Source organism: Physella acuta, unplaced genomic scaffold (genome assembly GCF_028476545.2).
Source record: "Physella acuta isolate Inbredline_101_S28 unplaced genomic scaffold, ASM2847654v3 ptg001026l, whole genome shotgun sequence".
Lineage (NCBI taxonomy): Eukaryota > Metazoa > Mollusca > Gastropoda > Physidae > Physella > Physella acuta.
Window position 1 is genome coordinate 285078 of NW_026732543.1, and position 72089 is coordinate 357166.

Sequence of the window (72089 nt, forward strand, 5' to 3'; positions counted from 1 at the left end):
AAGTATTATAATATCCAGCACTATTAGGCACATTTTATTTGGCGTTCACTTGGTGTGCAGTTCTTTTTTTCTACGAGATTCTATACTATTATAAAAAGTATAAGTAATTAAAAATGAATTAAAAATATTGTCTATGTCCCGAGTTGCCATCCCCCAAAGTGTTAGTAGTATATCAGGTCCCCTTCGGGTATTATTTCTGGGGAACAGGAGCAGGAGCAAAGGATATAATATAGTAAAATACTCCCCCCACCTGAGGGTGGGGGTGGTGGAGTGGGCGAGCAGGTGGGTGAGGGTGTAGATGTGTTATATAGTAAAATACTCCCCCACCTGGGTGAGCAGTAGGAGCCAGAGGTACAATGACATATAGTAAAGTACTCCCCCATCTGGGGGTGGAAGATGGGGAGTTGGGGAGCGGGTGGGTGTGCAGGAGCAATGTCATATAGTAAAATACTCCCCCACCTGAGGGTGGGGGTGGTGGAGTGGGGGAGCAGGTGGGTGAGGGTGTAGATGTGTTATATAGTAAAATACTCCCTCACCTGGAGGAGCAGGTGGGTGAGCCGGAGGTACATTGAAATATAGTAAAATACTCCCCAACCTGCGGGTGGAGGTAATTAATTTGATTTTAATTAGTCTGAATTTAATTATTTTGTTTTTCATTTTTTAATTTTTATTTTTTATAATTTATAATTTTAATTTTTAGTTTTTAATTTTTTTTTCTTTTTCTTTTTAAATATTTAAATTTTTTATTTTTAACTTTTTAATTCAATTTGTTTGTTTTTAATTAGTTAGTTTAATTTTTTTAAAAGACTGACCTTATAATTTTAATTTTTAATTTTAATTAGATTGAATTTAATTACTTTTTTAATTTTAATTTTAATTTATTTTTAATTTTTTAATTTTAATTTTAATTTTTTAATTTTTAATTTAAATTTTTCAATTTTAATTTTTAATTTTAATTAAAACATTCTGTGGTTTAAAGAGGCATATTTATTAGGGCTAAGCCAGTTAATTGTATCAATATATTCACAAAATATTTAAAAAATTCTCATCAGTTATGTTAGTGTCAACTCTTGTCAGTTTCGAGTGTAATATATTAAAATGTAAAAGAATAACGATACTGTGTAAAGTAAAAAAAATAAAGAAGAAACGCTGAGAAATTTTATCCTAATTAAATTGCTATACCATTTTAAAATTATTTTTATTTCATTTTAGGTAAATCTGGTTATGAAGGATATACACTTGAAAACTGTAAATCTAGCACATATGATGTAGTTATCTATGTCAATAGGTTTACATCTCATGAAAAAGCAGCAGCTAAGATAATTGCTGCTAACTTTTTATCTGAATCCGATCAGGGCAAAACACCTTCTAGAGTAGCTGTCGTGATTAATCATCGATTGAATAAAAATTTGGAGGTATTGATTAGTCCTCAAGAATCTTTGAATATATCTGAGTTTTCTTCAAAAATAGACGGGATTGAGGACAACTCAAATCGTTTAGATTTGTCAATTTATTTGCTGGAGAAATATTTAAACGAAATACAGGCGTCGAATACGTCAGATAAAGTTGTTGTATTTTTAAGTAAAGAATCATACATTCGAAATAGGCTTGTTATAGGCAACGTTAAATACTTTCAAATTGGTTTGATAGTGGAATTAGAACTTACTTTTCTTATGTTTCGGGAACCTATTGTCCTTATAGGTATCGCTTGGAAGCCCGGAATCAGAGACAGTATTCATTTATCAATTGGTATGTGTGGCCAGTGTATTGCAGGCTGGTTTTATTTTAAAAACAAAGAAAACAATTTACCGAGCTCATGTTATAAATTGGAAGAGGCTACGTCATTATTGGATCACGATGAAGCGGCTAGTCGGTGTGAACAGATGGACGCGAAGCTCGTGTCAATAGACAGTAAAGATGAGCATGAATATTTAGCGTCAAAAATAACAGCTCTCTTTTTGGATCATCAACACCACGGAAGTATGAATTCTGTTTTCATACACCTTGCATTGTGTGAAAAAGATCCGGAAAGTGAAGAAAAAGGCGATAACTATAAATTTGAGCTTCACAAGTCAGATTTGTCTGATTGTCCAATAAAATCTCCTCAACACACTTGTCTAGCGTGGAAAATAGGATTCAATAATAATTTATTAAATGGATCGTGGGTCCGAATTCCGAAAGTTAATAAAATACAGGCGGTTCTGTTGTGTGAGATAGAGATAGCACGCGTATATGATTGGAGATTTGGAGATGAATTATATATTGGTGAGTTTTTTTAGATGTTCATGTGGTCAACAATTCTTTATGGTTAGTGATTTATGTAATGGAGTATCTGACTGTAAAGATGGACAAGATGAAAATATGTGTTTCTTACCCATCGACACTGGATGCAGGGATGGATTCCCTTGCGACCACAGCATGTGCATCCCCAAACACAAAGTCTGTGACGGTGTTCATGATTGTCCCAACAACAGTGATGAGAATAACTGTTCCGACTGTATGGAGACATCTTGCACCGACGGAACTTGTCTGCCTAGTTTCTGGTTACACAATACAGCTCATCAACAATCCAATTTTTTTATTTGCAATATTACACACATTTTGGAAAAAGAATTTACAAACTGTATCAATGATGATTGCTTCTCTACATTTGACCAAACTAGAGCGTTGCATTTTTGTACAGAAAATAGAAACGTATCGTTGGATGGTTTAGCTCTGGATAGTTTAACTGAAATGGCTTCTGTAAAATGGGCACCGCGCTGTGTTCTACTTAAAAGACGTCACAGTGGAGAGCCGTTGGGGTGTAACGATCTCTCTCATTTAGAAAACTGTAAGAATTTTAGTTGCAGCGAGGGTTTATTTAAATGCCCTATGTCTTACTGCATTCCTTCTTCTATGGTAAATGACAAGATAGTAGACTGCCCGAATGGTGAAGATGAGACGACTTTGATTTACCCTTGGGTTTCAGGGGCAAAAAATGTCATAGACACAGGAGGATCAAGATACATCAAATATTTATGTCCTAGAGGTTTTAGATGCGTGAATGGATTAAGTGAAGTTCAAAACCACAGTATAGTAGATAATAGAAATCTGTTTCAATCACTTGATAAAAGAACTAAGGTGTTACATCTCTCAGGTATAAACTTATCAAACGTCTATCTACCTGATCACGCGATGTTTAACCAGCTCTTGGAATTACATATTTCTAACTGCAATCTTAACGAAAAGTTATTTACTAATCTTCTGCTATCCATGGGCAGTAATTTTTACCAAGTCTATCATCTTGACCTCAGCTTCAACCAGATAAGACTAGAAAGGTCCTTTTATTTTTTGACATTGTTTACAAATTTACGAATTTTGAATTTGTCACACACTAACATTCAAATGCTACATATTCCAAAAATTAGCTGTCCTAATTTAATCTCAATAGATCTGTCATCCACAAAGCTTACATCTTTCAAAATCTTAGGTAACCGTTATGAAACGTTTACTACTATAAACTTAAGTGATACTAGTATTCAAGCTATGCCATTATTTGACAGTGAGGTAAAAATTAACTCTCTAGACTTAAGAAACACTAAACTTTCATTTGATTATAAAACATCACTATCTTTAAAAAAAATTAAAATTACATCTTCCATTTTCGCTGATGACTTTAAAGCGTGTTGAAACAAATATAGCGGGCCAGGAATCCCATCTCGGATTTGCTACGCACCAATCGACGTCATAGCATCTTGTAGCAGCCTCCTTGGTGACTTGCTTAAGCGTGTGCTAGTGTGGCTTGTTGCCTTCACAGGATTCTTAGGGAACTCTACAGTCTTAGCATTCAGATTTATTTACGAACGTGAACAGCTAAAACAAGCGAACCGATTTTTTATTGCTAATCTGAGCGTATCGGATTTTATAATGAGCGTGTATTTGTTCCTTATAGCAGGAACTGACGCGTATTTTCGTGATGACTACGTGATGTATGACTTCCAGTGGCGACACAGTTCACTGTGTATGTTCTCGGGGTTTCTGGCTACACTGTCGTATCAAACTTCGATCGCGTTTGTTTTGCTGATAACAATAGATCGATATTTGATTTTCAGAAATCCTCTTAAACAAAACTCACTTTCATTTATAGCCTCAGCTACAGTAGTTGTTGTGGTTTGGGTAGTAGGATTTATTTTAGCTTTGATCCCAGCTGTTGGTCCTGACTGGAAGATTTATTCATTAAACGGAATGTGTTTGGGGTTGCCAGTAAACACTGAACGCGATAAGAGTTGGGTTTTTTCTTTTACTGTTTTTATTTGTATCAATTTTCTCCTGGTGTTTCTAATAAGTTTAGGGCAGATATTGATATTCAGATCAATTTTCATGGAATCAAATCCAGTCATTAACTCCAATTTTCAACGTAGACGTGAGATAATAGTAGCCAAAAATTTATCGCTGGTTGTAGTGTCCAGCGTCATATGTTGGTTCCCTGTTTGTGTCATTGGTCTCATGTCTGCTGCTGGCCACACGTTTAGTCCTGACACGTTCGGATGGCTGGCCATTTTTGTCCTGCCACTTAACTCAGGGCTGAATCCAATTTTGTACACACTGCCAGCCATATTCAAGAAATGGGATGAATTTAAAAAGAAAAGCCACTGACTGTGTCTTTTTAAATAGACATGTTAAAAAGCATTGAATTTTCAAAATGTGGGAACTCTAAAGTTTAGGATTTTAATAGTTCGGTTGCGCTTTTTAAATAGTTGATGTCATGTAGTGGGAACACTAGTTTCATTCTATCTCGCCATTAAAGAAAACTGAGTTACATCAACTTTTACAATTTAGAAACATAACATATTATGCCACTAATGCTTGGATTTGTCAAAATCTTTGCATACGTTAAAAATACTATCTGAAATATTGGCCTACATATATAATTTTTAATTTTGTTGTGAGAAATTCAGAGGACCGAGGAATCGCACTGAGAAAAATCCTCTATTTTGAGACAATGTGAGATGGTTTTCTACATCTGGGTTATTTTAATGTAAACAAAGCATTTCTTGGATCATAGTTAATGAGGTGAGGGTTTGTCCCCACTCCCCTCTAGAAAATATAGAAAATACATTAATGACCTTCAGTGATAGTGAGGTAGAACACACTTTATAAACCGCACAAATATCAAGGGAGCCACCAGTAACACTACCACTGGGGCGCTGGGTACGACTTCTAACTCGGTTTAATCACCGAATGCCACTATTGTAGGACGATGTTTAAATCGGATGTAGGTTCCATAGTGCTCGCGGAGAAGCCCGGGGCGCCAAATCATCCCCTGACAACACGCCGGACATTGATCAAGTTGCTTTTTAAAATATTTTTCTTCCCAACAGTGTGCTAGTTACTGTAGAACAATCACTGCTATAGTAGACCTACTTGTTTTTTACAAAACCACTATCAAGATGTAAGAAAAAAAATCATTTTTTTCGGGTCGGATTTTGGACCCCCTGAAACGGCCTGCACCCCCCCCCCCCCACCCCCCATCCTCCGCATTGCTGGGTCAGGCGACTTGGTAGTTCCACCCCTCTTCTGAGGTATTTGCTTAGTTAACATCAGCTACCGATAAAAAAAATAATGAGAATAGTATAATATTCTTTAATAAGTAAATGAACATTATATATATATGGTGCGCGGATCTTTCACCACAGGTGCTTTGACCATAGGGGCTTTGACCATAGGGGCTTTGACCATAGGATCTTTGACCACAGGTTTTTTCTTAGAAGAGGGTCTTTGATCACAGGTGGTTTGTCAAATGCGGGCGTTTGATAACAAGCGCTTTGTCCATATATGGTATGGATTAATTTTAAAAATTGGAATGAAATACACACATTATGCGACGGTGTCGCACGAACAATTACCATTTGTGAAGGATGCAATTACAAAGTGCTGTTCAGACATATGGTAAAACAGATGCACTGACATATGGTCAAACAGATGTACTGACATATTAGCGTGCTATGGCACATCTGTAATTTTGTTAACCATACAAGTATTACTTCTTTGAGTATACTGTTGGCGTGTGTCTTTACAGGGAAAATCTGAAATATTTATTTGTGAAACTATTTATGTCTTATTATTTTTGTTAATTTTATACTTACAATAAATTTATGAGGCCTACCACCAGCCTTTATGTGAAGACTAAAATTCCGTTATTGACTTTTTTTTACTACATGTCAATTTCAATTATTGGACTTTTAGGAAACATGTGTAAAATCGAATGAATTGTATCATAAATTTAAATTAAATGACAGTTTATAATTTCTATTTTAATAATCTATATATTATGGTTAACTCCCCTATGGTCAAAGCCCCGCTGTGGACAAAGCCCTATGGTCAAACCCCCTATGGTCGAACCCCATATGGTCAAGGCACCTATGTACGAAGCTCCTAAGTTTACATATATATATATATATATATATATATATATATATATATATATATATATATATATATATATATATATATATATATATATATATATATATATATATATATATATATATATATATTTATATATATATTTATATATATATATATATTTATATATATATATATATATATATATATATATATATATATATATATATATATATATATACATTATATGATGTATACTTGGTAATGAATGTATGTAAATAAAATTTGTATACATTTACAGACAGCCACACGTTTGATAATTTTCCACTAGAGAACTGTAGCTCTGGCTACACGGAAGTCTTGCTACATGTCCCTTACATGAATCAAAGACAAAAAAACATAGTGAAAGTCATTGCTGATACGTTCACTCCCCACGATACAGAGTTAAGTAATAGAATGGCCTTATTCCTGCCTGGTCAAGTCAATGATTTTAAAACCTTGATAGATTTTAAAGATTACAGCAGTACCACAGAACTCTTTTACATTTTGGAGAGTTTAAAATTCGATGATGAGAGAAAATTCCAATCAATTGATCAAATCCAAAACTATTCAATAAACTATTTTAAAACGAATCAAGTTATTTCCAATGGCAGTAAAGTAATAATTAGTGTGTGTGAATATTGCATTTTTGGAGAAGATTTCTATTCAGATTTCCAGAAAATACACTTAGAAGCTAAATTGCTGCATATTTACACATTTATTATACAACTGTATTTTTTCACAAATATAGATCGCGACGTTTCCAAATATGGCTACATGTCTGTATTTATTAGTGAGAATGAGCTCGTAAATAGCCCGTATTTGTCAATGATATTGTGCGGGAAATGCAAGAGGGGTTGGTACATATATAAAAGTAAGAAAAACCCTGCGTTACAATCATGCTATACATTTTATCATAATGAAAACCTTTTAAATTATGATGGTGCATTTTCGAAGTGTAATGAGTTGAACTCCCGCATAATTGCCATGGAAACGTTGGAGGAATACAAATACATTAAAGAGGAGTTGGAAATATTTGCTGCTCAAGAAATCAATCTCTTAGATGATGGTCCTTATTTTATGCACATTCGTCAATGCGAACTTAAAGACAAATTGAAATATTTTTATTTACATTGGGAAAATTTTCAACCAGCAATTTTTGGAACATCATTAATAGATAAAGCTGTTGACTCTTCATGTGCGGCTATGAAATTCTTTTACGATGTTTCAATGTCAGAAGGACTTAGGGTCGCTAATGTGTCACAAGTCCTAACCCCTTGTAAAGCTAACAACTCACGGTTTTTAGTGTGTGAATTCGACTTTGGTAAGCATATAGAACATTTTAGAATGTTACAATATTTTGAAAAGAATTCGAAAACGAAAAGAAATGTATTTAAAGAAAAAATAAATAATCTAGACAGAGTATCGAAGACAAAAGTTAAAATGTTTCAGTGTGACAATACCATGGAGGCTATTCCATACAGTTTTGTGTGTGATGGTCATCGAGATTGCTGGGGAGGCGGAGATGAAATAATGTGCTATTGGGGCGTTTCTGATGAAACAAACTGTAACGAATGCATGGAAACTTCTTGCATTGATGGATCTTGTTTACCCAGTCTGTGGTTTAACAAGGGTATAAAGGATATAAACCAAACAATGCAGTTGTTGATTTGTGGAACAATCTTGACAAATGCGATTTTTAACTGTACAGATAATATGTGTACTATTCCTAACATGACTATTCCTGGTCTTGTTATTTGCGAAAAGAAAAAAAATGAATTAAATGTAACATTTCCTATCGAAAACTCGCTTGAACAAAACGCGTTCAACAGACTTGCCCCAAAGTGTATCCTTCTAAAAGGCCGCTGCAGTAAAAAACCATTGGGCTGCACAGACATGTCACATTTGTTGAATTGTGAAGATTTCCAGTGCAGCGAAGGCTTTTTTAAATGCATGCGGTCTTTCTGCATCCCATTGTATATGGTCAACGATGGTACGATGGACTGTCCGAGCGGTGATGACGAGAATGAGAATATTTTACTTGAGACCACCGAGTTCACGCTGTTTGAATGCCGTGATTTTCTCGTCTCTATACACCCAGTTCATGTATGTGACGGCCAGAAACATTGCCCAACAGGCGATGACGAGCTGAACTGTCCAATGAGATGTCCTTCAGGATTTACTTGTAAATGGGGTGTCAGTGCTGTGACAGATCCTACTCAAGTAAACTACAGCACTACATTACAGGCACTTGATCCTGCAACCCGAGTCCTAGACCTGAGCGGTTTGAATTTAACTCTGCTGTATTTACCAAGTCCACCTCACATTTTACTGCAAGATGTGTTAGAACTTTATCTAAGAAACTGTAGTTTAGCAAGAATCAATTTGATAGCACTATTTTCCACTCTGTCCACACGTGTGCGTGGGACTTATCTTTTAGATTTAAGCTATAGTCAATTCTCTTCACCGGAAGACAAAGGCCTATTGGAAACAAGTTACCACGTTAATAATATACGATTTATATATTTAACACATACAAATACATACATTTGGAACGGTTTGAGTTATCACAATAAGCATGAGGTCATTGATTTATCGTTTACTTTTATGAATGCCTTTACATTTAGAGACATTGATAAGCACTTAAAACATATAAACCTTAGCTTCACAAATCTAAGCCGATTAATCATAACATGTCAAGTAACATGTCCTTTTTCACCGATACCAGTTCAAACTTTAGATTTGAGACAGACGCAACTCCATTTGGATAAGTCAAACGCACATGCATTGCGTTGGTTAAAAATACTATCGGCAATATATATGGATAATTTTAAATTTTGTTGTGAGACGTTCAGGGGACCAGGGATTCACCCTGAGACCTGCATTGCACCGAAAGACCCAATCTCCACATGTGAGAACCTTCTAGGTGATAATGTGAAACATGGTGTCGTGTGGCTGATTGCCGTCGTTGCAATTTTGGGTAATATTCTGGTTGTGGTCTTTAATATTTTAAAAGATAAATCGCATTTGAAACAGAATAAGTACTTACTTGTATTGAATTTTTGCGTATCGGAGCTTTTAATGGGCTTTTATTTAATCATCATTGCTGGGGCTGACGTTTATTACAGTGGAACCTATCTTTGGTTTGATATAGAATGGCGGGACAGTTCACTTTGTAAAGCTGCAGGTTTCCTGGCTTCTCTCTCGTATCAAACATCGGCTTTGTTTCTTTTTCTTGTGCAGCTGGACGTGCTTCTTGTCTTAACAAATATTCATGAAAAAATCCCAATTTATTTTTCTATTACTTCAATTATAATAGTCTGGATAGTTGGCCTTACTTTGGCACTAATTCCATTGCTGTTTCCCGACTGGCAAATTTATTCACTGAACGCTATGTGTTTGGACCTATCTGTTTATGTAAACAGCATCTATGGCTGGAAGTTTTCTTTCTTTACATACATCGTTTTTAGATGTTTAGTAATGTCCCTCATCTTGGCTGGACAAATGTCGATATTGAAGCTCATTTTATTCCCATCTCATAAAGATGTCGTCAAAGCATTGCCTGATATTGAATTAATCCAAGTCATCACGCTAATTGCAGTCTCCAACACTCTGTGTTGGTTGCCTGTCATTAGCATAGGCCTGATGTCAGCATTTGGACACATTATGGACCCTGACGCCTACGGTACTGTGATTAAGCTACTACTACCTATGCCGTCAGCTATTAATCCTTTGTTTTCTATCATACTGTTTGTTTACAAAGCATGGAACGACTATAAAAATGGCGTTAACAGAGGTTAAATTAATTCTTTTTACATTTGTTTTAGTACACCAGTGATTGAAACCTAACTTTCCATTTGCTTTTGTTATATTTGCAAAGAAAGTTCATTTTATCCCCACAAGTTGCAACAACTGAGTATTCTATCTAAAAAATTGCGTTTAACTAGAAACTTTTTCAACCATTAGATCTGAGTGATATCATAAATATTTACTAAATATTTACTAAATATGCCTTTTTATAATTTATTTATTATTTGTTGTCTCAAAAAAATTAATTATTAAGTCTGAAGACTATAAATGTTGTCAAAAAGTACCACTGAAAGTATTTATTGTACATTATAACAATAATAAAAACATTAGATCTGAGTGATATCATAAATATTTACTAAACATGTCTTTTTATAATTTATTTATTATTTGTTGTCATAAAAATTAATTATTAAGTCTGAAGACTATAAATGTTGTCAAAAACCACTGAAAGTATTATTGTACATTAATAAAATAATAAAAAGGTGTCCGGTAAAAAAAAAAACCTGGAGATAAACCCCATGGATATAAACTCCTCCTCCCACGCATAAACCTCCTGGACATAAATTCCCCGAGATAAACAAACTGGATATAAACCCCAAGCGACGTAAACCCATACCTTTTTACTTGACAAAAATCTAGCCTTTAAAAAATCACCTTTATATTGCATATATTCGATTGCACAAACATCACTTACAATAAAATGTGTAGAGAAATATATTTGCTGATATAGTTATACCTTGCTTTTGTGTGCCAAGATGGATATCGATGGTCTCGGTCGCAAACCGTCTAACTCCGAAAATGTAAATTTTACAGGAGAGACAAAAAACTTATTATTTCCTTCTCGATCGCTCTAATACAATTTTTTTTTTAATGATATCTCCGAAGAAACTCTCTACCGACTATACTGTAGCGTTTTAAAATGAGTTTTGTTAATATTTACAAAATTATAGCAGGTTTAAAAAGATAGACGGTTTGCTCGGTCTAAAATTCTCGGTGCAAACCGTCTATCTGTGCGCGCGCAGACTTAGCTGTTTTGAACCGAGAAATTCGGTCTCAGTCGCGTTCGTTCGTTTTGTCCAATGAACGTGTTTTACTTATGTTTATGTTTTTAAGTTATAATTAACACTTCATAATATTTAGATTATAGTTTTGGGCTCATATTTTAATTATTTGAGTTGATTTTATATAATGGGGTCAGTTTAATTTTTAGTAGAGATGTTTTAGTATGGCTTTATCGCTTTCGACTGTATTCATTATGTCTGTATTTAGCACTAGACTTGTTAACTGTTAAAGGTTATGCTTTATTTATTACATCTTTCTATTCTCACAGTTTATTTTACTTAATCTGAAGGGTGCTGGGTTTGTAGAATGATAATAGTAAAAACAGAAACCGTATTGTCAGATATATTATGAATGAGACATAACACACTAATCACATTAATACTGACTTAATTTTTACTTATTTTACAAAAATGTATCACAAAAAATGTGTTTATTCTTAAAATGTATTCTTTGAATAAACGTCACATAAAGAAATATCAAAATGGCAACATATTTTTAAAATCAGGGAAATCGTCATAAAAAGGTGTGTTTATGACTTGCTTTTAGGTGCTCAAATATGACAGCTTTTATCTTTTTTTTCTGCTCTTGTACAACTTGACAGGGGCTACAGATGAGATCATCATCCTACGACCCTAGCTTAGCAATTGCCAGCTATCTGCTAATTCACTTTGAAGTAGACAGTAGCATCAGGCTTGTACTGCAGTGCACGAATATCTGTCGCTTTGAATTCTTGATAGGTCTGACTGGTCTTTCGAGAGCGGCTGGTCTCTTGTATAGTAAAGCTGGTCTTTGTGAGAGAGGTTGGTGTCTAATGTCTGTTATGTGAAGCTGGTCTATTGTATGTTACGACTGGTCTGTTGAGAAAGGCTGGTGTCTTGTATGATATGACTGGTGTGTTGAGAGAGGCTTGTCTATTGTAGGATAAGACTAATCTTTTGAGAGAGGCTGGTTTCTTGTTTGGTAAGAATGGTCTGTTGAGAAAGGCTGGTCTGTTGAGAGTTACTGGTGTCGTAAAGGGTTAGACAAGTTTGTTGATATATTCTGAAATAGCAATATTAACAGAGAGTGATATTTCAACGCCAAGGGTAGACAAAGGTACAGAAAATAGTCCAAGTAAAGACAAGCAGTCAGACACCAACGGGTTTCGAACCTGCCATTCCACACGGCACCTATCGCCATCGCCTTCCATGCATCAAGTCAGACGTGTTACCGCTTCTGCCACTAGGCCCTACAAAAATAAGGCTTTTGTGGCAGACCACTCTCTTGGCTTGTGCAGGTAGACGCGGGACGGCTTTGACCCTTGACCCGAAAGGTCAGACCGCTAGCTTTCATAAACACAACAAGGACCATTATTCGACCATACAAACGACACACACACAAATACAGAGACGATGGCACAGACAAATAGTAGCTTCCTTTTAAATGGATGTAAACGTGTAGGGGGGTGGAAGCAGGCGTTGTAACTGAAATAGCAATATTAACAGAGAGTGATATTTCAACGCCAAGGGTAGACAAAGGTACAGAAAATAGTCCAAGTAAAGACAAGCAGTCAGACACCAACGGGTTTCGAACCTGCCATTCCACACGGCACCTATCGCCATCGCCTTCCATGCATCAAGTCAGACGTGTTACCGCTTCTGCCACTAGGCCCTACAAAAATAAGGCTTTTGTGGCAGACCACTCTCTTGGCTTGTGCAGGTAGACGCGGGACGGCTTTGACCCTTGACCCGAAAGGTCAGACCGCTAGCTTTCATAAACACAACAAGGACCATTATTCGACCATACAAACGACACACACACAAATACCGAGACGATGGCACAGACAAATAGTAGCTTCCTTTTAAATGGATGTAAACGTGTAGGGGGGTGGAAGCAGGCGTTGTAACTGAAATAGCAATATTAACAGAGAGTGATATTTCAACGCCAAGCCAAGAGAGTGGTCTGCCACAAAAGCCTTATTTTTGTAGGGCCTAGTGGCAGAAGCGGTAACACGTCTGACTTGATGCATGGAAGGCGATAGGTGCCGTGTGGAATGGCAGGTTCGAAACCCGTTGGTGTCTGACTGCTTGTCTTTACTTGGACTATTTTCTGTACCTTTGTCTACCCTTGGCGTTGAAATATCACTCTCTGTTAATATTGCTATTTCAGTTACAACGCCTGCTTCCACCCCCCTACACGTTTACATCCATTTAAAAGGAAGCTACTATTTGTCTGTGCCATCGTCTCGGTATTTGTGTGTGTGTCGTTTGTATGGTCGAATAATGGTCCTTGTTGTGTTTATGAAAGCTAGCGGTCTGACCTTTCGGGTCAAGGGTCAAAGCCGTCCCGCGTCTACCTGCACAAGCCAAGAGACTGGTCTGCCACAAAAGCCTTATTTTTGTAGGGCCTAGTGGCAGAAGCGGTAACACGTCTGACTTGATGCATGGAAGGCGATGGCGATAGGTGCCGTGTGGAATGGCAGGTTCGAAACCCGTTGGTGTCTGACTGCTTGTCTTTACTTGGACTATTTTCTGTACCTTTGTCTACCCTTGGCGTTGAAATATCACTCTCTGTTAATATTGCTATTTCAGTTACAACGCCTGCTTCCACCCCCCTACACGTTTACATCCATTTAAAAGGAAGCTACTATTTGTCTGTGCCATCGTCTCGGTATTTGTGTGTGTGTCGTTTGTATGGTCGAATAATGGTCCTTGTTGTGTTTATGAAAGCTAGCGGTCTGACCTTTCGGGTCAAGGGTCAAAGCCGTCCCGCGTCTACCTGCACAAGCCAAGAGAGTGGTCTGCCACAAAAGCCTTATTTTTGTAGGGCCTAGTGGCAGAAGCGGTAACACGTCTGACTTGATGCATGGAAGGCGATGGCGATAGGTGCCGTGTGGAATGGCAGGTTCGAAACCCGTTGGTGTCTGACTGCTTGTCTTTACTTGGACTATTTTCTGTACCTTTGTCTACCCTTGGCGTTGAAATATCACTCTCTGTTAATATTGCTATTTCAGTTACAACGCCTGCTTCCACCCCCCTACACATTGATATATTCTGGTGTCCTGTATGGTAAGATTGATCATTTCAGAGAGAGTTTGGTCTTTTGTATATTACGACTGGTCTGTTGTGAAAGGCTGATCTGTTGAGAGATGATGGTGCCTTTACGATTTGTCAGTTGACAGATGCTGGTGTCTTGTATGGTAAGACTGGTCTGTTGAGAGAGACTGGTCTGTTGAGAGAAGCTGGTAGAGAGAAGCTGATCTGTTATGTGGTACGACTGGTGTGTTGAGAGAGTCTGGTCTGTTAAGAGAGCTGATCTGTTAAGAGAGGCTGATCTGTTGAGAGAGGCTCATCTGTTGAGAGAGGCTGATATGTTGAGAGGCTGGTCTGTTGAGAGAGGCTGGTCTGTTATGTGGTAAGACTGGTATGTTGAGAGAGGCTAGTCTTTTGAGAGAGGCTAATCTGTTGAGAGAGGCTGGTATGTCGAGAGAGGCTGGTCTGTTGAGAGAGGCTGATCTCTTAAGATAGGCTGGTCTGTTGAGAGAAGCTGGTATGTTGAGAGAGGCTGGTCTGTCGAGTGAGGCTGGTATGTTGAGAGAGGCTGGTCTGTTAAGAGAGGCTGATCTGTTAAGAGAGGCTGGTCTATTGAGAGAGGCTGGTCTGTCGAGAGAGGCTGGTCTGCTATGTGGTAAGACTGGTGTGTTGAGACAAGCTGGTATGCTGAGAGAGGCTGGTCTGTTGAGAGAGGCTGGTATGTTGAGAGAGGCTGGTGTGTTGAGATAGGCTTGTCTTTTCTAAAATTAATCATAAAAGCATTTACCAAAGACAACTAACCATGTCGTTGAACATGTACGCCAAACATTTTGTAACCTACCATATAAACATTTCTTAACACGTATCTAAACCCTCAATCTATATGTAGTAGTGAATTACCAATAATTAAATTTATTGCACATTCTTGTGGAAATATAATTCGAATAATGTTGTTTTGATTTATATTTAGATTCTAGAACGAAGATCTAGTTTCAAAGTATTGTGTTAGCCTAAAAAATTGTAAACAAATCAGTTTGGTTATTGACAATCTGGAAATAGGCTATATTAAACAAATACTATTTGTTTATTATTCTTTAAAATGATAAAATTTAATAGAATAGTTGAACATAAATAATCAAATATCTTTAGCTATAAGTACTGTGACTGCTGTGCTGTAAAATTGTGTGATAATACGGCGTGCGACTGCGTTCCCGATCAAAAGTGTACTGACAAATATAGCGATGTTCGTTTTGCGCCGAGATTTTTAGCGCTAGAAATAATAGGCGGTTTGTTCAAATGATTATATCTCAATAATCATTCTACAGATTTCTCTAATATTTTCAGGCATTATGGGGAATCATATTGGCTTTTGATTTATGTAAAAAAAAGAAAATCGAATTTTTTTGAGTTAGACGGTTTGCGACCGAGACCATCGATATGTACCAAGCTTTCACCGTTAAATCTTTAACAATTTTTGTATTGATAAAAGTGTGTAGCTGTGGATGCAGGATAACTAAGGTGTTGTCGATGCTTGCTACTTGATCAGATACAACCAAGGTAACTGCGTGACTTTCGAATAGCAAACTTTGAGGTATATAAAAAATATGTCGTTTAAATAATTAAAACTATTAATTCACAACAAAACACTTTTTACTAGCGTTTATTTAGTTCGCAACGTCTATTTGTTTGTAGGTTTGTGGCATATCTTGTAACTCAATTTTTATCCACTTCTAAACCAGCGATTTTGTTCAAACTTTCCAGATATGTTTCTGTTTGATGACAATACACGTTTACCTTTTTTTTAAAGTTAATTAGATGTCTAATTTTCAGTGCATTAAAAGCTTGTTACTATAAAGGTGTTTAATATATAATTTATTTGATTTTTTTTAGTTCTAATCATTTTTATTATTTGTTTAAAATAAACCTCATTCGGGAGGTTAAAATGCAGGGGGATTATGTCGGAGGCTTATGTCCAGGTTTTTTTTATTTACCCTGAGCTTGATAAAACACATAAACAACACACAAACACATATGTATATATATTTTTTTTCTTTATTTGTCTATTAAATATAATCGAGAAATATTTTTTGGACCAATTTCGTATTTTGTGTTATATGTAATTTTTGAATGTATTTCTTTGCTGCCTTTTCACTTTGATACGCCTTTTATGCACAAACTTATTTTATAGCTTGCATTGTAGATCATTAAGTAAATCAATGGCAATACTGCAAGCCATGGTTTTAAATTATGTAGTTGACTTGCGCTTGTAAATTCCTTTGAAAACTTTAAATAACTTGTAAAAAAACAACAGTTTGACAATTTTAAAAGACTTTAGCTGTGATGAGAAGGTAATAGTACTAACTTCAGCAAAAGCAAATATAACTGTTCAATATGTTTGCCGTATTTAGGGTGTAAAAGTACAATAGTACTTTAAAATATATTATCTCTTTTGAAAGTGTATAAGTACAGTTTTATTTTTCAAAGTGCTAATAAGTAAGTTTATAATTTTATATTGTTTTTTGATAATTTTAAATTAAAAAAAATTGTAACCGATTTGAATAATATTTTTAATATTTTTGCTCTCTTTGATGTATATATACATGGTTAAATACACACACACACACATATACATATATATATATTTTCACATATATATATATATATATATATATATATATATATATATATATATATATATATATATATATATGTATTATTTTGTTTTTTATCATTGTAACCATGTTTAAAATACAATTCCTGTATGTGCTCAATGTATTATGATCTTTCTAAAATAAAAGTAACTTTGTGTTAACGATGTTTGCAGTAATATATATGTTTGTTTTTATTAATTTTAATACGTCTACACAACTCAGGTGGTAGTTGAAGGTGCTTAGTTCTTAGTGCTAACTTAACCTTTTCTTCTAGCTACAGGTATAGTCTACTACTTTATCTGCTATATCTGCGTTCGTATTTACGGGGATGAGGTGTTAGACAGAAACAAGTACAGTTACGACCATGTTAAAGGTAGGGAGAAATGTGATCTTTTGGTGACCAAGTTAAATCTTTGGAACAAGTTGAAGTATGCACCTATCAAATATTTTGAACCATATAAAGAAGGGGAGGCTACTTTGAATATGCATTATATTTCTATTGTTAGACGACTTTAGTGAAATCGTTTAATGGGATACCCTTATATAAAATAGTACATATTACCTTGCAAGTGGTTCTTTTAGGCGGACGAGATAATATACAGCCTATTTGAACAGTGTCTGCCAAAGCAACTACTAGAGTCCATAGCTCAAAATAATTTACAAATGTATAGAATTCATGCATTAAATTGCGGATTTTAACACTTATCAGAAGCCAGAGCCAACACTAAGACACAAGCAGAAAAAAAAACTTAGTAGCATTAGCCTTTTGATTTGTATAATGGTTATAATTTTATTGCTAACTCGAAAAATCCGAGTTTTGTTAGCCGTGCACAGAACTGATCTAAGAATGAAAACTCAAAAATTAAACTATTTCTGCATTCCATTTTGTTGTCGGTTTCACAAAAGCTACGGAAGCAAAAACAGAAAGAAGCCTGCAGACCATGTAGCGCATAACATATAACACATAACAATTAATAGTATTAGAGGAATATTAATATTGCCATGAAGAACGAAGAAGACATTGTTTTAGAAGAACGCTATACCTACGATGATATAAGTGTTATAAATCAGCACACAAAAAATTGAATATCGGTACGTTTTGTATTCATTTGAAATACAATGTAAAAAAATGAGTGATAAAATGGATGAAACGTCGTCTATTGTCTTGTTTTAAATAAGCTGGCTTTCCATTTCGCCAACTGGGACTCTGCCCACATGTGATTTGACGGTCATGTTGTGGAGCCGTATCGAGTTGAAGCCTAACACTATGCCCTTTTCATGAAAATAAAATCTCATCTATAAATCTGCACATAGAAAACATGAGAATTATATATTGATACTAGACTACCCGTTATCCTTGGATAACTGTGGGTTTCGGGGATCATTCATAAATGGCATCAAGGTTGTTTTTTTTTTTGTTTCCGTCCACTCTATACTGCTCACTTATCGTCAAAAAAAAAAACCCAGACCCCTCATTCAAAAAGACGTCTCACCTTAGACGTTTTTGTCTTTTAAAACATCTATTTTGGCTGAGCATGGGTCTCACCACACAATCCCTTCATATGCTGAGGTCACAAAATCAGGTCAACTCTATTTTCCTGTTAAGTGTCCAGAGGCGTAGCGACCGTTCCCGGCGACCGGGGACAAACTTTCAAATTGGCCCCCCTGGGAGGCAAATTTTCAATTTGCACCCGCTTCAAACTTTTGATTTGCACCCCCCCCCCCCCTCAAACTATTAATAATGCAAAAATGCAGCTAAAGTGACATTTTAATTTGTTTTTACAACCCATTTTGGCGCCCATTAATGTCGGCGCCCGGGGATATATGTACCCCCTGCCCTCCCCCCCCCCCCTATCGCTACGCCTCTGTAAGTGTCCCACCAACTCAGACATGTTTTTGTATTTTAAAATTCCAATTTCTGATGAGTATGGGTTTGACCAAATTATTCCTTCATATTATGACGTCACAGAACTCACACGTACAATCACACATATTCAATTAAATAGTATCGCAGTCGTGTTGTCCATAATAATAGTATTGAAAAAAAGACATTTCGACCATCTTTATAACTTAGATTTTTTTTTTTTTAAAGTAGGCCTATTTATAAAAATTACGAATACTAATATGCATTAAAGGAAATTTCAAAAATACTACTAAACTAAAGTTTGAGTAATATAAATTGTGTTGCTTTATGCCAGTTAAGTTTACGAATTAGCGTTTACATCTGAGATATAATTAAAAAGACAATATAATGACTAAAGATAATTTAACAGGAGATAGTAATAGTCTGATTTTTTTACGTGAAAGTTGCAATTTTTACATAATATTGTTTTAGGTATAAAATTGTTAAAAATATGTTTAAATATTCACTACCTCTAAACTATTTACTAATACATTTTATAACAGAATATTCTGTTTTATGCAATTGACCCATTTTTTTAAACTATGTTAATCCTTAAATATGTGATATGAATCTATGATTTTTTAGTTTCAAGGATCGTCTAATTCGAGAATACCAGCGATTTATCTAGAATGTAAATCTAGAGCTACGGAAAAACCAGACTAGCTTAACTAGATCTAGAATCTATGTCAATATTGAGTTTCAATACTAAACTATTTCAGGTCTTAATTATTTGCTATAAATCTGTGTCTGTTTATCTATGGAATAAAATTGAATTTGAAATAATAGGCCCTATTTGCGTAACTCAAGTTTCTTACACGCACTTTAAGGAAACTATACTACTAATTTTGCATCAAGGCGGAACTGTCCAGAGTTGATAGTGTAATAGTTAGGCTACCTTGCGTGTGGTACGGGTTTGAAACACATCATGTCAATGTTAATTTTTTTTTTCAATTTTGTTTTAGATGTGAATGATAAAATAGCTTGTCGGGCGGGACTTGGTGGGACACGGGGCAGGTAAAGTTTCTATGTCCTTTATCTGTTTCTATGTCCTCAGCGTATGAGGGTCAGACCCAAACTTTGCCGAAATCTTTGTTTTTAAACGATAAAAACATGTTACTTGAGACTTGGAGGAATGCTGGGCAGGTGAAGTAGAGTTGGGAAGGGGTAGAGTTCACAAGTGACGTCATAATATGAAGGAATAATTTGGTCAAACCCATACTCATCAGAAATTGGAATTTTAAAATACAAAAACATGTCTGAGTTGGTGGGACACTTACAGAGGCGTAGCGATAGGGGGGGGGGAGGGCAGGGGGTACATATATCCCCGGGCGCCGACATTAATGGGCGCCAAAATGGGTTGTAAAAACAAATTAAAATGTCACTTTAGCTGCATTTTTGCATTATTAATAGTTTGAGGGGGGGGGGGGGGTGCAAATCAAAAGTTTGAAGCGGGTGCAAATTGAAAATTTGCCTCCCAGGGGGGCCAATTTGAAAGTTTGTCCCCGGTCGCCGGGAACGGTCGCTACGCCTCTGGACACTTAACAGGAAAATAGAGTTGACCTGATTTTGTGACCTCAGCATATGAAGGGATTGTGTGGTGAGACCCATGCTCAGCCAAAATAGATGTTTTAAAAGACAAAAACGTCTAAGGTGAGACGTCTTTTTGAATGAGGGGTCTGGGTTTTTTTTTTGACGATAAGTGAGCAGTATAGAGTGGACGGAAACAAAAAAAAAAACAACCTTGATGCCATTTATGAATGATCCCCGAAACCCACAGTTATCCAAGGATAACGGGTAGTCTAGTATCTAAACACCCGCTTGATAAACACACCATACCACTACCCACACTATTCCCTTGGACAGACAAAGGACAAAGTAACAGACAAACATTTATCCCCCTTCGTTTACTGTCACAAGTGACAACGTTCCCATCCAACTCCGAAACATTCATGGCCCAATTTCGAAACCAGCCTCGTTGAAAACTCCCCTGACCCTAGTTTAACTTTGCCTCACCGATTCCAAAACAGTCCTGTACCAAACATCCATATACCACTTTTTAAACCTGTCTTGTTGAAAACAAAGACCGTCCCACTCTAGTGTAAACTCTACCCCGACCAACTCCGAAACAGGGATGGTCCTCGTTTGAAACCTGCCTCGGTGAAAACAAAATCCTTCCCACTCTAGTATAGACTAGGCCTCTAACACTTCCAAAACATCCCTGTACCAACTTTGAAACCTACCTAGGTGTTAACAAAACACCTCCGACCTTCGTATAAACTATGACCCTCATCTATGTGTGTGTGTGTGTGTGTGTGTGTGTACATGTATCTCAAAAAAGTGTATCATGTCAACACCTGGGCAACAAGTCATAGTCAAAAAGGCCTAATTCATTACAGATCTATAGGAAATCCCTCTTTACATGTACTTACGTTAAGGGGAGTAAACTCATTTGAATCAAAAACGTATTAAAATATATAGAGTTATAGAACCTTAACCCCGCATACCTACGTACCAACGCACCAAGTCGCCCTGTCGCCCATTAAAAAACACGTACCTATCGAGACTTCGTTTCGTCTCAAACCTGACTTAACGGTGGTTGAAAGAAAATTCCAACCCTTAAATATATTTTGTTTTTGCTGACCCTCGCTATAATCGAATAGTTACAACAAGGTAGTAAAAAAGCCCGTTTGTTCAGCCTAATTACAGCACCAGCTGTTGCCAGCGAACCCGGCATAAATCCACGATGCATGACCAACTTTAATTAGGTGTGATGGGCCTGTAGCTGCGATCAATATAAAACCCATAAATCTACGGGCGGGGAGGTTCACGGGCGGATCGATAAGTAACAGCTGTAGGACGGCTGGTTAAAGGCTGGTATACAAAGACTGTTCTAGTACATGATAGTGTTAGTCTTTTATTTAAAACATACATACAACCAAATAAACAAACCAACAAATTAAACAACAAAGAAAAGAAATATATCAAAGTAATTAAATTAAACAAAGTAATTAAAATCAAAGAAATAAAATGAATTTCAAACTAATAATCTAATTAAAATAATTAAACTAATTATAAAATAAAATTTAAAATAAACAAAATAATCCATTTACGTAACTCTTGAATAAAAATTACACAAAATAAACAAAGTAATTAAATTCAAACTAATTATAAAACAAAATAAAATTAAAAATAAACAAAATAAAAATACAAACAAAGTAATTAAATTAAACAACAAGTAAACAAACAAATTAAACAATTAAAAAAAAGTAAACAAATAATCGTGTGTGTGTGTGTGTGTATATATACGTGTAGCATACGCGTACTAGAAAACCAACAAGGTAATGTCCGGTTGCTCAACCTAATTACACCACCAGCTGTCGCACAACAGCTGTTGCATAATGACCTACGTACTTCACGGAGAGGCACTTAATGTACGTCGTTAATTACCATAACCTGTCAACCGCTCGGGGGAAACTCGGTGAAGCATAACAAAAATTTAATTAGGTGTGATGGGCCAGCGGCTGCGATCAATACATTCCCATTAAAACGGGCAGCGGTGAGAAAACTTCGCGGGCGGGTCGATACGTAACAGCTGTGGCTGATCGTTATCTTTAATGGATGTTCTATGTTTGTAACGTTCGTTGTGGTGGAGAATTTAACCTGTTTTTTGTACACGGTCGTTGTAGGGGAGAATTTAAAACATACATACAACCAAATAAACAAACCAACAAATTAAACAACAAAGAAAAGAAATATATCAAATAAATAAATTAAACAAAGTAATTAAAATCAAATTAATTAAAATGAATTTCAAACAAATAAGCAAATTACGTAACTCGTTAATAAAAATTACACAATATAAACAAAGTAATTAAATTAAACAACAAGTAAACAAACTAATTAAACAATCAAAGTAATTAAATTACATAACTAGTCAATAAAAATTCAAACTAATTATAAAATAAAATTAAAATTACGTAACTAGATACAAAATAAATAAAAATCAAATTAATTAAACTTATTAAAAATAAAATAATTAAATTAAAAATAAACAAAATAAAAATAATTAAAAAGTTAAAGTCAAACAAATACAAAATAAATAAAAAATCGAATTAATTAAACTTATTAAAAATAAACAAACAAAACACAAACAAAGTAATTAAAATCAAATTAATTAAAAAACAATAAAATTACGTAACTAGGTCAAAAATTAATTAAAATTTAAAAAACTCATTAAAACTAATTAAAAAACGCATTAAAATTACGTAACTAGGTCAATGATTACGTCATAATGTTACTAATGACGTCACAAGGTCACCGGTGGTGACCTACTGACCTACTCCCCCACCTGCTCACCCACCCTAGGGTGGGTGAGTATTTTACTATATCTCATTGTCCCAGGCTGCTCACCCACCCTCACCCACCTTCACCCAGGTGGGTGAGTATTTTCCTATATGTCATTGTCCCAGGCTGCGCCACCTGCTCACCCACCCTCACCCAGGTGGGTGAGTATTTTGCTATATGTCGGTGTACCTCCTGCTCACCCAGGGAGTATTTTACTATATCTCGTTGTCCCAGGCTCACCATCCTGCTCACCCAGGTGGGTGAGTATTTTGCTATATGTCATTGTCCCAGGCTGGGGGAGTATTTTCCTATATAGCCTTTGTTCCTGCTCCTGCTCCTGCTCCTGCTCCTGCTCCTGCTCACCCATACGCTCCAAAAGTGACCTAATATACTACTAATATCAAATGTAGATCTTAAAAGTATATTTAATATCAATTCATTATTTTAACATACGTTTAATGAACAATAAAAGATAAAAAAAATCTAAATATTGGAAAATTCGAGAAATGATGTATTGATTTATATTTTTTAAAATAAAATTAATCAATAATTTATACGTAATTATATTTCAGTATTTAGTTAAAAATAAACAAACACATGTTAACTTATAAACCCGGACGTATCTACTGATGACAGTAGAACAGTTCCAGGTGTATGTGGTAAAGCCAAGTGTACCGAGTTCTAATGGAAAAGTTGATTTCAGTTTGGGATCTGTTCTAAATACGTCAATGCTTAAGTTGTACATGATTCCAGCGCATTGAACATAGAATATTTTCGTATTGCTTTATTATGCCATTACCATGTCAGATTGATATCAGCTATATATATATATATATATATATATATATATATATATATATATATATATATATATATATATATATATATATATATATATATATATATATATATATATATAATTGAATATATATTTTTACGCCCCTATAAAGTTAAAATTAATCAACAGCCTTTGTACTAATGACCACAATAAATATCGAAGGCGTATCTTCAAACTTGACGGGATCCATAAGTTCCTCCCCTTTTTAAAATAAAGTTATGTACAGTTTGCTAGTGATCGCGTGCATTTAAGTTATAAACACACATACACTGCTTGATCATCAATACTGTAGCGCTGGCTTTCTCGTTTTTACGTTACAACATATCAATTTACAAAACATTCTGTATTGAGAAACTCGATGAAGCCAAGCATTCAATACAAATAAAAAAAACTCAACTATTGACACTGACAATGATAACAATCAAACAATAAATTATTACTATGCTGTTAAACGCAGAGACATATACACTACACAGTTGTAAATGAAAAACCTACGCGATAGAACTCGGATACATATCTGTAAATTGTTTCGTTTATAAACATTTCATAACAGTAAATTTGTCATTTAGTCGTCTTCTTGTAAACTACAGAAACACAAAATCATAACAGGAAATAATATAAGAGTAAAACATTATGGCAATGAAACTTGTTACTTTACTCATGAAGTAAATGACATGAAAAAATAAATTTGACTGCTTTGTCTAATGGCAGGACAAATGATATAGCGAAAGTCAATGACCTCAATTGCGCATAGCCAGTTGACACGTATCCATAATTGTCGTGGAGGCGTGGTCGAGTCTACAAAAGCCCATGGTTGATACATTCTATTCTGGCATATCTCATATTAAAAAAAATGTAAAAGTCCTATTTCGTGAAGTTGTGTGTTAATGTATTTTATCTGTTTATTGAATGTCTATAGTATGGTCTAATACCCAGGTTAAACAATATTTGAATGAATAAATTCAAACTAAATAAACGGAAGTAAAATGGAGTTTGTTCTATATTGTATTTACACAATGCTAAATAATTTAGTACACAAACTCACCTCCTTTTTTTTCTTCTTTTATCAGACATTGTCAACCCCGATTGACCGGCCCCCTTAAATGACGATTACTTTACGCTTATGCACCAACTCGAAATGCAATTTTCGTTTTCAACTAAATCATGGATTTCGTTAAAAAAATTCACCTGGATTAACATTAGGTGTGGTATTTAGATACATCCTTACTATAATTTTAAAAGACGACAACAAATATTGATAAATTATTACTACACTTTTACATTCAAAAAATTAGCAACACATATTGATCCATTATTACTTTAGTTTTATCTTCAAAATAACGGTAGCAAAATATTGATCGATTATTTCTAAATCTTTACTTTAAAAATAACGGCAACAAATTTAATATAGATCAATTTTTACTTTATTTTACTTTTCAAAATAACAGAAACAAATATTGATCGATTATTCCATTCAAAATAAAGGCAACAAAACATTGATCAATTATTACTATAGTTTTTCATGCAAAATAACTGCAACAAATCATATAAAATCAATACCTTTGAAAAACAATATCCCTAAAGTGACTCTTTCTGAATCTCCCCTCCACCCCACCTCCTCTACAACTTTGCGTTCAGCAAAAACCATAAAAGATTCATAGAAATTAAGTAGACAAAAGAGCAATGGTTATAGCAGGGCAACTTTTTATTGCCTACGTTTCCAACGTAAGTGTTTAACACTTCATTATCTATTCAACTGCAATTTTTTTTGTTTGTTTTGCATTAATGTGCAAACTGACTTCTCCAAAACATAAGGTCACTTTAGATATGACGAAGCATATTTAATGAATTGACAGGAGTTATTTAAAAATATTTTGAGCATAGTTACTATTGGTCCCAGTTTATATTATAAGAAACTGCACTATGTTGAAAACGTGTCATTGTGGTAAATGTAGTGTTTGCATGTACATACAGTTTAGTGTGTGAACATAAGTTTGAAAGTTGAATAGAGTTAAGGCTTTGCATGTTTATATGTTTGGGTATGTTTGTTACTGTGTGTGCTCTGGTTTCTATGTTTGTTAGAATGCTTGGATGCAAGTATGATTTTCAAAAACCTCCGCGACTTTAAACGTTTGTTATGCACACATGTACAAGTGAGAACTTTGTTTTACAGTCCACAATGTAACACCTCCTCGAACAATTTAAACTTGCCTAGCTTTAGCCCATCTAGTTACAAAACAAGAACCAATCAATAAAAAGAGACCCAATGTAGTGTTGTTAATAATATTTAACCGCAACATTTCATCTTGAATAGTAGTAACAAATATTTCATCAGTACAATTTTAACAAATGTGTATCTCTGTTTTATATCTATGTTAAAATATTTTTTTTAAAAAGTATACTTTTGTTCTCTGTTATTGTTATATATTGTTAATTGAGATAGTTTTGTTAAGAAGTTAGTTTTGTTGTGAATAATTAAACAAAACAGAATAAATTCACTTTGGTTAGACGCCCATTATGAGGATGCTGAGATAACAAAACAAGATGGCAAACCGTGTTAGTGAGTTGATTTCTTGCACTCAAGCGTGACATATGACTCTTTGTGTTGAATTGTACAGCTACCTATACGGGAGAATAGTTTTCTGGCAAAAAAACATACGTTTTTGTTGTGTGTATTCGTCACTTAGACTGTCTGAATGTTGTGGTGTTTTTTTTTATTTTAAATTTAGAATGTTTTTATTGTTTTGCAGATCCAAGCTATCGAATCCAAATGGTTACATGTATCCATACAATTTTATTTTTATATAATTTAGACAGACAAAATGTTATGTAATTTAAATAAAAAATAATGAATTGGCTACATGTGTAAAAAAAATACAAAACTATGCTCTAGTATTTTTATACAGTTAAAATAAAGTTACCTACAGCAAAATTCAAACTACTTCTACTGGACCGATTTATTCCTAACATTTCACATCGAACAAGATTTGAAGTCCATGCATCTGACAGGAAATATTACCTAATTGGATGATTATTTAACTATTTAAAAATACATCAGCTTTTTCTTTGACAAATAGTTTTCTGCATTATTATACAAACATTGGTTTCATTCATTTGGTTAGCATTTATCTTTTCTTAGCGATTTTAGTCTATATAAAAATATTAGTATATAAAAATAATACAAAACATGTATATTTCCCGATTGCAATATAAGTGTCACACCCCTTAGTGGAATAGAAGAATATACGAGAAAATCAAGGGGAGATAACCCTCGCTTTTTTCTTTTATGACCACTGAGTCGTGTAACGCAAGTGCTAAGTTCCACGTTAATGTGAGACACATAATCTTCTATTTACAAAATGTAATTTTTATAAAGCAAAGAAGAATAGTACATTGTGATCAAAACATTATCAAAATTATTTATGAAAACAATCAAATTATTTTTTTTAAAATGTGTACATGAGGTATATGTATATGTATATATATATATATATATATATATATATATATATATATATATATATATATATGAATATTACCAATAAGAACAATGACAAAAGCTTTATTGAGCAATTCTAGATCATAAATAGACGAAAAGATGCCAATAGTAGACATTTAATATTCTGCTTAAAGCAAGAAGCCACTTTATCATACACAAAATCAACTTTTAAAGTATCATTTTGTTAATCAGAAGAAAACGACGATTTACTGTTTTAACAGAGATCTTACTATCAGAATACATCCCTAGAGCTTTGCCTGAGAAGTAATTGCAAACTGGATTCTAATTATTGGGAACAGTATTGAGTTTTAATCAATGAGGTGTTAGATAATGGGGCGTCGAACTAGGTGTATGGCTCATGCAGGTTCTAATGAGCCGTAGAACTGGTTGGTGACCTACTTACCAGCCCTATACGGCAACCCGCGCTCGAGTCAAAATATCTTCTCTGAGTCCCCCCCCCCCCACCTCCCCCGACCCAGCTTTCCTATGTACTAGACCGATGTTAAGTTCACGGAGAAAGATCAACTCTACTTCAGCATTGCCAAGGATCACCGGTACATTAACTTATAGAAAGCTGCCGTTTATGTACTTATCGATTAGGCTTTCTACTAAAATGATTTGTATTTTTCTTAACAGTACACCAAGACAGAATTACATATAAGAAATATATACAAGTGCATTTATATAACACCGCACACGACTGTAAAATATTGGTGGCAAATAAATCAGTTTGTTTCTCAACACGATTAACGACGCAGCAAAATAAAGAGTATCAAAGTAATTTTAGTCAGATGTGCGTGAATTATTAAAGAATGAGTTTTGATTGTATAGGATACACACACTCACATATATATGTGCATACTGACAAGATTACCACTGCTCAAGTTTAAATATTACTTCAAGAAGGCAGAAATTAAAATATTACCCTACAACATTGAGCTGCTATTACATACACAGCAGGAATAGAATGCCCGACGTTTACAATAAATGCTAGCTAATTGAGACTTTATTTATCGGTGGTGATTATATTTTATAGCCAGATCTGTTTGAATACCGGGGAAATATAATCTATACTAATAGTTTCGCTGTCTGTCTGACAAGAACGCTCTGTCTGACAAGAACGCTCTAGAGAAAACACAAGCAAAATAAAAACATGCACAGTAATTCGAAAAACGAAATATGACGTCGACACATTTAGCATAGAGTAGAACATAATCTCAAACCAGAGAGTGCACACAGTAATATGACGTCATTGATTCTCGCGTAAACATTGAAAAAAAGGAAATTTTGTCTAATCTAAATGGTTTGCGTGAAGAGTTTCTTGCATATAATTCTTCGGGTAGGGGCGAAGCCCCACCCCCCGCGTAAGAACGTCTGAGCCCCCCCCCTCCCCAACTCAAAAGAAATTTCTTCATCGATACTCTATAATAAAATTACCGCCTAATTAATGTGTCTAATCTAAAAAGTGGTTTTCTTGCAATTTCTTTAATGCAATTCTTCGGGTAGTGGCTAAGCGCGACACCAGTGTTTCTTTCAGACTTTTTCCTCACCGGAGAGGGGTGGGGGTACTTGAAATTTTCGGGGGCGGGGGCGGACACTGGAAAAAGTATATAATTATATTTCGTTGAATGGGACGGTAGACATGTTTTTTTGGGTGTGGGGGTGGGGGGTGGGGGGGAGGGTGTGTGGGGGGGGGGTGGGGTGGGGTGGTTTCCTCATCGATACTCTATAATAAAATTACCGCCTAATTAATGTGTCTAATCTAAAAAGTGGTTTTCTCGCAATTTCTTTAATGCAATTCTTCGGGTAGTGGCTAAGCGCGACACCAGTGTTTCTTTCAGACTTTTTCCTCCCCGGAGAGGTGTGTGGGTACTTGAAATTTTCGGTGGCGGGGGTAGAATTTTCGGGGAGGGGGCGGACACTGGAAAAAGTATATAATTATATTTCGTTGAATGGGACGGTAGACATGTTTTTTTAGGGGTGGGGGGGGGGGGTGTGGGGGGGGGGGGGGGTTAATTTAGACTTTTTCCTCCCCGGAGAGGGGTGGGGGTACTTGAAATTTTCGGTGGCGGGGGTAAAATTTTCGGGGAGGGGGCGGACACTGGAAAAAGTATATAATTATATTTCGTTGAATGGGACGGTAGACATGTTTTTTTTTTGGGGGGGGGGGGGTGGGGGGGTGGTGTGTGTGTGGGGGGGGGGGTGGTGTGTGTGGGGGGTGGGGGGTTGGTGTTTGGGGGGTGGGGTGGTTTTAGTTTTGACTTTTTCCTCCCCGGAGAGGGGTGGGGGGTACTTGAAATTTTCGGTGGCGGGGGTAGAATTTTCGGGGAGGGGGCGGGCACTGGAAAAAGTATATAATTATATTTCGTTGAATGGGACGGTAGACATGTTTTTTTTCGGGGGGGGGGGTGGGGGGTGGTGTGTGTGTGTGGGGGGGGGGGGTTAGTTTAGAGAAAAGAGACAGCACTATCAGCCTAGCGCCCGTTGTATCCTTCTTCAACGGGCCATTTTTCTCGTAACCCAATATGAATGTAAGCTAAATTTATATCTAACAAATCAAATTACTTTGCTCGTTTTAGAACATATAGCGATACTACATACTATTTACCCCCTTGACATTACATTTTTGACACTAATAACACAAACGTGATGCTTTATTTTAATTTTTTTTTTTAACACCTGATGAATGCTTCGTCTTATAATATGTAAAAGTTGTGTGCGCGTCGATGGATAAGACCTACACTACAAAAGGTAAAACAAAAAAGAAAAAAAAATAAGTATATATCGATTTATTTTCTATTTTCCGATGGTTCTTAGAGCGTTAGTTCATACCCTAGCAATACATAGGTTTATAAGACCAGCTTAACAAAATTAATTCCTCAATCTTCTCTCACTATTTCTACAACCAGGGTTTCTATCAAAAACTTTGCTCCGGGGGAATGTCGGTCTTTGGATCTTGGGGCTAGATCCTAAAAAGAGGCAATGTATACAACATCTTTAATTCAGATAAATCAAATCAATGTGTAAGTTGTTTTTTATAATATGCACTAATCTTTATTGAAAAAATTCCTTTGAAATAATTTGAATCCACAGTCACTATATTTTTCGTCATTACTAAGTAAAATAAGTAACGTTTCTAACCTTACTGTACATAGGCAGGTGCTTTTTTATTTTATTTTAGGGATAGTGTGTTTGCACATTGCCCAGTCGCCTATACTTTCTCTAACGTGAGTCAGGTACCTATCAGAGTTGTGTGGACTCAGGGACTTCCTGCGTACTCGACCTCGGATTCCGAGCTTGAGAATTTCGGGTTAGCTGTCCAACGCTCTACCATTCGACCACGCCCTTTACTCTTTGGTACTAGAGGTTAACAAAGTTCACAAGATTTTCGGCATCACACGACATAACAATTTCCGCCATAAAGTAAAAGTTGTGTCACACAAAACAGTCTGGGAAGCTCTTCCATACGTTGTAACGTTCAAATCGACACAATTCAGGAGAGGCAAACTGATAGCAATCAGCTTTGTCATGGGAACGGCATAATAAACACCATGTACGTAGTGTGGTTCAGAGCTCTTTTTAGTTGAGGGCAGCGACTTGTAGACTGGTGTGTTGTTCAGGACATAATATGTGTGTTAACATTATATGTGTGTTTATTAGGAGTAATCACAACTCATTCTATACCAGGGGGTTTTCCACCTCCTGACCTCATTGTTTCGTGACCCAATTTTTTTTACACAGCCCTCACCTACTTAAATAATTATAGCTCCTATGTTTTTCTAACCAGAATTATGTATTATACATCAAAATAAACAGAAATGAACTTTCTATAGTAATAAATGAAGATAATTGAGGGTTATGTTAAAGAAAGTAGTTTTTTTACATGTTAAAATGAGGTGTTAGTGTAACAACACATAAAAAATAAAAAAATATTTCCTACTTACATAATCACAAATCACCAACCACTTACCCAAACTTTATGAAACTTACACATTTTGTTGGTTATCCATATATACACAATATATCCAAATATGAAAGAAAACACTTGTAAAATAAAAAAGTTATGCACAAAAAACTAAAAAGATTGAAAAGCTGAAAACAGGACATCTTTTTTTACAACTAGCATACTAAGATTTATAGTTACTCTTAGTATGCCAAATTCTAAAGCAGGGCTCCTTACATAAAAATGGTTGACCAGGACAATCTGCACATACATTGCTGGTTCTTTTGCGAGCACCTGGTTTACTGCAGACCTGACAATTACGGTCTTTTTTAGCCGACATAGGGATATGTATTTTAGCGGCTAGCCGAATGGTTGGATTGTCAGTAACCAAATTCACACTTAGCTGTGGTTGCTGGGCTAGGGCAATATCCACAGGTTTCTCAACAAGTGATCTACCAGCTTCAGCTATAAGTTAAACAATCAAGTTGGACTTGAACTGAGCTAGACTGATCTTCGCTTGCTCGGGGTGAGACTCACGAAATAAAATCGCAGCGTTGACATGGCAGATTTCCAACAGCCAGTGGAATATTTTTTTCCACCACTTGTGGCTTTTTCTTTTGTGGCAGCCATAGTAGCCAACTAGCTGATCTGCTCTATCACAACCATTCATATTTTGATTATATAAATTTATGGCTGTTGGTTTTTCGACGTCACCCCGTTTGGTTTTGATTAGTGTTTTGCTAACACTTCCTTGACTGGTCACAACTGACACAAACCTTTTAGCCTTTTTATCCCTAAATGCCACTGTAAGGTACTTGTTTTCATGCATGTACCACTTCATCTCCATATGGCTCAAGACAAGAGACTTGAGTGCAGGAGGGAAATTTTTCCGTCTTATGTCGACCGTGCCAGTATAATAATGACTCTGACGGCTGAGAAACTCAAGCAGAGGTACAGAGGTGTAAAACCTATCTGCAAAAATATGGTGGCCTTTTGTTAGTGGTGTCAACAATTTTTGAAAAACCTTTTCAGCCATGGTGCAATTTTTGTCTAGGTCTGGATGATAAGTAGTCTCAGAACCGTAGTACGTAAATAAATTTACGACATACCCCGTCTTACTGTCGCACAAGCCAAATGTTTTTATATGATATTTAGAAGGCTTTGTGGCATTGAACTGTTTGTTCTTCCACCTTCCCTTATATCCAATGACCATTTCATCGACAGATAAATTAAGACCGGGGTAAAATGCATCTTGGAATGATGCCATCAATGTATTGAGAAAGGGCTCAATTTTATCTTGCGACTCTGCCTTGTCACCAGCCGCATGTAAAAATGTGTGGTAAAGGGCCTGAAATCTGTTTCTGGCCATGGTTTGTCCATACCAAGGTGTAAAAAGGTGGGCTTCTTTTACAGACCAGTAGCTTTTTATTGAAGGCCCAGGGTTGAGGCCCATAGCTATCAAAATAGCAAAAAATTTCAACAACTCTGGTCTCGTTACTGGTTGAAATTTGTAGTACACTGAATGCCTGAGCTGGGGAAACACTAATTTTCCCCTAGCATATTCATTGATATTAGCTAATAATAGCTCAATGATCTGGTCATTCAATAAAGTGAGCAGGCAATCTAGCTCAGTTGACTCGGGTGTTATTTTATCCGAGTTTACGCCATGGGATTCGTGGCGAACAAAACGAAAGTTGTTTTGCGTTGTACCTTTATCTACTTCTGCCCAAATAAAATTAGTAGTACTAGTGGTAGTAGCAGTACCACTGACAGTTACAGGCTCATCCTGTCCTGTTACAAAACTATTAGTACTAGCAGTATTAGTACAAGCTTTCCTTTTTTTAGGCATGGGTCCCTTACCCTTCCCTGCAGAAGGTTTGCCACACCCACTTTTGTTGTTATCACAATCACTATCAGTATCATCACTACTACCAGATCTATCACCCTCACTGCTTGATGAATAATTATTATCTTCATCAGATGATAAAACCGATGTTTCTTCATCTGAATCTAAATTATTCATCCACTCATCAAGCATAACGCGTGCTTTTTCAGCACAAAATCGCTTGAGTGGGCGTTGGCCTGAGGGACCTGATTCCATAATGAATTTTGTAAACGTAAACACGAAATTTAAACTTGAATAAAACACACGTGAAACACTCCCAGTGCAAAATTTTTGAACCGAAAGAAAGATCCGGATGTCGTGTATTTAAAAACATGGATTTGAATAAGTTAGTTTAAATATTGGACTGAATTTTCGCATGAAACAAACACTAGGGTTGCCAAGCCGGAGACTCCGGCTCGCGGGCCTACGGTGAAGCTGGCGCGAGCCGGAATCTCCGGCTCATGGGACGGATTGTGTTAAATGAAAGACATTTATTTTTACAATGTCGTGTTATTAAGTGATCGATAACCATTGCTTTAATTTTTAAACAAAGTGATCGGTAATATAAGACATTGTTATCAACACCTGATACTAGTGGTTCAATTTAAAAAAAAACAAAAAAATAAACATGAGTGATTAATTTACGTTCATACAAAAACCGACCTTGATGTTAATCCTTACATATTGTAAGCTTAAAAGGTCATTGTAAAACACGTTACATAACACTATAGGCATATTACAGCGAAATGCTAACATTTGTTTTAATACTGCAAAACTTGAGTTAAATAGTGAATTAATATTGTAATACTTTGGAATAATTCACTTTATTCAATTGTGTAATAATGTTTTACTTATAAATAGTATTTTTCTTATTTAGTTCTTACATAGCTGATGCTAACTTATGTTGGAAGTATCAAAGAAAGTTTAGTCTTACACAACGAATAAGGAAACAAGACAATTGTATACTATAAAAATTGGTTAAAATGAATTCAGCTACAGATATATTTATTTTACTTATGATAATTTACGAAACATTTGGTGAAGCGAAAACGTTAACAGATGTGTCCTTGAAAAAGCCATCCTACCATATTTCTGACGTATATTACTCCGGCGTCTACCTCTCGGCCAAACTAGCCAACGACGGAAACAGTGATATGAACTTGGACCATTTCAGTTGCACGCATACGATGAATGCTAATCCTTCGTGGTGGATGGTGGATCTTCAGGGGCTTTATGTGGTGAAACAAATAATATTCACATACAAGTGAGATAAATTTTTATTCATTTCATATGTTCTTCTTCTTCTTCTTCGTTCTTAATTATTAGTGTTGAAGGGGATCGAGATTTATCTGCCAGTGGGTTTAAACTTGAGACTTCGTTCGAATTTATCAACCATGAGCTTTTTTGCTGACTCGACCACGTCTCCAACACAATTAAGCGTTACTTGTCAACTGGTTATGTGTCATTGACTCCGATTTCAGCCTGCTTTTCTTTTTGGATTTGCTTAGATAGCCTTTGTGTCACCAAGAACAAACTACAAGGCAGCAGTTGTTTAATTTTGGAGTTGTTTCTCCTAGAAGAGTGGCTTTCCCCAGGTAACGAGCCTCATCTGCCCGAGGGTTCGAACTCTAGCAGTATGGTTTAGCAACCATGAGCTTTACCGACTCGACCACACCGAACCCCATTTCATATGTTCATATTGTTGTTTTTTTAAATATATATTTCACAAATATAAATGTATTTTTTTTGTACTCAGATTATAAAAAGTTAATAGAAATATTTTGAAATTACAAATATGTTAACGCTCCCATTATTTTCGGTCGGTAAATTAAATTGGTGATTAGTTAATGTTTTCGTAGACTCGAGACTCTAATGTTTTGGGTTTCATCTAAATGTCATTATTATTACAGTAACAGAAATGATGGATATATGTATGACTTCAACATCGACATGTTTAGAACAGATCCCAGACTGAAAGCAACCTTTCCTAACGAGCCCGGGGAACTCTGCTATAAAGTAATTGGTACACTCGGATCGACCACATACACCTGGAACTGTTCTACCCCTGTCATCGGCAGATACGTCCATGTAATCAGGTCATATGTTAACATTAGCTTGTTTATTGTAACTAAACACAGAGAAAAATTATTACAAAATAAGCTACTAATTCAATACAACAGTTTCTCAAAATCCAAAATATTCGCATTTATTTTTATCTAATATATAAAGCTTAATTCTGTATGTAAAAATAAGGTTGTCGTTGACATACTTGGATGGATTTAAGTGTTAGACTATTATCGTGCTCATAGTCTAAATTTATGAGTTAAAAAATGACTATTGAAAGTGTTGGGAAATAATTTTCATTTTTCAAACTGATAGTAATAATTGTCGGCATGTTCATTAAACATAATTTTAAAAAAATAACAAAAATTCTAATTATGTCTGAAAATTATTTATATTTGGTCCTGTAGCACTTACTTCCCTTTGATAAATTAGGAAAACACAATTACTTCCCTTTATAAAACATTGCATTAGTGGAAAAGAATTTACTTTTTATTACTTTGTTTTGGTGTTGGGAAAAAAATAATTACATAATTAGCGGGGATTGATCAAGTGCAAATGTTGTAGGTATTTTACGAATAAGCTTGGAGTATTATAATTGTTCATTTGGTTTGGTTTGGCACCTACGTTCGTTTAAGTGAGTGCAAAAGACTATGAATAAGTTGGGGTACTGTAGTCGATTATTAAGCTGAAACAGGCGATTCTGCCCCGGGCTAGACTGTGAGCACTTTGCGTTTATGTTCGCGTAAGTGTTTTCTTTGTGTTTAGGTTGGGTTTGCGTTAGTGGTTGCGTTTTGATTTGGTTCGTTTTTGTTTTTTCTTTTTTTGTTTTCGTTTTTTTCTTTGGGTTTGTGTTTGTATTTGTGTTTGTGGTTGGTTTTGCGTTTGGATTTGGTTTGTTTTCGTTTGCTTTTTCATTTGTGTTTTTTTTTCTTTGGGTTTGTGTTTGTGGTTGGTTTTGCGTTTGGATTTGGTTTGTCTTCGTTTGATTTTTCGTTTGTTTTTTTCTTTGTGTTTGTATTGGTGTTTGTGGTTGTGGTTGGGTTTGTATTTAGGTTTTTGTTTTCGTTTGGATTTGTAATTGTGTTAGCGTTATGTTTGCGTTGTGTTGTTTTGGTTGGTTGTGGTTTGGGTGGGCAATGCCGGGTTTATGATGATTAATAAACACACAGGTAATGGTCTTTAACAGAAAGGTTTTTCACAGAAGCCAGAGCAGGACCTGGCCGGGACGGCTAGTTAAATCATAACATGTATTTGAAAATAGTACATTTATATTAAATATGCTTTTCAGATACGCAGTTGCACCAATAATCATATGTGAAATAAAAGTCATGGGACATATTTTTGACCCAAACGACGGATTATTTGTTGTTAACGAGAACAGGCTACTCCAACTGCCGCCAATGTTCGTCACAACGGTACGAAGCTCTATCGAATGTGCAGCTGAATGTCTGCAGCCAAAGCAAGACCAGATCTGTATGGGTTTTAACTGGATCTCCTCTACCAAACAATGCCAGCTTATGGACTTCTCCACCAGGAACACAAGTCTAAGTTCCTTGTTGGTCTACATTACAGATGCGACATTTACAGCACTCGGGCAGACATGGAATGTGTAGAATTTTTGTTAACAAGTTTAATGCATATATATATATATATATATATATATATATATATATATATATATATATATATATATATATATATATATATATATATATATATATATATATATAATGTTTTAGATTGTTTAAAATTCTTATTACTAAACTTTTAAAATACTATACTAAATTTTTCTTAAAGTCCCTTTAAATATTTCTTATACATAGGATTCAGATTTGGTACTAAATTTATTGACTTGAATAATTCCAGTGTGAACTATACTTCAACAAATGACGAAGCGAAAATAAGTGGTTCAATTTGGCTTCTAATTCTTAATGATTTGGTGCACATCCTACTTTCATTCTACTTCAATGTGTACTATACTTCAACAAATGACGAAGCGAAAATAAGTGGTTCAATTTGGCTTCTAATTCTTAATGATTTGGTGCACATCCTACTTTCATTCTACTTCAAGGACTGATAGACTTTAACGTGACTGCATTGTTTTAAGTAAACATTGCGATTGCCATTAGTGCCAATAAACAGCAACTACTGATATAAATAATTAACTTCATATGTACAAGGATGGCTGGACTCTATCAACGGGTATTTTCCATTGTTTAGAAACAAAACCTTACCCAGTAAAGAAATTCAAACAATTATATGTTAGTAATGTTAATTACCACTGGTTGTTAATAAATTGTAGTGTGCCATACTATTCAAAGAAACGAAAAAAGAAATTCATGGCGTGTGTTTTTCGTCATCCTTCAAAATGTTGTCACTTTTTGTTATAATAATGCGTCAAGTTATGAAATATGATGAAAACTTACCACTGTCTACATACCTTTTAAAAAAGTCTTTTTTTCACCAGTCGGTCCACGAGGCAGTACATGTGATACGAATTTTGTCGGTAGCCTAAATGACGGGAGCCTATTTGTCGGGAGCCTATATGACGGGGTCCATATGTCGCTGGCCCTTTTGACGGGGCCGATTTGACGGGGTCGTTTTGACGGGGTCGTTTTGTTGGGGTCGTTTTGACGGTGCCGTTTTGTCATTGGCCGTTTTGACGCCGCACGATATATATGTATATGTAAATGTATATATATATATGTATATGCAAATGTATATATATATATATATATATATATATATATATATATATATATATATATATATATATATATATATGTATACATGATGGCAATTATTTTTATCATAAATTAAATATCAGTTAATATTACATTTAAATGCCAAAAAAAAGTTTCTTTGTGAAATTCATTAAATTGCAATTGAAAACAACTGATATGATAAATTCCGATAAATTTGTTTCACGAATCACTTTGCAGAAATTTGTGATTCTTTTTCGTTGCTAAATTGATTTATTTAATTATCTCTTCTTCTTTTTATCTTTACTATAAATTTGAACGGGATTTTCTAAAACACAATTAAGTATTACGTGTCAAACGACGTCATTTAGTACACCTAACTCTGATGTGTTCATAACTTACCTTCGGCAGAGTAAAGTCTTGGCTTATGCCGAGGTCGCATTGAAGCCGTTTGTTCAAACTCGGCACTTTCCAGTTAAGTAAAATTCTTAAGTGTAGTCTACATTTTAAAGTGTGCTCTGTCCTAACGCTGTGCACTAGGTCGTTGTATACAGATTTCTAAAATGTACCTGAGGGCCATCAAGGATATCTCATTCAATGTGATTTTATATCTTGCTACCCACATCTTTTTATTTTTGCCGCCATGAGTAATGCTGCTTTTTCGTCAATGGATTATTAAATATTTAGAAATATCATACGCATACGTACGAGGGTTTAGGTTGGTAAGTCCCGAGTTCGAGCTCCTCAGGTTAATTAGTCTGGAGACAGCTACTTATCCAGGAGAAAAAACTTCTAAAACAACTCGTAGTATGCTCGCGGATGGACAAATGGTATCGAAGCAAATTTTATAAACATGGTGCATAAAAGTTGACGCGTAAGAGGTCTCCTTAATTGAATTAATAAAGAAAACGAGAAGAATAAGGGACTGTATACTGCTAATCTAAATTGCGCTATTACATATTTGAGCAAAAAACAAATTTATTTAAAAAAAACTCGTGATAAAAGATTTAAAAGCAATAGGCATATATAGATGTTCTAGTGAAATGCATATATAGATGTTCTAGTGAAAGTCATTTGTGAAAGCAGTGACCGGATAGTCTGGGTTTTAAGGCAGTGACATCAAGTACATTATAAGCCATTGTCCTTCATCCATCTCAGCGGAACAAATGTCAAGGTAACTCTCCTTTTCCCGAAAGCAGATCACTACACCTAATTAGCCTTAGACGCACTCAATTGTATTATTCATTGGACAATATAAATGATCAAATTCTGGCAATACGAGACATATCAATGTTCGACAAAAGTTTTCATATTTCAGTAGAAATAAAATTCTGATCATGCCGGAACATAAACACGAGGGACCTGTCATAAAATATTCAACAGCCGGTCAATACCGGTTGACATCCAGTTAGAAACCGGCTCCAAACCTTCTGACTCCCCCTCCTCCCACAGCTATTATGAGAAAATAAAAAGGTTGGGTTTTCAATCAATAATACCACTCTGTGATAATCGATTTCCACATTGCGATTTTTGCAAACACAAGTTCAATGTAATTAGAATAAAAATGGATTTGCTAATGAAAATGTGAATAATCTAATAGTGAAAAATAGATACTGAAAAAACTACTCAATCGCAATCTATTGTTGTCTTTGGAGCCATACTTAATATTCGACTAAATGAAGACAGGTTACCCTTAAGACAGCTGGTTGGACTGGTTTAGAATCGATAACAAATTGAAATATTTATTTCAGAGGATCGAGAATACAATTATTTAGAAATATTTATCTAATTTAATAAATTATATTATTTCTTGTGGAAAACAATTAGATCTAAAGACATTAAATATCAACAAATATGTAACCATATAATGCGTATAATTCAAATGACATAAAAAACGCATTTATTTTAATATTTTTAAAATCAAATCCTCTAAATATCCGTATACATTATTGCTTTCGAGATATATTGCTTAACAAATGCAGTTTTACAAAAGTAGTGATTCTAAAATTGTATTAAGTGTGGAACGAACACAACAGCAATTAAAAATTAATGATTTCTGTGTTTTTAACTCTACATTTATTAGTTGCAAATGTTTTAAGTGATATCGTATATTGACGTGTAAAACAGCAACAAAATCAAACAAAACTACTAGAGATTATCAAATAAAACATAAATATTTCTAGAAAGTATGATTATTATTTTAGAAAAGTAGGGTGACTATCACTACCACCCCCACCCCACCCCCACATGATCTGGTGAGCTGTGGTCACGCTGTTTACATTTTACAATCATAGAGACTGGTTTAGTGACGGCTATTAGGGGCAGATAATTTAGTTTGAAACGATTTTAAACTTAGAGGAGGTAACTAAGAGGAGGCTGCTTTCACGTGGGGGGGGGGGGTAGTGTTTTTAAGCAAATATTTTCAATGGCAGCATTGGTACTGTCGAATTCACAAATTATAAATTACTGAAAAGTAGAAAAAAAAAAAACTAAATAGCGGCGTATGATACGCAGTGGGTCAGCTCGTACCAATTAATATCGGTAATACAGAACACACCTTTGAAAAATTAGAAATTAATTCCACAAATCGACAATAAAAGTAAAATTGCTGACATACGTAGGGAGTGCGTATGTTTTAGTTTGCATGATTAAGTAAATAAATGTGTTTAAATTTTATTTACTTAATTAAAAGGAAAACAAGGTCGAAAATCCTTAACACCACAACGACATACTTCTCATGACATTGTCATTGTCCATACTTAATTGCAACAAATTAATACCACAGAACTTTCATTATTAGCATTTGAAAGTAAGAGATGTATTTAAAATAAATGTTGTTTTTAATGTGAATTTTAAACCAAACTGGAATTGATATCTGATTTTGGAAAATGAACTGAAGGTACAATTAAAAAAAAAAAAAAAACTAATTATATAATATATCTGGTAGATCAAATGTGGATGATTTAAGAAAAAAAAACTGATACCCATATTTTAAGTTTTATAAACTGCAATTGCGAAAGTAACATTTTAGTAATATATATATATATATATATATATATATATATATATATATATATATATATATATATATATATATATATATATATAATATCAAGCATTTTAAAGCAATGCAAAAAAGACTAACTTATTTAACAAAAGCATGAGATCTTATATATTTTACAAAACAACACAGGCAACAAACATCACACAAATACAAAATATTACATGTGCAAAAACTATTATCGCTTTTAAAAACATTCAGAAAGATAAAAACAGTGATTATAATAAAACGGCTATGAAATTACAAAAAGGGCTACATACAATTTTAACGTTTATTATCCTGCAGGCTAGAAATTGCAGAGATACAAATTAAGGAAAACTACGTGGATACAATTAATTCTTGATATTTACATACTCAAATAAAGGGTAATTTTTTGTGACAGTCTTAATATACTTTTTTTTAAGAGTTCAATTAAAATGTATATTTAGAGTTATATAGCAATGTAAGATATAATTATAACAAACTTTCCAGATAAATTAAAAGCATTAAAAGTTTCTCATCAAAATAGAATATTTCTTACTGTAAATAATCAGATTAATTGTTTTGAAGAAGTTATTTTTTTTTAATTTCAGACCTCAACATTGTTATTCAAATTGTATGTTATTATTAATAGCATTTTGTTGTGTTCCCAAAGAGTGTAACAATGCTATACGTAATGTTAGTATTGCAACCAAAGTTTAAACATAAAATGAAGTATAGAAAAATTAGAAGAACTAATGACTATATTAAACAGTAGGTTTAATCACCACTAGTTATTCCATGTCTGTTCCAGTGCTGTAAATGTCACATCTGTGTTGTAGACCAACAAGGAACTTAGACTTGTGTTCCTGGTGGAGAAGTCCATAAGCTGACATTGTTTGGTAGAGGAGATCCAGTTAAAACCCATACAGATCTGGTCTTGTCTTGGGTTTAAAAATTCAGTTGCACATTCAAATGACATGCGTAGTGTTGTGTTAAAGATCTGAGGCATTTTGAGAAGTGAGTTCTTGTTTATCACAAATAATCCATTGTTTGGGTCAAACAGATAGCCCAATCACTTGTTAACAGATGATCAGCGTGCTGTAAATATATCTGTGAAAAAAAGCTGTTTTGGTGAGTTAGAGATAGGAGGCAAGTGAGAAGCGAGTTCTTCCTTAGCACACACAGTGTGTCGTTTGGTCAAATAAATAACCTATTATTTTAAGTTCACGGTATATAAGTTAGTTAAGTTTCTCTTTTTGGTGCTGACGATCAAGTGAAGTAGAATTCACTTGTTTCATTGACATAGGCATATGAAATGATAGTGTCATCAGCGCTATGCCTAGTCATCTTACATTTCATTAAGTCAGGTACTCATCAGAACTGGGTGGACTCAGTGACTCATGGACCTGACCTTAGGAGTTCTTGGTTAGCAGAGGAACACCCTACCGTTTAACCGTGCCGTCCCATACTATAAGTAAACTTTTTACTGCATATTTCATATTAGGAAACCATAGCGTGTTATTGTTTTATATATTGTTTTAAATAACTTCAATGAAATTAAAGAAAGTATGAAAAATGTTAAGACCTGACAAAACGAACGTATCTGCCGATGACAGGAGTAGAACAGTTCCATGTAGGCTATAAGTTTTCGGACCCAGAAAAGTTCTCTTTTATAAATGAGTTCCCCGGGCTCGTTAGGAAAAGCTGCTTTCAGTCTGGGATCTGTTCTATTCACTCAATGCTAAAAATATAGAGATCTCCATCATTTCAATTGCTTTGAACAAAAACAAAGTCAACCATAGGTTCCGCGTTTTATCTAGCATTAAATTGGGCAGAGTAAGTAGAGTTTACATATTTTTCAAATGTGGCATCAGAAGGGATGGTGTTCTCATCACTATTTCTAAACGCCTAACTTAAGTCAGGTATTCATCCCAGTATGGCCTCAGGACGTCCTACAGTTACAAGTCCAAACCGAGATCCAAACAACCAAACACTTTACTCCTCCGCCACACCGTACCATTTCTACTACTTTAGAGGTCATTAAAACTATATATATCAAACAACATGATTATGAAAGAATATTTCCATTATACCAATATCTTTTTAATGGATTTTGAAAATACCGGATTATCTTATTTCATCATATCCCTAAGTATCAACATTTTCTTTACCTGTTCAAGAAAATGATTTGCTTCACCACAAAAAGACCCTGGAGATCCACCATCCATCATGAAGTATTGACTTTCTGTGTACAAGAACAATGCCAGTGTTCCAATTTTTCCGTCACTATTCCCGTCACTATTCCCATCATTAGCTTAGCCAGCGACCCAGAGGCGTAGCGAGTGGGGGGACGAGGGGGGGGGGTCATATGTCCCGTGGCGCCGACCTGAGGCGGCGCCAAAATGGGTTGGAAAAACAAATTGAAAGTTTGAGGGGGTAGGTGCAAATCAAAAGTGTGGGGGGGGGGGGGGGTGCAAATCGAATGTTTGAGGGGGGTGCAAATTGAAAGTTTGTCCCCGGGCGCCTGGAAGGGTCGCTATGCCTCTGCAGCGACCAGTACCACTGTGTAATGGATCCAGTCTCCTGACTGGAATGAAGGTTTGTTTAACGACAAATTCTCCAATAGCTTGGTTCCTGCAACAGCATAGTATATAAGTAGAAAATGAATGGTCAAATCTTTTTTTTTTATGCCATATCTTATTTCAAATAAAAAGCTTCAAAATTGCACTCTAGTTTTTTTAACTTAAAATATGTTTAGTAACAAATGAAATTATTTTACTTTATATATTTCAATGCTTTCACAATTTTTTCCCTTTGGTTTTAATTTAAAAATGACACGCATTTAAAATGACGTTTACTAATACGTTTTGCGTCTTTAAACAAAAACAAGTGAGTTTCTTGGAGAAGAAAGCAGTAAAAATAACTAATTGTGAATGTTCTAATTTTTATCAACATCCATGTATTCTGTTTCATATAATTGTGTCTAGGTTTTCTCCATGTCAAATGTATTGAAATTCTTATCAGACATTTGCTAGACAACTCGAATAATTTTAACATCATTTATTCAAGTCAGTAGACATCACATTATGATACAGCAATGACTGTTTAATTAGGGAAAAAATTCTGCTAACGTGCCATGTTATTTATTCTCCTTTGACTTCCCCTCTTCCATTTTCTATTTCTCATTGTACTTGCGCTTCTCTTTATTTTTATTTATCTTCGCATTCATTTTAATCTTCAACTTCTTTTAACATGTCTGCTTCTTTATTCTTCTCATTTCCCTTCTACTTCTCCTTAACCTTTTATTTTTTTTTCTCCCCCATCTCTGACTCCTTCTGTTATCCCTTTCATTTTCCTCCACATTAGCAATGCGGCTTAATTAATTTATCCCGATACTTAGTTTAAAAAAAGAAGTAAAATAAATACCCACGATTTGAAACATATTAAACAACATGAGCACGCAAATACCCACTCACCCGTCTCCTGATAGCATGCTTCTATTTAATATTCCAACATTTTCAATCAGCAGATCGATTTATTCATACAACTCCCGTAGTGTTAATGTTCTACTTGTCTGGTGTCGGTTCCGGTGGGTGAAACACTACGCCGACGTCAAAGAAAACTTTACACCAGGTATTTAATTAAACATATAATTGACCTATAGCGAACCTTGCGCTTTTAGTAATAAAAATAGTCTAAGACATGTTTTCTTTATTGCCTGACGCATTGTTTTATTTGAAATAAGCATGAGGTATTGAGATATGTGTCTACATAGAGACGGCTTGGCCTAGCGTGAACTAGTCTTGAGTTCGAATCAGTGTTAAAATTGGTAGAACTTCCCTGAGTCGAACCGCTCTGATGAGTTCTTTGGAAACAAAGGCGGCTGAGTATAGTGCTAAACACATTTTGCCCTTTCATGGTGCGGTCATTGAAAAAGGTGAACTCTACTTTCTCTGCCCCGTGTGTCTTGGACACAAACGGGGAAATATGATGATGTGTGCACATGCAACAGTTTAAATTTAAACTGAGTTTTTTTCTGTTAGTATCACTGAAACTGTCAGGATATCACATGATCACAAACCTTCACTTTGTTACAAATCTTCAGTTTGTTACACCATTCATGTATACCGTTGCTAATTCTAACACTATAGTTAGGTCGATATATTTGCAAATTTAACTGAAAAATGAGATTTCACTAGGTACATTTTTTGATAGTTCGGTTAGCACTAAACTAGTCGCTTTTAATAACATCTGAAATTAGATTTCAAACTAAGCCGTTTCGACCGAAGCGCACCCATTGAAATTTAGCCGTTTTTTGCAACCCAAAAACTAAAATAAATAACACTACAAGAAATACATCTGATGACGTAGTTTGTTTATTTCATCAGAGTAGCAATAAATGATGCACATTAAGCAAAAACATTCTACATATTAGTTACAATATACAAAACATAAATAAATTTAAATAATAATATTAGAAATCGTCTATAATAAAAATGTGTTTACGAAAATATCATAAGAGGCAAGTAGTCTTTGTCACTGGTATTCAAGCAATTGGTATTTTATCCAGAGAACTTAGGACCCAATATATAAGTGAAAACTGGAAATTACAAAACTATCAGTGTAAAAAGCTTGATAATAATTATTATTATAAATTGTGTAATTACACTTTAAACTAAAAGTGTTCTAGCGACCAAGCTTGCATATTTTAAGGTAGTGTCAGATCAGTTTGAAAAGTGAATTATTAAAACTCTCAAAACAGCTAAAATATTTTAAACTAACATTTTCACATTTAGAACATTTTGTTTTTACACTCAGAATAAAGTTACCAAATTTTAAAACGTAGTCAAATGTAAGGGTTTTCCTGCAAAAATGTGTTTCAAATCTGTTAAAAGCTATTCGCAGTTGTGTTAGCGAATATAAAAGTAGTTAATTTTAGTATGGTTTACAAAACACCTAATTTTTATCTCAATTTAGCTTGATTATTTTTATTTTGCTCAAAATGAAATGTGTTGTTGAATCAAATATGTATGAAAGTACACAGATAAAATCTCTATAACACGTATTGAACTAATAATACAAAGATTTCACGTGTAGACTACATAAATCTATTTTAATAATAAATCCACTTATTTAAGGACAGTTTGCGATTAAAAAATGAATATAACAATTAAAATATATTTTAAATTTGTTAAAAATCTCCGTATTTAATTAAAACAATCAGCAGCAAGTTGTTTTGTTATATAATAAAATGTCCGCTTCGACTTTTTGTTTTTGAAAGAGAAAATAAATAAACCGGAAGTGATCTCACCTAAACTTTCTCGAATATTCCTATATACGGGAGATGGCACCTTGGGATATAGACATGATTTTAATCAATTTTTAAAACTTTTTAAAAATAGAATAGAATCTCGTAGAAAAAAGAATTTCGCACCAAGTGAACGGAGTGGTCTAGCGGTAGGGAGCTGGACTGCTAACCCGTTATTCACGAGTTTGAATTCGGGTTGAAGTCAGTAGACCGTCCCTGAGTCCACCAAACTCTGATGGGTACCTAACTCACGTTAGAGAAAGTAAAGGCGGCTGAGCATAGTGCTGACCACACTCACTTCATATGTCGAGGTCACAGAAACAAGTGAACTCTACTTCACTTGCCCCATAGACCGTCAGGTTTAAAAGGGAAACTTTACTTTTACCAAGTGAACGACAAAAAACTGTGTATAATGGTGCAGAATATTATTAGTGGGAACTTTATAAAATCACATGCGTTTTTCGAGAAATCGGAAAAAACAAAAAAATTACTTCTTACATTCAACGGGAATTACTCAAATAAATTTTGATAGGAGACAGAGAATTAGATGTTTTACTGATATGTGAAATTTTATTTATCCATCTGAAAAAATACTTAAATTATAGGCTTTTGAAAAATTAAAAGTAGAATAAGGGAAATTCAGGTTATCGGAAATCGCTGAAAAGTTGATACAGTACTACAAATTTAATATATTACTTATATCTGAAATGTCATCAATCTAGCTCATGTTATCGTGTTCACAGACACACAGACACACATACACACATATACACAGACACACGCACAGGGACATATAGACAAGATTGCAAAATTATTTTTTTCCGACTCAGGGAGGTGTAAAACGTCGAGCTTTGCAAAAATCTTGATGTTTTTTTCACGATTTACAATACTCTCTCTATACTTCGTATACGAGAAAGTAACAACTATAATCACGATTCCTCACTCAACATTATATTAAGTCATTTTTTGTTGATATTACATATATAACAGACGAAAGCTTTACACAAATTAAATTAAAACTGCTACAGGTTTCAGATATATTTTCAATGTGTAACCCATATTGGGTTGACAAAAAATGAGTTAAATTATTTTCAAATATACGTGTTTCATTTACAGTTATCATTTTGTTTTCATTTTTATTCATACTTTTGAATGAGTTTGGTACGAATGTATGGTCCCTAAAATAGTAGCATTGCTATATAATTGAAAGAAAACATACACATTAAATGAGACATAGGTCTATCTTCCCATGTATCTTTCAGAAATTCACAATACATTCCAACTATTATTAGCTAATTATTCCATATCTGTTCCAGAGCCGTAAATGTCGCATCTGTGTTGTAGACCAACAAGGAACTTAGACTTGTGTTCCTGGTGGAGAAGTCCATAAGCTGGCATTGTTTGGTAGAGGAGATCCAGTTAAAACCCATACAGATCTGGTCTTGCTTTGGCTGCAGACATTCAGCTGCACATTCGATAGAGCTTCGTACCGTTGTGACGAACATTGGCGGCAGTTGGAGTAGCCTGTTCTCGTTAACAACAAATAATCCGTCGTTTGGGTCAAAAATATGTCCCATGACTTTTATTTCACATATGATTATTGGTGCAACTGCGTATCTGAAAAGCATATTTAATATAAATGTACTATTTTCAAATACATGTTATGATTTAACTAGCCGTCCCGGCCAGGTCCTGCTCTGGCTTCTGTGAAAAACCTTTCTGTTAAAGACCATTACCTGTGTGTTTATTAATCATCATAAACCCGGCATTGCCCACCCAAACCACAACCAACCAAAACAACACAACGCAAACATAACGCTAACACAATTACAAATCCAAACGAAAACAAAAACCTAAATACAAACCCAACCACAACCACAAACACCAATACAAACACAAAGAAAAAAACAAACGAAAAAGCAAACGAAGACAAACCAAATCCAAACGCAAAACCAATCACAAACACAAACCCAAAGAAAAAAAACACAAATGAAAAAGCAAACGAAAACAAACCAAATCCAAACGCAAAACCAACCACAAACACAAATACAAACACAAACCCAAAGAAAAAAACGAAAACAAAAAAAGAAAAAACAAAAACGAACCAAATCAAAACGCAACCACTAACGCAAACCCAACCTAAACACAAAGAAAACACAAACGCGAACATAAACGCAAAGTGCTCACAGTCTAGCCCGGGGCAGAATCGCCTGTTTCAGCTTAATAATCGACTACAGTACCCCAACTTATTCATAGTCTTTTGCACTCACTTAAACGAACGTAGGTGCCAAACCAAACCAAATGAACAATTATAATACTCCAAGCTTATTCGTAAAATACCTACAACATTTGCACTTGATCAATCCCCGCTAATTATGTAATTATTTTTTTCCCAACACCAAAACAAAGTAATAAAAAGTAAATTCTTTTCCACTAATGCAATGTTTTATAAAGGGAAGTAATTGTGTTTTCCTAATTTATCAAAGGGAAGTAAGTGCTACAGGACCAAATATAAATAATTTTCAGACATAATTAGAATTTTTGTTATTTTTTTAAAATTATGTTTAATGAACATGCCGACAATTATTACTATCAGTTTGAAAAATGAAAATTATTTCCCAACACTTTCAATAGTCATTTTTTAACTCATAAATTTAGACTATGAGCACGATAATAGTCTAACACTTAAATCCATCCAAGTATGTCAACGACAACCTTATTTTTACATACAGAATTAAGCTTTATATATTAGATAAAAATAAATGCGAATATTTTGGATTTTGAGAAACTGTTGTATTGAATTAGTAGCTTATTTTGTAATAATTTTTCTCTGTGTTTAGTTACAATAAACAAGCAAATGTTAACATATGACCTGATTACATGGACGTATCTGCCGATGACAGGGGTAGAACAGTTCCAGGTGTATGTGGTCGATCCGAGTGTACCAATTACTTTATAGCAGAGTTCCCCGGGCTCGTTAGGAAAGGTTGCTTTCAGTCTGGGATCTGTTCTAAACATGTCGATGTTGAAGTCATACATATATCCATCATTTCTGTTACTGTAATAATAATGACATTTAGATGAAACCCAAAACATTAGAGTCTCGAGTCTACGAAAACATTAACTAATCACCAATTTAATTTACCGACCGAAAATAATGGGAGCGTTAACATATTTGTAATTTCAAAATATTTCTATTAACTTTTTATAATCTGAGTACAAAAAAAATACATTTATATTTGTGAAATATATATTTAAAAAAACAACAATATGAACATATGAAATGGGGTTCGGTGTGGTCGAGTCGGTAAAGCTCATGGTTGCTAAACCATACTGCTAGAGTTCGAACCCTCGGGCAGATGAGGCTCGTTACCTGGGGAAAGCCACTCTTCTAGGAGAAACAACTCCAAAATTAAACAACTGCTGCCTTGTAGTTTGTTCTTGGTGACACAAAGGCTATCTAAGCAAATCCAAAAAGAAAAGCAGGCTGAAATCGGAGTCAATGACACATAACCAGTTGACAAGTAACGCTTAATTGTGTTGGAGACGTGGTCGAGTCAGCAAAAAAGCTCATGGTTGATAAATTCGAACGAAGTCTCAAGTTTAAACCCACTGGCAGATAAATCTCGATCCCCTTCAACACTAATAATTAAGAACGAAGAAGAAGAAGAAGAACATATGAAATGAATAAAAATTTATCTCACTTGTATGTGAATATTATTTGTTTCACCACATAAAGCCCCTGAAGATCCACCATCCACCACGAAGGATTAGCATTCATCGTATGCGTGCAACTGAAATGGTCCAAGTTCATATCACTGTTTCCGTCGTTGGCTAGTTTGGCCGAGAGGTAGACGCCGGAGTAATATACGTCAGAAATATGGTAGGATGGCTTTTTCAAGGACACATCTGTTAACGTTTTCGCTTCACCAAATGTTTCGTAAATTATCATAAGTAAAATAAATATATCTGTAGCTGAATTCATTTTAACCAATTTTTATAGTATACAATTGTCTTGTTTCCTTATTCGTTGTGTAAGACTAAACTTTCTTTGATACTTCCAACATAAGTTAGCATCAGCTATGTAAGAACTAAATAAGAAAAATACTATTTATAAGTAAAACATTATTACACAATTGAATAAAGTGAATTATTCCAAAGTATTACAATATTAATTCACTATTTAACTCAAGTTTTGCAGTATTAAAACAAATGTTAGCATTTCGCTGTAATATGCCTATAGTGTTATGTAACGTGTTTTACAATGACCTTTTAAGCTTACAATATGTAAGGATTAACATCAAGGTCGGTTTTTGTATGAACGTAAATTAATCACTCATGTTTATTTTTTTGTTTTTTTTTAAATTGAACCACTAGTATCAGGTGTTGATAACAATGTCTTATATTACCGATCACTTTGTTTAAAAATTAAAGCAATGGTTATCGATCACTTAATAACACGACATTGTAAAAATAAATGTCTTTCATTTAACACAATCCGTCCCATGAGCCGGAGATTCCGGCTCGCGCCAGCTTCACCGTAGGCCCGCGAGCCGGAGTCTCCGGCTTGGCAACCCTAGTGTTTGTTTCATGCGAAAATTCAGTCCAATATTTAAGCTAACTTATTCAAATCCATGTTTTTAAATACACGACATCCGGATCTTTCTTTCGGTTCAAAAATTTTGCACTGGGAGTGTTTCACGTGTGTTTTATTCAAGTTTAAATTTTGTGTTTACGTTTACAAAATTCATTATGGAATCAGGTCCCTCAGGCCAACGCCCACTCAAGCGATTTTGTGCTGAAAAAGCACGCGTTATGCTTGATGAGTGGATGAATAATTTAGATTCAGATGAAGAAACATCGGTTTTATCATCTGATGAAGATAATAATTATTCATCAAGCAGTGAGGGTGATAGATCTGGTAGTAGTGATGATACTGATAGTGATTGTGATAACAACAAAAGTGGGTGTGGCAAACCTTCTGCAGGGAAGGGTAAGGGACCCATGCCTAAAAAAAGGAAAGCTGGTACTAATACTGCTAGTACTAATACTTTTGTAACAGGACAGGATGAGCCTGTAACTGTCAGTGGTACTGCTACTACCACTAGTACTACTAATTTTATTTGGGCAGAAGTAGATAAAGGTACAACGCAAAACAACTTTCGTTTTGTTCGCCACGAATCCCATGGCGTAAACTCGGATAAAATAACACCTGAGTCAACTGAGCTAGATTGCCTGCTCACTTTATTGAATGACCAGATCATTGAGCTATTATTAGCTAATATCAATGAGTATGCTAGGGGAAAATTAGTGTTTCCTCAGCTCAGGCATTCAGTGTACTACAAATTTCAACCAGTAACGAGACCAGAGTTGTTGAAATTTTTTGCTATTTTGATAGCTATGGGCCTCAACCCTGGGCCTTCAATAAAAAGCTACTGGTCTGTAAAAGAAGCCCACCTTTTTACACCTTGGTATGGACAAACCATGGCCAGAAACAGATTTCAGGCCCTTTACCACACATTTTTACATGCGGCTGGTGACAAGGCAGAGTCGCAAGATAAAATTGAGCCCTTTCTCAATACATTGATGGCATCATTCCAAGATGCATTTTACCCCGGTCTTAATTTATCTGTCGATGAAATGGTCATTGGATATAAGGGAAGGTGGAAGAACAAACAGTTCAATGCCACAAAGCCTTCTAAATATCATATAAAAACATTTGGCTTGTGCGACAGTAAGACGGGGTATGTCGTAAATTTATTTACGTACTACGGTTCTGAGACTACTTATCATCCAGACCTAGACAAAAATTGCACCATGGCTGAAAAGGTTTTTCAAAAATTGTTGACACCACTAACAAAAGGCCACCATATTTTTGCAGATAGGTTTTACACCTCTGTACCTCTGCTTGAGTTTCTCAGCCGTCAGAGTCATTATTATACTGGCACGGTCGACATAAGACGGAAAAATTTCCCTCCTGCACTCAAGTCTCTTGTCTTGAGCCATATGGAGATGAAGTGGTACATGCATGAAAACAAGTACCTTACAGTGGCATTTAGGGATAAAAAGGCTAAAAGGTTTGTGTCAGTTGTGACCAGTCAAGGAAGTGTTAGCAAAACACTAATCAAAACCAAACGGGGTGACGTCGAAAAACCAACAGCCATAAATTTATATAATCAAAATATGAATGGTTGTGATAGAGCAGATCAGCTAGGTGGCTACTATGGCTGCCACAAAAGAAAAAGCCACAAGTGGTGGAAAAAAATATTCCACTGGCTGTTGGAAATCTGCCATGTCAACGCTGCGATTTTATTTCGTGAGTCTCACCCCGAGCAAGCGAAGATCAGTCTAGCTCAGTTCAAGTCCAACTTGATTGTTTAACTTATAGCTGAAGCTGGTAGATCACTTGTTGAGAAACCTGTGGATATTGCCCTAGCCCAGCAACCACAGCTAAGTGTGAATTTGGTTACTGACAATCCAACCATTCGGCTAGCCGCTAAAATACATATCCCTATGTCGGCTAAAAAAGACCGTAATTGTCAGGTCTGCAGTAAACCAGGTGCTCGCAAAAGAACCAGCAATGTATGTGCAGATTGTCCTGGTCAACCATTTTTATGTAAGGAGCCCTGCTTTAGAATTTGGCATACTAAGAGTAACTATAAATCTTAGTATGCTAGTTGTAAAAAAAGATGTCCTGTTTTCAGCTTTTCAATCTTTTTAGTTTTTTGTGCATAACTTTTTTATTTTACAAGTGTTTTCTTTCATATTTGGATATATTGTGTATATATGGATAACCAACAAAATGTGTAAGTTTCATAAAGTTTGGGTAAGTGGTTGGTGACTTGTGATTATGTAAGTAGGAAATATTTTTTTATTTTTTATGTGTTGTTACACTAACACCTCATTTTAACATGTAAAAAAACTACTTTCTTTAACATAACCCTCAATTATCTTCATTTATTACTATAGAAAGTTCATTTCTGTTTATTTTGATGTATAATACATAATTCTGGTTAGAAAAACATAGGAGCTATAATTATTTAAGTAGGTGAGGGCTGTGTAAAAAAAATTGGGTCACGAAACAATGAGGTCAGGAGGTGGAAAACCCCCTGGTATAGAATGAGTTGTGATTACTCCTAATAAACACACATATAATGTTAACACACATATTATGTCCTGAACAACACACCAGTCTACAAGTCGCTGCCCTCAACTAAAAAGAGCTCTGAACCACACTACGTACATGGTGTTTATTATGCCGTTCCCATGACAAAGCTGATTGCTATCAGTTTGCCTCTCCTGAATTGTGTCGATTTGAACGTTACAACGTATGGAAGAGCTTCCCAGACTGTTTTGTGTGACACAACTTTTACTTTATGGCGGAAATTGTTATGTCGTGTGATGCCGAAAATCTTGTGAACTTTGTTAACCTCTAGTACCAAAGAGTAAAGGGCGTGGTCGAATGGTAGAGCGTTGGACAGCTAACCCGAAATTCTCAAGCTCGGAATCCGAGGTCGAGTACGCAGGAAGTCCCTGAGTCCACACAACTCTGATAGGTACCTGACTCACGTTAGAGAAAGTATAGGCGACTGGGCAATGTGCAAACACACTATCCCTAAAATAAAAAAAAAAGCACCTGCCTATGTACAGTAAGGTTAGAAACGTTACTTATTTTACTTAGTAATGACGAAAAATATAGTGACTGTGGATTCAAATTATTTCAAAGGAATTTTTTCAATAAAGATTAGTGCATATTATAAAAAACAACTTACACATTGATTTGATTTATCTGAATTAAAGATGTTGTATACATTGCCTCTTTTTAGGATCTAGCCCCAAGATCCAAAGACCGACATTCCCCCGGAGCAAAGTTTTTGATAGAAACCCTGGTTGTAGAAATAGTGAGAGAAGATTGAGGAATTAATTTTGTTAAGCTGGTCTTATAAACCTATGTATTGCTAGGGTATGAACTAACGCTCTAAGAACCATCGGAAAATAGAAAATAAATCGATATATACTTATTTTTTTTTCTTTTTTGTTTTACCTTTTGTAGTGTAGGTCTTATCCATCGACGCGCACACAACTTTTACATATTATAAGACGAAGCATTCATCAGGTGTTAAAAAAAAAAATTAAAATAAAGCATCACGTTTGTGTTATTAGTGTCAAAAACGTAATGTCAAGGGGGTAAATAGTATGTAGTATCGCTATATGTTCTAAAACGAGCAAAGTAATTTGATTTGTTAGATATAAATTTAGCTTACATTCATATTGGGTTACGAGAAAAATGGCCCGTTGAGGAAGGATACAACGGGCGCTAGGCTGATAGTGCTGTCTCTTTTCTCTAAACTAAACCCCCCCCCCCCCCACACACACACACACCACCCCCCACCCCCCCCCCGAAAAAAAACATGTCTACCGTCCCATTCAACGAAATATAATTATATACTTTTTCCAGTGCCCGCCCCCTCCCCGAAAATTCTACCCCCGCCACCGAAAATTTCAAGTACCCCCACCCCTCTGCGGGGAGGAAAAAGTCAAAACTAAAACCACCCCACCCCCCACACACACCAACCCCCCACCCCCCACACACACCACCCCCCCACACACACACCACCCCCCACCCCCCCCCCGAAAAAAAACATGTCTACCGTCCCATTCAACGAAATATAATTATATACTTTTTCCAGTGCCCGCCCCCTCCCCGAAAATTCTACCCCCGCCACCGAAAATTTCAAGTACCCCCACCCCTCTGCGGGGAGGAAAAAGTCAAAACTAAAACCACCCCACCCCCCACACACACCAACCCCCCACCCCCCACACACACCACCCCCCCCCCCCACACACACACCACCCCCCACCCCCCCCCCCCCCAAAAAAAAACATGTCTACCGTCCCATTCAACGAAATATAATTATATACTTTTTCCAGTGTCCGCTCCCTCCCCGAAAATTTTACCCCCGCCACCGAAAATTTCAAGTACCCCCACCCCTCTCCGGGGAGGAAAAAGTCTAAATTAAAAACCCCCACCCCCCCCCCCCACACCCCCCCCCCACCCCTAAAAAAAACATGTCTACCGTCCCATTCAACGAAATATAATTATATACTTTTTCCAGTGTCCGCCCCCTCCCCGAAAATTCTACCCCCGCCACCGAAAATTTCAAGTACCCCACACCTCTCCGGGGAGGAAAAAGTCTGAAAGAAACACTGGTGTCGCGCTTAGCCACTACCCGAAGAATTGCATTAAAGAAATTGCGAGAAAACCACTTTTTAGATTAGACACATTAATTAGGCGGTAATTTTATTATAGAGTATCGATGAGGAAACCACCCCACCCCACCCCCCCCCCACACACCCTCCCCCCCACCCCCCACCCCCACACCCAAAAAAACATGTCTACCGTCCCATTCAACGAAATATAATTATATACTTTTTCCAGTGTCCGCCCCCGCCCCCGAAAATTTCAAGTACCCCCACCCCTCTCCGGTGAGGAAAAAGTCTGAAAGAAACACTGGTGTCGCGCTTAGCCACTACCCGAAGAATTGCATTAAAGAAATTGCAAGAAAACCACTTTTTAGATTAGACACATTAATTAGGCGGTAATTTTATTATAGAGTATCGATGAAGAAATTTCTTTTGAGTTGGGGAGGGGGGGGGGGCTCAGACGTTCTTACGCGGGGGGTGGGGCTTCGCCCCTACCCGAAGAATTATATGCAAGAAACTCTTCACGCAAACCATTTAGATTAGACAAAATTTCCTTTTTTTCAATGTTTACGCGAGAATCAATGACGTCATATTACTGTGTGCACTCTCTGGTTTGAGATTATGTTCTACTCTATGCTAAATGTGTCGACGTCATATTTCGTTTTTCGAATTACTGTGCATGTTTTTATTTTGCTTGTGTTTTCTCTAGAGCGTTCTTGTCAGACAGAGCGTTCTTGTCAGACAGACAGCGAAACTATTAGTATAGATTATATTTCCCCGGTATTCAAACAGATCTGGCTATAAAATATAATCACCACCGATAAATAAAGTCTCAATTAGCTAGCATTTATTGTAAACGTCGGGCATTCTATTCCTGCTGTGTATGTAATAGCAGCTCAATGTTGTAGGGTAATATTTTAATTTCTGCCTTCTTGAAGTAATATTTAAACTTGAGCAGTGGTAATCTTGTCAGTATGCACATATATATATGTGAGTGTGTGTATCCTATACAATCAAAACTCATTCTTTAATAATTCACGCACATCTGACTAAAATTACTTTGATACTCTTTATTTTGCTGCGTCGTTAATCGTGTTGAGAAACAAACTGATTTATTTGCCACCAATATTTTACAGTCGTGTGCGGTGTTATATAAATGCACGTGATTATAGATACTGGATTATGTGTTTTTTTTTTTTTGGCTAGTAATAAAAATTGCACGTATTGATGTTTTTATTATTTTCGGTAACAAGGAAAAAGTAAAGTTTATGTTGATAAAATGACAATTGAAACTCCTGGTTAAAATGTATGATTAATGAAAATATATTGAAATGTAGCTTTTAAGAGCAAGAAAAAAAGTAATTTCACATGCTCAGTATTTTCAAGTTGAGTGGAGGGGGGGGGGGTGCAAATCGAAAATTTGAAAGTTTGTCCCCGGGAAGGGTCGCTACGCCTCTGGGGGGTGACACCATTAAGTGGCGCATCGGGTGATACCCGACCTCGCTACGCCACTGACTCCGAATACTGTTTGTTTAAGTAATGTAACGTGGTGGCACCGATTTAAAACGCATTACTAACTACTGAGTGATAGCAGTGAGGGCTCTCGAAAGAAAGTCTACGGCCCCTATTCTACCAGTGTCCGCCCATTCCGGAAAATTTAGTCCCCCCACCCCTAAAATATCACGTTTCTCCCCCTCCCCCTCCCCCCCCCAGGAGAAAAACAGTCTGAAAGAAAACGCTGGTCAAAAAGAAAACAAACGCCGACATTAAAGCACACGTATTGTATAACTGAACTATCTACGACATCGAGTAGAACATGTCAGTGAGAAAAAAAAAAGGAAAATGTTAAGTTTGAAGACAATGATTTACAAAGTATATAGGCAGTCAAGGGTGAGATACTAAGCATATTTACAGCGGAAATGTTCATTGAAGTAAACTTGTATGCCAGGTTGTAGGAGTTAAACCCATACAGATCTGGCCTTGTCTCCGTTGCAGAAATTCAGCTGCACATTCCATAGAGCTGCATGTTGTTGTAATAAAGATTGGAGGCAGTTGGAGAAATGCATTCTTGTTAGTCACAAAAAATCCATCGTTTGGGTGAAATGAATATCCCATGACTTTAATTTTACAGACGAGGATTATATCAAATGTAAATCTTAAACGTATAATTTAATATCAATTCATTATTTTAACATACGTTAAATGAACAATAAAAGATAAAAAAATCTAAATATTGGAAAATTCGAGAAATGATGTATTAATTTATATTTTTTAAATAACATTAATCAATAGCTTATAAGTAATTATCTCAGTTTTTAGTTAAAAATAAACAAACAAATGTTAACTTATAAACTTATTACCCGGATGTATCTACTGATGACAGTAGAACAGTTCCAGGTGTTTGTGGTAGAGCCAAGTGTACCGAGTTAGTATGGAAAAGTTGATTTCAGTCTGGGATCTGTTCTAAACACGTCAATGCTTAAGTTGTACATGAATCCAACGCATTGAACATATAAGATTTTCGCTGTGCTTTATTATGTCATTACCATGACAACGCAGATTGATATCAGCATTACATATATATATATATATATATATATATATATATATATATATATAATATTTTATTTATTATATATTTTTACGCCCCCTATAAAGTCAAAATTAATCAACAGCCTTTGTTCCCCAATGACCACAATACACATCGAAGGCGTATCTTCCAACTTGACGGGATCCATAAGTGCCTCTCCTTAAAATAAAGTTATGTACAGTTTGCTAGTGATCGAGTGCCTTTAAGTTATAAACACACATACACTGTTTGATCCTCAATAATGTAGCGCGGGCTTTCTCGGGTTTACGTTACAACATATCAATTTACAAAACATTCTGTATTGAGAAACTCGATGAAGCCAAGCATTCAATACAAATAAAAAAACTCAACTATTGACACTGACAATGATAACAATCAAACAATAAATTATTACTATGCTGTTAAACGCAGAGACATATACACTACACAGTTGTAAATGAAAAACCTACGCGATAGAACTCGGATACATATCTATAAATTGTTTCGTTTATAAAGATTTCATCTCAGTAAATTTGTCATTTTGTCGTCTTCTTGTAAACTACAGAAACACAAAATCATAACAGGAAATAATATAAGAGTAAAACATTATGGCAATGAAACTTGTTACTTTACTCATGAAGTAAATGACATGAAAAAATAAATTTGACTGCTTTGTCTAATGGCAGGACAAATGATATAGCGAGAGTCATGAGTATACGTTCTATGCCAATAATGTATTTCTATGTACAGTCGGGCATATCATGAATGCTATTAAATTGTAAGAGTTTGTGTTTAAAATATACTTTTTTTATACTTCCATCAGGGGTAAGAACAGACAACTTTATAAAAAAAGGAAACAGTTTTAAAGGGAAGAGTTATCTTGTAACCGCTGTAAAAGTTACGGAATCAATACAACCCTTATCATACATTCTTTTGTTTTATTTATATTGGTTGAGTTGACACTTTTAAATTGTCAAAATAGAATAGATATATTGGTAACATAAATAATATACTCGTATGGCTGTCATTAGAGTAATATCATCAAAGCTCTTTAGGACTAGCTTTTTATAAACGTAACGGGGTCGGCTTGGTCGAGTCGGTAAAGCTCGTAGCTGCTAAACCGAAAAGTCTCGAGTTCGAACCATCGGGCAGTTGAGGCTCGGTAGCTGGGGACAGACACTTTTCTCGGAGAAACAACTCCAAAATCAAATAACTGCCAATCGAAAAGGGAAAGCAGGCTGAAATCGGATTCAATGGCCTCAATTGCGCATAAGCAGTTGACAAGTCTCCATAATTGTGATGGAGGCGTGGTCGAGTCTACAAAAGCCCATGGTTGATACATTTTATTGTGGCATATCTCATATTTCAAAAAATGTAAAAGTCCTATTTGGTGAAGTTGTGTGTTAATGTATTTTATCTGTTAATTGAACTTCTATAGTATGGTCTAATACACAGGTTTAACAATATTTGAATGAATAAATTCAAACTAAATAAACGGAAGTAAAATGGAGTTTGGTCTATATTGTATTTACACTGTAATGGATTGGAAACACTGACGAGAAGCCGCGTTGGTTGTTAACAAGTCTTTATTCCAGCCATGATGGAAGAGAGAGAGCGGAAGTGACGAGAGACAATTATTTATATACATGTAAGGGACATCACTCAAGATAACAGTATAAATATAATACTAATACAAGAAGAGTGAGTTCCCTTGACTTCACAAGTCTCACTATATTACATCCCTTTACCCTTAGTAAACACAACACATCTCTCAATAGAACAATTTGCAGTATCCTAAAATCACCAATTATATTGTAACATGAACACTATGGTAGATTACATCCTTACAAACAATGCACAATATGTTACAACATAATTAAAATACAAAACAATGATGTCAAAGTCCTTTTGACCTTTAAAATCATAGGTCTAACTTTTTTGGGACTTTGATTGTCCTGCTTGACCTTCTCAGTGGCTTTTGATTTGGTGACTCAAGATTCTGACCATATGGATTCTCTATCTCAGAAGGTCTAGGATTTAAATCATTAACTCCAGAATTTACATTTTCTGACTCTAGACAACTTGGTTCACTTATATCAACAGAACTTGGTTGTGGAACAAACTGAGTTGGTGTGAACTGTTCAGATTTGGTGGGATTGACAGATTCACACTTATTAACTGCACAAGTTATTTTTAACTGGTCTGCATGTCTACGGACAATAAGTCCATTATTTGTTTTTACTTTATAAGACACAGGTACTGTACATTGAACAATTTGACCTGGTATCCATTTTTCCTTTCTCCCATAGTTTCTTAGATACACATTCTCATTAACACCAAATTCTCTTTCAATGCATGTTGTGTCATGATTTACTTTTTGTGTATGTTGATGTTGGGAAACAGACTTTTGAACAGTTGGATGTAGTAGGTCAAGATGAGTTTTAATTTTCCTACCACATAACAATTCACATGGTGCAACACCTGTTGTTATATGAGGAGTTGTGCGGTATTTGGTTAAGAACCTGTTTACTCTTTCTCTAAGAGAAAACGTGTTACCGGTACTCATTTTTACCATAGCGGTTTTGAATATGCCTACCGCTCTTTCAGCTAAACCATTCCCAGCAGGATGCCACACAAAACAGTTTAAACTCATGAGCTGTGAAACTAGGCCCATTATCTGAAACAATTTGATCTGGTAATCCATTAGTTGAAAATATTTCCTTAAGTTCTATAATGGTATCATTTGCAGTGATTGTGTTCATGATTTTAACTTCTAACCATTTAGAATGTGAATCAATAACAATTAAGAACATTTTGTTCATGAAAGGTCCTGCGAAATCTATATGTATACGTTTCCATGGCTCGATTGGCCAGTCCCAGTTTTGCAAAGGTGCTGTAGCTGGTTGATTTGAATGTTGTGCACAGCTTGAACAAAGCTTTACATATTTTTCAATATCAGCATCCATATGTGGCCACCAGAACCATGATCTTGCTAGACTCTTCATTTTGGAAGAACCAAGATGAGTATCATGTAAAGTTCTTAAAACTTCTTTTTGTAACATTTTGGGGATAATTACTCTTGACCCACATAGTATACATCCATCTTCTAGACATAACTCTGTTTTTCTTATTTTATATGGCTTTAACTTTAAGTCCTCATTCACTGACTCTTCAGGCCAACCATTTTTTCAGTACTCATATACTTTTATTAAGCACTCATCTTTTTGTGTTTCTCTTTTAATATCATTCACATTTATATTGGAGTTATCCATGATAGTGAAGAGAACAAATACATCCTCTGGTACATAACTAAAGCTTTGGTTTTTTAAAGGTAATCTACTAAGACTATCTGCACTATTCTCAGATCCAGGTTTGTATCTCAATTCATAATTGTATGCGGCTAGTGTGATAGCCCATCTTTGAATTCTTGGTGAGGCATGCTCAGGTAGGGGTTTGTTTTCTCCAAACAAGCCCAGCAATGGCTTATGATCTGTAAAGATGGTGAACTCTTTACCAAACAGAAACTTATGAAATTTCTTAACACCAAAAATGATGCCTAAGCCTTCCCTGTCTAACTGAGAATAATTTTTCTCAGCCTGGTTCAAAGATCTACTGGCAAAAGCAATGGGTCTGTCACCCTTTTCATCTATGTGGGATAAGACTGCTCCTACACCATCTGGTGAAGCATCACATGTCAAGATAAGTCTTTTCCCTGGGTCATAGTGAGTTAGTAGGGTGTCAGAAGACAAAGCTTCTTTTGCTGTATTAAAAGCAGCATCTTGTTGTTTACCCCAGTGCCAAGTTGCATTTTTCTGTAGCAGCTTGTACAGTGGTGACAGTTTACCAGACAGATTTCCTATGAACTTTGCATAGTAATTTATCAAGCCCAAAAAAGCTCTTAGTTGTTGGGTATTTTCAGGTTTGGGTGCTTCTTTAATGGCTTTTGTTTTCTCAGGTTGAGGTCTGAGACCTTGCTTGCTTAATATATAACCAAGAAAACTAATTTCTGTCAGCATGAATTGACATTTATCTTTGTTTATCTTTAAACCTTTTTCACCAACTATTTTCAAGACTTTATCAAGTGTTTTAAGATGTTCAGTGTCATTCTTACCAGTTATGTACACATTGTCAAAGTAAACACAAACATTTGGAATATCCTTAAAAATACTGTCCATGACAGCTTGGAAAATTCCAGGGCTGGATGATATACCAAAACATAGTCTTTCATATTGGTAGAGTCCTTTATGAGTGTTTATTGTCGTATAGACTTTTGAATCTGGATGCAGTTCTAGTTGAGTGTAAGCATGACTAAAGTCCAATTCAGTGAATTTGTCTCCTCCTGCCAAATTCAAAGAAATTTCCTCAATGTTAGGAATAGGGTACCTATTTAGTTCTATTTGCTTATTCAGTGTAGCTTTATAGTCGCCACAAATTCTTACAGAACCATCCTTCTTTAACACTGGCACAATGGGCGTTGCCCAATCGGAATAGTCTACCTTCTTTATGATGCCATTAGATTCCAATCTACTTAGCTCATTTTCAATTTTATTCCTCATTGCATAAGGTGGAACTCTAGCTTTGCAGTGTCTTTAATGCTTATCTTCACTGTTCTATCATTTAGTAATCCAGGATTACCAAAAACACTTTCATTTTCAGATATAACTTTATCTATTGAAGTAAGACTAGATTCTATTGCATTGTTCAATGAACATATACTCTCCCAATTTAACTTAAGATCAACTAACCAGTTCCTACCTAGTAATGGTGGTCCATTTCCTTCAACCACAAGAAGAGGAAGTTTAACACTTTGACCATTATAACTTACATGAACCATACACTCTCCTATTACCGGAACATTGTCACCAGTGTATGTTGTTAGACACTTGTGACATGGTTGTAGAGGCACTGATCCTCCTGTGACAGCGTCAAAGTCCTTCTTTGTGATGACTGTTAGAGATGCTCCAGTGTCAAGTTGGAAGCTGATGCTCTTACCGTTGATATTAACTAGTACATTGATGGGAGCATGACATATTGATTTCACAGAGAACAGGTTGAAATCCGGCTGCGAATCAGTTTGAGCATTTTCACTGGTAGAGTGGTTCATTGGTTGGGTTAGGTAGTCTTGGTGAGAGTTAACATAGTGCTGCCTTTGGTTGCGGTACTGTCTTGACTGGCTAGATTTAGCAACAGACGAAGACTTTGCAAAGCAGGCCTTGGCAATGTGACCTTGCTTACTGCACTTATAACAAGTTGCAGACTTGAACTTGCATCGATGAGATGCATGGGGACCTTTGCATCGATGACATTTTTGATAATTATTACTAGATTTAGATCTAGGATTTGAACGTGCAGGCTGTTTAGCATAAGTTGAAATGCTCTGATGGGGTTGGTGTTTGTTGACTAACCTGCTGTTTACTGCATGGATCTCTGAAGGTGCTTGAGATCTCGCCGCATCAGATGACTGCTGGAATGAAGTTGCAAGTTGTATTGCTTTTTCTAATGTTAGATCTGACTCGAGCAGCAACTTTCTTTGAACATCAGGGCTGTTTACACCTGTCACAAACTTTTCACACAGTCTGTCAGACAGCGTGTCCCCGAATTCACAAAATTCACTTAGATGACGTAAAGCAGCAACATATTCTGATATTGACTCGTTTGGTTGACGAGTCCTACCGTCAAATCTAGCTCTACATAGAAACTTTGATGGTACAGGCGCATGGTGGTCTGTTAGCAGTTTGCTCAGCTCGTTAAAGCTCTTGGTAGTTAGACTAGCTGGTGCGCATAAGTCCTTTAGTAGCCTAAATTGTTGAGGCCCTATGACTGTTAACAAAACAGCTCTATTTTTGGCTTCTATCGTCACGTTGTTTGCTTCAAGGTAAAAGCTTAACCTATCTAGATAATCATGAATGATTTCATCATTCGAATCAAATTCTTTTATTTGGCCATTATTCTAGAAATGCTTAGCCAATATGCTCTAGCAAACCTCTTTTTGAGTAAGTAGGTGCTCTTTCTAGTGGATCATTTATCCTCGTCGCCAGATGTAATGGATTGGAAACACTGACGAGAAGCCGCGTTGGTTGTTAACAAGTCTTTATTCCAGCCATGATGGAAGAGAGAGAGCGGAAGTGACGAGAGACAATTATTTATATACATGTAAGGGACATCACTCAAGATAACAGTATAAATATAATACTAATACAAGAAGAGTGAGTTCCCTTGACTTCACAAGTCTCACTATATTACATACACAATGCTAAATAATTCAGTACACAACCCCACCTCTTTTTATTCTTCTTTTATCAGACATTGTTAACTCAGATTGACCGGCCCCCTTAAATGACGCTTACTTTACCCTTATGAACCCACTCGAAATGCAATTTTCGTTTTCAACTAAATCGTGGATTTCGTTAAAAAAATTAACCTGGATTAACATTAGGTTTGGTATATAGATATATCCTTCCTATAAATTTAAAAAACGACAACAAATATTGATAATTTAGTACTACACATTCAAAATAATAGCAACACATATTGATCCATTATTACTTTGGCTTTACTTTCGAAATAACGAAGGCAAAATATTAATAAATTATTTCTAAAACTTTAAAAATAATGGCAACAAATTTACTATTGATTAATTATGACTATAATTTTACTTTAAAAATAACAGCAACAAATATTGATTAATTATTACTACAACTTTACATTCAAAATAAAGGCAACAAAATATTGATTAATTATTACTATAGCTTTTCATGCAAAATAACTGCAACCAATCATTTTAAATGAATACATTTGAAAAATGACATCCCTAACGTGACTCTTTCTGAATCTCCCCTCCACCCCACCTCCTCTACAAAATTATGTTCAGCAAAAACCATAAAAGATTCATAGAAATAAAGTAGACAAAAGAGTAAAGATTAGTAAAGGGCAACTTTTTATTGCCTACGTTTCCAAAGTAAGTGATTGACATTTCATTATCTATTCAACTGCAATTTTTGTTTGTTTTGCATTAATGTGCAAACTGACTGCTCCAAAACATAAGGTCACTTTAGATATGACGAAGCATATCCAATGAATTGACAGGAGTTATTTAAAAATATTTTGAGCATAGTTACTATTAGTCCCAGTTTATATTATAAGAAACTGCACCATGTAGAAAACGCATCATTAAGGTAAATGTGGTGTTTGCATGTACATACAGTTTAGTGTGTGAACATAAGTTTGAAAGTTGAATAGAGTTAAGATTTTGCATGTTTATATGTTTGGGTATGTGTGTTACTGTGTGTGTGCTCTGGTCTCTATGTTTGTTAGAATGCTTGGATGCAAGTATGATTTTCAAAAACCTCCGCGACTTTAAACGTTTGTTATGCACACATGTACAAGTGAGAACTTTGTTTTACAGTCCACAATGTAACACCTCCTCGAACAATTTAAACTTGCCTAGCTTTAGCCCATCTAGTTACAAAACAAGAACCAATCAATAAACAGAACCCAATGTAGTGTTGTTAATAATATTTAACCGCAACATTTCATCTTGAATAGTAGTAACAAATATTTCATCAGTACAATTTTAACAAATGTGTATCTCTGTTTTATATCTACGTTAAAATATTTTTTTAAAAAGTATACTTTGTACTCTGTTATTGTTATTTGAGATAGTTTTGTTAAGAAGTTAGTTTCGATGTGGATAATTAAAACAAAACAGAATAAATTCACTTTGGTTACACGCCCATTATAAGGATGTTGAGATAAGAAAAAAAAGATTGCAAACCGTGTTAGTGAGTTGACTTCTTGCACTCAAGCGTGACATACGATTCTTTGTGTTGAATTGTATAGTTACTTGCGCCGGAAGAATAGTTTTCTGGCAAAAAACATAAAACTTTTTTTGTTGTGTGTATTCGTCACTTCGACTGTCTGAATGTTGTGGTGTTTTATTTTTAATTTAAAATGTTTTTATTGATTTGCAGATCGCAGCTATCGAGTCCAAATGTTTAAATTCATCCAAATATTTTATATTTATATAATTTACACGGACAAAATGTTACGTATCTTTTTTAAAAAAAATAATGATTTGGCTACATGTGTAAAAAAATACAAACTTATGCTCTAATCCAGGGGTTCCCAACCTTTTTTACTCTAGAGCACATTCTAAAATATCGGTAGGGTGGCGGGCACCACCTATTTTAAATCGACAAACTCCTTCCACAGGCGTAGCGACCCTTCCCGTCACCCGGGGACAAAACTTTCGATTTGCATCCCCCCCCCCACACTTTCGATTTGCACCCCCCCCCCTCAAACTTTCGATTTCCATCCCCTTCAACCTTTCAATAATGTTTATGAAAAAAAATTCTGTCTCTGTCTGATAGTGAGAAGGGGGCACATACGAATCGTTCGGCGGGCGCCATGGCGCCCGCGGGCACGGGGTTGGGAACCCCTGCTCTAATCATTTTATACATAAACGTAATAATCTATTTTACTTGAATCCTCTGTTTATCGTCTTTCACCTTCTTAAAATAAAGTTACCTACAGCAAACTTCTGACCACTTCTACTGGACCGATTAATTTCAAACATTTCACAATGTCAATGCATCTGACAGGAAATATTACCTAATTAGATGATTATTTAACTATTTAAACAAACATCAGCTTTTTTTGGATAGTTTTCCGCATTATTATATAAACATTGGTTTCATTCATTTGGTTAGCATTTATTTAGCGATTTTTGTCTATATGAAAATATTAGTATATAAAATAATACAAAACATGTATATTTCCCGATTGCAATAAAAGTGCCACACCCCTTAGTGGTATAGAAGAATATACAAGAAAAACTAGGGGAGATCACTATCGCTTTATTTCTTTTGACCACTGAGTCGTGTAACGCCAGTGCTAAGTTCCGCGTTAATGAAAGACCGTAATCTTCCATTTATACAATGTGATTGTTATAAAGCAAAGAAGAATAGTACAATGTGATCAAAGCATTATCAAAAATTATTTAAAAAAACATTCAAATCAATTTTAAACAATGTGCCAATAAGAACTATGACAAAAGCTTTAAACCCCTTAACGCCGACTGTCGCGTTTTCGCGACATACCGATTTAGCGCATAGCATTTGCGCATATGTAGATTTATCCTACTGCTGCCGGTCGTTGTGTATTGGGTAGATCCAGACGGTTGTATCGGTACCAGCGGTCACGTTGTCAAGTCGAAATTTATGACGTCACACTCTCCTGAGTCACGCGCATCGTAATTTTTTTGACTTCGTGAATTCGTCCTACTTACATTGATTATTATTACTAAATAGGTGATCCGTTTTTTCTACAAAAAATACTAATAGCTTTATTATTCATTCTTTTATGTATATAAACAATATAAATCACATATGAGAATAATTTTGGAAGTTATCTGCTAATTACGGTTTGTCGCGTTTTCGCGACATCCGGCAATAAGACAACAAATGGAACTTGGGTGCCAAGCAGGTATAACGATATACGATGCATCGCCAAGCTGTCATTCATTCAAGTATGATTATAAATAAGTAAAGGATTTACAATATAGTCTTCGCCTATATATAAAAGTGCACTTTAGAACGTACGGTCCATGTGGTAGGTGAAGTAGAGTTCACCTGTTTCATTGACATTGGCATATGGAGAGAGAGCGATGCTTGAATAATGTGATCATGTTGCTGGGTACAATATAACGAATTTAGCTTTGAAATAGTATTGTAAAATATTAGGAGAACATAAAAAACATAATAGACAACAGGAAGTGAGGTGGTGGACTACTATCCTGGATACCACCAAATAAAGGTCTTCACGGTGACCTTGACAATAATAACACTGAGCAAAGACCTACACCTCGTAATAAATACAGTAAGGTTGAGTACTGACAAACATACCCTTTGCAGTGCTATTGAATACCCACATTAGTGGCATTATACTGGTATTTAGTACCAACAGCAGTGTTATTGAGTACCCACATCTTCAGCACTGAGTACCAACATCAGTGACACTGAGCAACCACAGTTTGAGCACTAAGCACTCACATCAGTGATACTGAGTACCTACTGCTAAGGCTGAGTGCCCACATCAACGTTATCGATTACCAACAGCTCCAGCGCCGAATATCCACAGCAGTTACACCAAGAACAGACGGCAGTAACACTGAGTACCCACAGCTTCAACAGTGAGTACCCACAGCTTCAGCACTCAGTACACATGGCTTCAACACTCAGTACCCACTCTTTCAGCACTGAGTACCTATACCAGTGGCAATATGTAGCTACAGCATTGTCATTGGTAATCAATATCAGAATCAGTCGAGAACAATAGCCGTAGCACGAATCGGAAACATAGGGTACCATCAACAATAGCAGTGAGTACCCACACCGGTGGCACTGAGTACCCACAGCAGTGACACTAAGTACCCACAGCAGCTGCATTGAGCATGGACGAATATACAATGGCTGAACACTGTCATTTAGGACAGTATTTGTTCACGTGCTTTGTGTGTATAGCAAATATAGGTCAAATGAGAAATATGCGTCTTTATTAGTTGACCTTGAATAAGAGTTCATGAAAATTACGTAACCGGGGACAACTAAGGCTCTACACATTGAAGGAAGTCCTTCCATATGTAGTGTGTTACTGTAGTGTAGTAGAATTACGACAGCAAGACATCAAAATACCTATTCATAAGAGTTAGTCAGTGAGCAGGTGCAGCAGAGTTATGTAACTCTATGCCTGAGCTAATAAAGTATAGTTTTCATGAGTTTTGCAAGTGATTCCACATCTCCTTGCATGTCCGTATGTTCAGTTTGTGATATTTTATTGTTTCTGCATTGATATTTAGAGAAACATGTAACAGTAAAAATAGTAAAATGACCCGGACTAAAATAAAATTAAATTACTGTTTGGTCCATAAGTGCCTGATGTCGCGTTTTCGCGACATACCGTAATTATCATAAAAAATAAGTCCAAATTCAAAAACAACTATATACCTCAAATTCAGTGTCAGTATGATGAGAGAAAATCAGCACAAATAATTTTTTACACGCTTGGAACATAATTCAGGCATTAAGGGGTTATTGAGCTATTCTAGATCAGAAATAGACGAAAAGGTGCCAATAATAGAATTTAATATTCTGTTATAAAAAATTGAAATTGCTTAAAGCAAGAGGCCGTGTTATCATTAACAAAATCAACTTTTAAAGTATCATTTTTTTTTAAATTGGTAATTTTTCAATGTATTAATGTTAAACAGAAGTAAACGACAATTTACTGTTTTAACAGAGATCATATTGTCAGAATGCATCTTCTAATTATTGGGAACTGTATTGAATTTTAATCAATAAGGTGTACGTTGTAGTCGTACAATAGGGCTGGTAAGTAAGTCACCAACTAGTTATATGGCTCATGCAGGTTTTATTGAGCCATAGAACTGGTTGGTGACCTACTTACCAGCCCTATACGGCAACCCGCGCTCGAGTCGAAATATCTTCTCTGAGTACCCCCCCCCCCCCCCACCTCCCCCGACCCAGCTTTCCTATGTACCAGACCGACGTAAATGAAGACAACGGCGGTGGACATCAGCATTTCTCCAGATGTCAAGTTCACGGAGAAAGATCAACTCTACATCAGCATTGCCACGGATCACCGGTAAATTAACTTATATAAAACTGCCGTTTATTGTCAGTGATTATTCCAGACTTTTTTCTCCATGGAGGGCACTGTCTATAGTAGGCCTACTTATTGAATATGAATACTACTTGAAGAATTTGTATTTTTCTTAACAGTACACCAAGATAGAACTAAACATAAGAAATATATGCAAATGTACGTACACATTGAAGTAGAATGAGAGTAGATTGTGTAATTGCCGGTGTGAACTAAACTACAACAAAATGACGAAGCTAAAATAAGTGGTTCAATTTGGCTTCTAATTCTTAATGATTTGGTGCAGAAAACAATTCCAGTCAATAAATTTAGTACCAAATCTAAATCCTATGTATAAGAAATATTTAAAGGGACTTGAAGAAAAATTTAGTATAGTATTTTAAAAGTTTAGTAATAAGAATTTTAAACAATTTGAAACATTATATATATATATATTTATATATATATATATATATATATATATATATATATATATATATATATATATATATATATATATATATAGTATGCATTTACCTTTTTAACAAAATTTCTACACATTCCATGCCTGCTCCAGAGCTGTAAATGTCGTATCTGTGTTGTAGACGAACAAGGAACTTAGACTTGTGTTCCTGGTGGAGAAGTCCATAAGCTGGCATTGTTTGGTAGAGGAGATCCAGTTAAAACCCATACAGATCTGGTCTTGTCTTGGCTGCAGACATTCAGCTGCACATTCAATAGAACTACGCACTGTTGTGACGAACATTGGCGGCAGTTGGAGTAGCCTGTTCTCGTTAACAACAAATAATCCGTCGTTTGGGTCAAAAATATGTCCCATGACTTTTATTTCACATATGATTATCGGTGCAACTGCGTATCTGAAAAACATATTTAATATAAATGTATTATTTTTAAATACATGTTATGATTTAATAAAAATAAATGCGAACGTCTTGGAATTTGAGAAACTGTTGTATTGAATTAGTAGCTTATTTTGTAATATTTTTTCTCTGTGTTTAGTTACAATAAGCAAACAAATGTTAACTGATTACCTGATTACACGGACGTATCTGCCAATGACAGGAGTAGAACAGTTCCAGGTGTATGTGGTCGATCCAAGTGTACCAATTACTTTATAGCAGAGTTCCCCGAGCTCGTTAGGAAAGGTTGATTTCAGTCTGGGATCTGTTCTAAACACGTCGATGCTGAAGTCATACATATATCCATCATTTCTGTTACTGTAATAATAATAGATGAAGCCCAAAACATTAGAGTGTCGAGTCTACGAAAACATTAACTAATCACCAATTTAATTTACGCACCGAAAAAAATGGGAGCGTTAACATTTTTGTAATTTCAAAATATTTTTTATGAATTTTTTATAATCTGAGTACAAAGAAAAATACATTTATATTTGTGAAATATATATTTGAAAAAAAAAACAACGATATGAACATATGAAATGAATAAAAATTTATCTCACTTGTATGTGAATATTATTTGTTTCACCACATAAAGCCCCTGAAGATCCACCATCCACCACGAAGGATTAGCATTCATCGTATGCGTGCAACTGAAATGGTCCAAGTTCATATCACTGTTTCCGTCGTTGGCTAGTTTGGCCGAGAGGTAGACGCCGGAGTAATATACGTCAGAAATCTGGTAGGATGGCTTTTTCAAGGACACATCTGTTAACGTTTTCGCTTCACCAAATGTTTCATAAATTATCAGAAGTAAAATAAACATATCTGTAGCTGATTTCATTTTGATCAATTTTTATATTATAAAATTGTCTTGTTTCCTTATTCGTTGTGTAAATTCAAACTTTCTTTGATACTTCCACCATAAGTTAGCATCAGCTATCTAAGAACTAAATTTGAAAAATACTATTTATAAGTAAAACATTATTTCACAATTGCATAAAGCGAATTATTCCAAACGTAATACAATTTTAATCCACTATTTTACTTAAGTTTTGAAGTATTAAAACAAATGTTAGCAATTCACTGTAATATGCCTATAGTGTTATGTAACGTGTTTTACAGTGACTTTTTAAGCTTACAATATGTAAGGATTAACTTCAAGGTCGGTTTTTGTATGAACGTAAATTTATCACTCATGTTTGTTTTTTTTTGTTTTTTAAATTGAACCATTTATATCAGGTGTTAATACCAATTTCTTATATTACCGATC